We start from the raw sequence: 72,089 nt of genomic DNA on the forward strand, positions 1-72,089 counted from the left end.
AACACGTGTTTGGACTGAAATAAAAGCTGGCAATGAGGGCTGATGTTATTGTAGGTACCGTTCTTCGGTCACCCACTACGGCACAACCTGATATTGCCTTTAACCATCTCTTCACGGAGAGTAAAATGAAACCCTGCTTTCACTATGCACTTTCTCAGACGAACTAAACTGTCAGACTCTGAAACACAGGCGCGGATTTATTTATTACTAAGAACACCTTATCCAGGGCGCTTTATTTTCCTATGACCTCCGTTCGATGGGGACGCCGAACCCACAAAAGCTGCGGTGAGGTTTGTGCTGCAGGCCCCGTCGCCATGGCAGCACCACGAGAGCGGGGTGTGGCGGCGCGGCGCCATGGCGTCACACGCGCGCGCCCCCCCCCCAGCGGCGGAGCCGGTTGTGGCTCCTCCCGATCCGCGGCGTCACGGTGGCGCGGCCTCCCCCGCTCTGCTCCGCGCGTGACGTCGGCGCGTCCCGCGGAGGCGGCGGCAGGTGGCGGCGGAGCGGCGCGAGCCGGCTCGGCCCGGCGGGTGAGTCCCCGGAGCGGGTGGGGGGACCAGCGGCCGCGCTGACAGCGGGATCGGGGCCGGGGCGGGAGCCGAGATCTGGCCGGGAAGTAGGCGCCGGCCCCACACAAAAGGCCGGCGGGCGGAGCGGGCCTGCCGCGGCCCTGCGGCGGAGGAGGACCGGCGGGTGCCGCCCTCGGGTCCGGGCAGGGGCCCACGTCCAGCGGCGCCGCTGTTCGCCGCCGAGGGAGGAGGTCGGCCGTGCGCGGTCGCGCAGTGCCGCGGCCTGGGCCCGGCGGAGGGGCGGGCGGGCAGCGGGCCGGCTCTCGGCTCTCGGCTCTCGGCTGCCGTCCGTCCGCAGTCAGCGCCGGAGCCTCGCAGCCGGAGGGGGAGCGAGGAATGTCGGTGAGCGCGACAGGAAGCGCGTGAGGAGCTGCGAGCGGTGCCGCCAGGTGCTTTTGTTTCTCTGTGGCTGACGGTCCGGGCTCGAGGTTTTTAATTGCATCCTTCGGGAGTGATAAAGTGGGACGAAAAAATAGGTCCTGCGCTTGGTGCTATACGTATCGTCACCGCTTAGAAATTATTGCGAAATACTCGGTAAATACGAGATTTCTCACGTTGTGGATGTCTCCTTTCCGCATATGAAGAAACCCCAATCAAAGCATCTTATTTCCGTCTTCGCATAACTTTCCTGCGGTGTGAAGGAGAAATAGTGTAGAGCTTGTTGCTGGGAGCGCAGCGTGCAGTGTGCAGGGTAATGACAAGGAAGAAAAGGGAGCGGAGCTTTAAAGTGTTCTGTCACATCGGTCGTGCTGAAGGTACAGCGCTGCGGCGTTGTTAGCTGCTGCCTCTGGGCAGTGGGTTGCTTAAAATTAGGCCTTAAAGTGCCTCTGAAAACGCACCGCCAAAAGTGATCACTTTTGATTGTACCAAAGGCATGTTAAAATCTGAATATTGATTTGGTCACTTGGAGTAAATCTTAAATATTTGATGTTTGTGCAGGCTTGCTTTATAGCCCTATGCAGTTAACGTGACTTCTTTCCAAGCAAACCGAAGTACCAGTTGTTTAAATGGCTGAGTGAAAGTTTTGTTCTTTTTGTTTCCTTTCAAATCCACGGCATTGGTGTAGACATAATGGAATTGTCATTTGCCCAGAGAGATGGAGCTGCAGGACTTTTGGAGTTGAATAAGGTTTGGAAGGCTCTTGGAGTTGCTGGGGAAAAATCTTTCTTGGAATTGATGAGTTTTTTTCTCCTTCTGTGCATGTTCAGTGTTCCTGTGCTTTATTTCTCTCTCAGAAACGTTGATAGCTTCAGCTGCCCATTTTTGCTTTGTTTTCCCACAGGAATTTTGTCACTGTTCTCTTATTTGAGTACGAAACAGGTTTTCCTCGCTTAAGTAAAATGAAATAGGACACGAGGTCCCAGTTATAGCACAGCAGAAGAAACTCATTTTGAATAATTGTGTAGCAGTTTAGTACCAAAATGGTTGACTGTTCTGCACTCGACTGTTTTTCTGTAACTCTGATCCATTCCGATATATATAGGCTTTTTAAAATTAATGTGTAGTAATGCTGTATAAGGAACGACAGGGAATTTGAAGCATTATCACATCAGTGGTTTCTGAAAGTATTCTAAGTTTAAGAGAGGGAGGAGGCAGTGAGGTTATTTACCTGCTGTGCGGTCCAATGCTTGCTGGCAGTTACAGAAATACCAGATAGATTCCATACCTTTAGCTGATACTGTATCGATGATAATAGGCCTACAGATGGGAGAGCAATTTTTTATTATTATTATTTTTTTCTCTCTTATGAAACAGGACACCACCTGCATAAAGCAACCACTACCATCCTTCCTTCCTTTCCCAGTATTTGACTCATGCTGTCCTGTATGAAGAGTTCTGGGATCCTTTTTCTCCTGCTTCTACCTTCCCCCACCCCACCTCCTCAGTAACTGAGATATATGTAGGGAGCCTGATGGTAACAGTCAAGTATTGAATCACAGAAGAACGTTTACTTGTTATCATTTCCTTTGTAGTGCTGCACCTGTTCAATTTTCAGCCTCTGGCAGACAAAGGATGAGTTTGTGGTAACTGTTGTAAAGTGGTCTGTCTGGTGTTGCAGAACTTGTGAGATCACCTTTCATTTGAGGCAAGGTTTTAAGTGATAGCCTTCAGCAAGTGAGAAGCTGGCTTTAGTTGAATTTACCAGTGGTGTTTTTGTTTTTTTTTTCTAAATAGCTAAACTTTATTTACAAAGAATTCCTAGGGTTGTCAGTAACAAACATTGCACTTACATTTAGGATTGGCTTCTTATGTAAGCTTCTGGAAATCTGTTTGTTGTTGCTATTTTTCCTCCACTCATGTCACTCATGTCTCCGAAATAGTAGAAAAGTGAAAAAATTGTCCTGGCTATGATGGGCTACTGGGAATTTGATAGGCAGCAGCTGACTGATCTGACAAGAGATGGTTTCACTCCATCTTGGCTTAGAAAAAGCTTGATGCTTTTATCAAAGAAGACCTCGTACCATTTTTGGATGTCAGGTCTGCTAGGGGGAACATCACTTCAGCATCCTAACATGGTGTGGGAAGAAACTGGCACAAGGTCCCCCAGCAGGCGTCCTGACAGCCTTCCAAGGAAACAAGGGGCGGTTAATGCTGGCTGAGCCGCAGTGTGGGACCAGTTGTTGCCCAGCTGGTGATGCCAAGTTTGAATTCCTATTCCTAGTGAGTGGGATTGTCCTTCATCTGCAGTGGGCTGTGTTTCAGAGTTGGCGTGCAATAGGCTTCGTGGGATTGGTGACTGCACAGGAGGAAGGGACGCACGCAGGTTGCCGCAGGTAGCGTAACTCCTTGTATGAGATGCTCTTCCAGCGTAGGAAGTTAATTGCTATGTATAGAACACAGCTCTCAGCCACTTCACTTCAAAGGAGCAGAGTCCAGGAAGGGGTGTGTGTGTAACCACAAACATCTTTTATCCCGTTTAGTAAAATTTCCAGGACTGGCTTATTAAATAAATAACAATGTAATGAAGCATGGAGGTTACCTGAAGTCAGTATGTGAACTAGTTCTTTCTAATAGCTGTGCAGCAATTATGAAGTTGCTGTGCCATAATCCTATAATTATGCCCTAATTGGATTCTTCTAGGTATAATTACATACGTTAAGTACGTGCACACATTTTTTTCCCTGAGAAATCTGTCAGAAATGACCCAACCTCCTTCTCCCATCTCCACATAACATTTGGTCTCACAATGCGCTACCTCTAATAGCGGATTGCAAGAGGTAATAGATAAAAGACTTCGAGTGAAGCCCACAGATGTACCATAGAAAGCCAGCCCTAAGATGAAGGACTGAACGCCACATTCACAGCACTGAGCTTGTTGCAGCTGTCTCTTTGATCATAGCAAACACCATATCTTTTCTGAGCGGATTAGTAGGGCCAGAATTTTAATGTGATTGCAGCTCTCCAGATTGATGTGTAAAGAAATGGTGAGGGGAGATCTGTCGTTTGAAAAGCTGCTAGGACAAATGGTTAGGCACGTTAATTTTTGCATTTTTTTTTTCCTTAGGAATGGTCTCTAAAAATAGCTGCACTGAATGCCACGTGAAGCTCAGCTGTAAAGAAAATAATGTTTGAGTAATGCGTCTTAGAAGCCATCTGAACATTTCATTCCAGTGTTATTAATGATAAGTGTTCAATAGTTGGATAGACTGTGGCACAGAAGACTATAATGCAAAGCGTTCCATGTTCCGTCAGGGAGTTATTGCTCCTCCATTTCTCTCTAGTCTGTACGTTAGTCTGATAAGCACTGCTTTTATGCTGAAATGATTCTTTCCTTGAGCAAATGTTATAAGGAAGGCCCTAGTCAACAGACTGCTTGAATTGTGGAGAGTGCCTAGGGAAAGTCCCATGTTCACATGCACTGTTTTCTCCTCGGACACCTGCCTGTTTCGAGACAAGATACAAGACTAGATAGATAGTCCTTTGGGATAATGTGGTATGAAATGTTCTTTCTGCATATGTATTTGGGTAGCTGTTGTTACATTCTAAACTTCCAGAATGGCAGAAGTCATATACTAGAAATTAAATTTGCATTAACATAGCATACTCCTATCTTTGATCTCATTTCTCCTTTTGTGTACATAGTTACAAGGCATTGACTTAATATAGCTAAAGATAATTGCCTTTTGTAATACTTTAGGAAATGATAACTTGCGTAAATTAAGACGTCAAAATAATTGACGTCAAACTGTGGGGCAAAAAAATAAGACAAAGTCTGATAGTGATATTTCTGTACATTGAAAATAGCCTTTGTCAGGCTATAAGAATAGTAATTCCATTCGTGTAACAGGACCATGGTGGTGTGTTTTGCTTGCTTGTACCTCTGTTCAACACTGTTGTAATGGCAATACTGTTTGCTTTCCAGCAGTGTGCAGAGAAGCTGAAACAGTAGTGTACCATTGGGCAAAACAAGTCAGGAATGAGCCAGCCTTTGGAAGGAGGACCTGCCATCGCAGCTGGAGACATCTGAAGAGAGGACATCTTAGTCCTGTGGCATGCTCCAGTAGAAATTTCTTAGAAGAAGTAAGCTGCTGTTTTATGAATGGACTTATATTTGCCAGCTCCTTGACAGAATGCCTCCTTGCAGTTAGAATTTGACATGGAATCTGAAAAATTACTCTGTTTTTGGGTGGTTTTATGGGAGTTTACTTTTTCTTCTGACGGAGTCCCAGTAAGCCAGGGAATTCTCATACAGCTCCTATACATTACCTGGTCCACAGCAGCATACTTGGTGTGCTGCTGAAGGCACCCTAAGCTTACTCAGTGAAATGTAGGTTTAAATATTAATTTAAAAGAAAAAGATAATAGAGGCAAGAGGAGAGGATGTGAGATCTGGCAAGAATGTAAGCCAGCTTCTTCTCAGTTGGCTTTGGGCTGTATTTGTGTTAAAACACAGTGCACAAATGCTTGTTGCTCTCTTTTTTTTTTTTTATACCTGAACTGATTATCAAAATACTTATTTTTAGAAAGCGTAGATGAGTTTGATTTAATTTATTCAATAATGTAATTTTCCCTACTTCCCCAAATGATTAAAAGGACTCAACTTTCAAAAAAGCAGAACTTTAGCATTTGAAAGCCATTTAAATATGAAGACTTTTTTTGGTTAAGTCTTGTTCTAAAGTTAATTTCAGGGAAAGTAGTCTGTACTCAGTTGTATTTAGTTATTAATGTCACAGAGCTGGAAAAAAGTGCTTCCACAGTCACAGCTTAGCAGAATAGCAGCCCTAGATGTTTTTCCTCCTTTCTAAGGGGGTACTTGTTTGATAGAAATCTGCATATATGTCATCACACTTGCTTATAAACCAACTGTGAACTAGGTCTGATACTTAAATAGGTTATCAATAAAGGATTAATTAGGATCTTTCTTTAGAAACAAAAAGGGAGACAGCCTTAGTTTAGTTGATCTAAATCTTCAGATGCATAATTGTCCTGCATTCTGAGCACATGCAACTGCAGTTGTCTTATCTCTTATTAAGAGTTTACATTGCTGGGTAGTGCTTGCTTAGAGATAAAGAGTTATTCCTTAACTGTATTAATTGTACACACAGTGTTTTCTTCCAAGTCATTAAAAATCACTGAAGACTTTAAAGATAAGACATTTATCCTTTCTTTACATTCATGTGCTGTGTTGTGTTAAGGTTTTGATCTGTTAAAGAACCAGAGAACCCTCAGAATAATAGGTGACCAGTTGAACACAGCTCATGTGTTACAGCATTGCGTAGTGAACAGGTGAGAACTCACTGCTTTTAGTTTACTTGAGTTAACTTATGATACCAGATACAATTTGATTTGTCAAAATGAACTGATTTTTGATCTCAGCAGATTGCAAATTCTTAATTACAATACATAGTTTATACAGTGGTTACTAATCTTCTGGTTGTTTCTTTTTTAATTGAAGCTGACAAGCTTGTAAAATGTATTTAGGGGAAGGAAGCCTTTTGTAAAACTGCAGCGTGGAAACAAATCTCAGCTGCTGTGCCTTTTCTCACAGTAATATGTCATTATGGGAACATTTGAAAATTCAGATCTTTATTCCTCAGCCATGGTTGGCAGAAATCAGTCGATACATGGATTTCTCTTTCAGCTCTTTTGTTGTGAGATACTGATCGAATTGTATCCATGGGTACTCTGAAATTCAAATAGCTTTTCTTCCTTCCTTTTTCTAACAAGTTTCTCATCATAAAAACAAAACAAAAAAAGGAATTTTGTTGTAAAGTTTTGTTTGAAATGTGTGAGGCTGTCAGAAAGCAACTTGTTCTCAACACTGCTGGCATGGATCTTGCACATGTACTGTACAGTAAAGACAATTACCAGGTAGAGCCATGTCTGCAGCTGACATGGCAGACATGAAGAACTAGCACACAGATTAGGGTTTAATCTCAGAGAAGAATTTAGATACAAAACTGAAACATAGATGGACACAATTATGTGCTACTTCAGGGAAAAATATGAGCTGTAGAGCTTTTAAAAATAGTTTGATTAAAATAATTGGATTAGGGAAAGGCATTGGACTTTTTCGAAAGAAATTACAGTGATAGAAGGAAACAGTATGGAGAGAGACATTTTAAGTAAATAGCACTTATATATGCTTCTGTATCTATATTTATAATAATGTGGGTTTTTTTTTGTTTTTTTTTTTTTAATAGCCCAGTGATATTTGTGTAAAGCAGCAAGGCTTTTACAGTTAACAATGGAGATTTTCTCCTGAGTGTTTTGCTAGAAGTATGTCTAACATTGGAACAGGCTGCCTGGGCAGACTGTGATACAACTATCCTTGCAGGTTTCAAAAAACTGATCTAGACAAGGCCATGACTGGCCAGATCTAGAACTGTTGGTTGGATCATGTGGAGCGGGAGATGGGACTGGGACTGCATCACCTGTGACGGTCCCTCCCAGTCCCACCTTTCTGTGATTCCGTGATCATTTTGGTTTAGCCGTTCTCAATTGTTTGTACACCAAAGACTAGTTTTACCAGAAGGCTGTTTTGCTAAATATGAGCCCTATTCTACCAAATTCCTTGGAGATTTAATATGGAAAAGGTAACTTTTCAGGCCCCATTTTCTCCCTCATTTGATACTTGGTGTTTTGTTTTGATTGCTAATATGTAAGAATATAAAGGGAAAATTAACATGAAACAATGTATAAAAAGATGGGCATGACTAAAACATCTCTAAGCAGTTTTTTGCATGTTAAAGCTAGAGTATTTCACCTATTGAACTGCTACAAAATGACAGAGCAGCACAGTTATGCATTCTTTGGTCTTATCCTCACTTTTCATAGAGTTGGTTAGAAAAATCATCTTTAATGACAGAAGTAAGGCATGACTAGAGAAGGAAGTTCACAAACTAATCAGATTCTGGCTGTGTGTTTCATCTCCTGTGATATACTACCCCTTCTGTTGGGCTGGAACAATTCCTTTTGAGGTAAATCAGCGAGTTCACCTGCTCTTTGGGAATAAGAAATGCAAGATATGTTTTGAAAAAGTCACTTCAGTTTTCAAATCCAGTTCTTTCTGTAGCCCTGTGGCTGTTGCAAAGCAGTCTCAGGAATAGTACACTGGGGTGTATGGTGACTAACAGAGTGGGAATACGGTCTGGTGCTTCTGCCAAATTCATTTTGTACTATGGACTGTTCCAATAATCCACAAATCATACTGATGAACCCCAGTACTGTGAAATTAGATGGATCTGTGGTTAAGTTACCCCCTTGGGAAAAGAATCATAGCTTCTTTAAATTTTCTGAGGATGCTCCAAAATGGCTGGACATTTTGTAGTACCTTTAGGCTGCATGAAGTTCATCAATCAGTACTGCTTCAAGAAGAGGACAGAGGAAATTTCAAAGCTTGGCACGATATTTTATTAAAAATGAAGCAGAAAATTAAAGCTTAGTGATTACAAAAGAAATTCTCCCTAAATTCAGCTTAGTCTGTTGACTGAGGAAACAGGATGCTAACCTGTGTCAGTTTCTTCAGAAGTTGAGCTTCATAAACGATACCTCACCTTAAGATAAGGCAAACATCTCATTATGTGGACTGCGAGGTAACGGCACTAGTTTAGGTTGACACAATAAACTGACTTAAGCCTCTCTTTGATCTTCTGCAGGATGGCTGGCTGTGGTGAAATAGATCATTCAATCAACATGCTTCCCACAAACAGGAAGACAAATGAGTCGTGTGCTAATGCTGCACCTTCCCTGACAGTCCCTGAATGTGCTATCTGTCTGCAAACGTGTGTCCATCCAGTAAGTCTGCCTTGTAAACACGTGTTCTGCTATCTATGTGTCAAGGGAGCTTCTTGGCTTGGGAAACGTTGTGCGCTCTGCCGACAGGAGATCCCAGAGGATTTTCTTGACAAGCCAACTCTATTATCACCAGAAGAACTCAAAGCAGCAAGCAGAGGCAATGGAGAATACGCTTGGTACTATGAAGGAAGAAATGGTTGGTGGCAGTATGATGAACGTACCAGCAGGGAGCTGGAAGATGCCTTTTCCAAGGGTAAAAAGAGCACTGAAATGCTAATTGCTGGGTTTTTGTACATAGCAGATCTGGAAAACATGGTTCAGTATAGGAGAAATGAGCATGGACGGCGCAGAAAAATAAAACGGGACATAATAGATATACCAAAGAAGGGAGTGGCTGGGCTTAGGTTGGACTGTGACAGTAACAGTGTCAACCTGGCACGAGAGAGCTCTGCTGATGGTGCAGATAGCACACTGACTGGAGGGGCTGCAGCTGTACAGCCTCTGGTGCCTGTTTCTGCTAGGCCCCTGCCATCACTGGATGGTCAGCTTGTGAGTCCTTCGACACCCTCTCCTGATGCAAGCACTTCTCTGGAGAACTCTTTTGCCCACTTACAAATAAATGGAGACAGTATGGCTGAAAGGAGTCATAGAGGAGAGGGAGAGGAGGACCACGAATCATCATCTTCTGGTAGGGTACCAGCCCCTGACACCTCTGTGGAGGAGACTGAATCGGATGCTAGCAGCGATAGCGAGGATGTGTCTGATCCCCTCCAGCAACATCCATCCTCTGCCCAGCAGAGACACTTGAATGCAAACACAAACCAGCCTGGAGCGGATAGACCAGTGGCAGGGGGAGGGGTGGCAAATGCAAGTGTAAGATCTAGGAGGCCAGATGGACAGTGCACAGTCACTGAAGTGTAAATCTGGAGCCATGCAATTTAAAAACTCAGTCTCCTATCTGTAAATTTTCTGTCCACGTTGGCATTGCACTCAGACCTAGCAGTGTGTTTGGTGGGAGGGTGGGGCGAAGGGAAGCAGCAGATTTGGCCTAACTTAAGTCTTTTAACATGTCTTAGCTGGAAGACTAACTGTAAGAAACTGGGTTGTCCTGTTAATGGTTTGAAAGCTGCTTAGCAATACCCGGTTTTCTTGAAAATGTCTTGTGTTTATTTTGTAGCATTTTGCCCTTGAAGATACTCTATCCCTTTTTGGCCAATGTATATCTACTGTACAACTTGAATTGTCTTCATTATCTGATTGTTGCATTAAGTGTCTTACTACTTTCTGCATGGATTGATGTATGAAAAGAACACTAAAGCAACGTGGGAGCAGACACGATGTTGGGTGTGAGCAGGATGCTTAATTTAATGTGAGAAAAATAGATGTGAGTTTGGAGTTAAAATGTGTTTTTACTAGACAAAGAGCAAGCATTTACCTTCCTTCAATGGAAATGTAAAAATGCTGTTAACTTTTGTTGCAAATTCTTACCTATACACTTCATGGCATTTTCATCAGCTTTGCCATCTAGTCCTTGTAGTTCTGTTTTTGAGGTCTTTCTTGATCCGTCTCGTTTTTGTTACGGAATTTATAATTTAATAAAACTACATTTTATCAGTAACCATCTTAGATATGTCTCCAATTTAATTGAACATAAATGGAGGAACTTTAAAGAAAACAATCATGAAACAACTTCCTGTATTCGCCAAAAGCAAGGATTGGTTTAGAGTGGCATCTTTAAGTTCTCATGTTCCTGACTATTTCAACCAGAACACTGATCTAGGAGGAGTATGTGTTTCTAATGAAAAAAAAATAAAATCACAAGTAACAGGCTTACTGCTAACACAGGCTTCATACTTCTCAAGTGCTGACCAACTCACTTCACTGTTGTTGTGGGCAAAAGTATCACACAGTCTTATTAGCAGCATAAGTGTTGAAATGCAAGAGCAAAAATAATTATACTTGACCCTAAAGTACAGAAGATGTGTTAAGGACTAGATTGCTATTATCTGTTCTTCATAGCAAAGCTCATAACTACAGAGATCAGATATTTGGGACTTGTATTTGAAATGCACTCACAAATTGGCCCCAGTTATTATAGAATGATTATTAGAAAAGTCTACAAGCCAGATTTTAAGCACAACTTGTTTTTATTATAGCAGTTGTTTCTCATTTTTTTAAAAACATCTGTTCATTGCCTTTAAGATAAAGCTAATTAAACTGTAGTTCTTGGTGCACGTGGCCTTGAATAGAAAGGGCTGATAGCTGATTCTTAAGTATTCCCATCCATCAAACAAAAAGGTGCTGTAAGTACACAATCATTTGAAGAGAATTAAATGGGCTGGCTTTTAAGAATGGTAGATTTAAGTTTCTAAAACTTTCTTACAGTAACAAAGGCTGACATGCATTTTCCTGGGCAAAACTGTATCCATTTCTGACTTCTCTGCCCACAGGTGAAACAGTGGGTCAGTGAACAAAGGAAACTGCACAGGAGACTGAGACAGATAAAAAGAGTATTTCTTGCTTTCTCAGCTTTGGGATAGTCTTGGTCACAGATTTTCACATTCCAGTTCCATGAAGAACAAAGCCAGTAATGTGACCTTTGGCAGGAAAGAGTTTGGAGCACTTTTTACTTTCATTTGTTAGCTGTCACCTTTCTTTTTGTTTTGAGTACCATACACTAGTTCTAATCAAAGTCTAACTTTGTGCTGTAAAGTAGTAAGAATGCTTCCAGTGTTTGCATGCATTTCACTTAGGGTAAGGTCACGCCCTGTTAAAGCAAGAGGCAAAGTACAGGACCTGCTGTATACTTAATTTGAGGAGTTTCAGTACAAAAAAAATATATATATATATATATATACACCCATATACACAATGAATTTTATCAGTGATTATCCAGTAGGGTTTTTGACCAAAGCAGAAACAGACTTCTGTTCAGGCCAAACACCCATCAGTACTGCTTTTGGCTCCCCCCCTAGGGTTGACTGCAGCTACGAATTACTAAAATTAAAGTAAGGTTGATGGGAGCTTAACAGCTAATGAGAGTGGCAAACCCTCTCCCAGATCATGCAAGGAAGAAGTAGCAACCAGTAATTCCCACCTTATATTTAAACTGTTATCTTCAGTAGTAAACTTATTCTGCATCTATTTTAGCCGAGTTACAGCTACACTGCATATATTTTTCTTTAATGAAGCAGGGGGAGCACCAAGCTTACCTGGGTAAGTATATTCCTGCCAAAGGTTGGGTAGCAGCAAATATGGGGAAGTATCAATATTGCTAGAAGTGATCCCCAGCGTGACAGTATTCAAGCTTTCAGCTAAGAATCCATGCACTTTAAGCACTCAAGAGTGTCCCAATACACAGAGGGAAGAAATAAGACAGGCATTTCACAATGGAATAGAAAACCTCGTTTGCTGAGGAGAGAGATGGCAAATCAGCCCCTAGAAAATACAAAAGCTAGTACTCCTTTTAATTAGGAGACCAGGGAGAATCAATTCTGAATTGGGTTTCTAATTCATTTTGTGCATTTGGTGCTTGTTCAGTTTTAGATCATTTCTAAAGGAATAGCAGCATGTAGTCTTTAACAAATTTAAAGAAAATATAAATGCCTATTAGCTGCTGGTTACAGGTATTTGGCACTTCAGGATGACAAGTGCTCTGAAATTGACCACTTAGGTTTGAAATCTCTAAAATGGGATTCCATTTCATCTCAGTCTGGAGCCCTCATGATAGCACTCACAGTAATTTAGTTAGGCTGGTTTTCATAGTAAAGACTGTACTTATTTTTTAAAATGAAGAAGAATAATACAGTATTAGACTGTGCACCAAATCTTTGATCAAAGCAAACACCTATAATTACGAGAATCTCCTACAGTAGTGTTTGGTGTATTTGCGATTCCAACTGAGAGGGCAAAAATGAGTTTCCTGTAACCTTTTCTGACAGCGTCTTGGCTGTTCTAGCACCAGTTGATTACACGTCCAGTTCTTAGTAACAAGCACTGGGATTGCTGGAGAAAGGCATTTGCTGAAACAAGCAGCTCCGTGCCTATACATCAAACTGGAAAGAGGACTCTTGTGCATATAAGATGTACATACGTACCTAGTTTCACTTACTGACAGCACAGGTCTAGTTCAAACTGTATACATTAAACAGATGCAGCATTTCCACTGCGGTTTCCTACCCAATTTGTATCACTCAGTTCACAGAATATACTACTGGGGGCCTTATAGCACTTTGATTTTAAAAAAAGAGATACAAGTGGCCTTTATTAGGTTCAAATATTCACAGCTATTAAAAAAAAAAAAAAAATTAAAAAAAATCACAATATTAGCAACAGCAAACTTGGCAAATTGTTGGTGGCAGAGGCCTACTTACTTGCCATAGAAAAAAGCACATTTTTTTGACTGACAACGTGAGGTGCTATTGCTTCACAAAGTTGAATAGGGCATGAGGAGGAGGGAACGTGGACCGGAACATGCTTTGAAGGTACAGACAGATGGGCAATCTGGAATCCCTCAGGGATTGAGAGACTTCATGAAAAGCAAATCAGCTTCATTACAAATGAATCAAGTATTCCCTTACTATATTAAAGCATCCTTATTTCTTAAGTCATGGGGTTGAAACTCTCTAGAGTATAGGAAAACACCCACCAGCACAGGGCTATTAAACAATGAGCTGCTAGAGAAGAAAGGGGAAGAGGGAAAGCACATAATAGACAATACCCTCTCCCTGTATTCCTATTCCCATCTCTAATCTGGAAGTAAAAAACTCACAAACATTATTTTTAGGATAGGGAGGTGTGAAATCATCCTCTGAAAGTAGTATAACATGCAAAGGCGGAAAGGAGGGATCAACAGGCCAAAGTTGCTCATCTTCTGCAAGTTGCCAGCTCAAAACACACCCCTTTCTTCAGCATTTCTTTTGGTTGCTTTATGCTACACTCCCCACTGTGAAAGCCATATAATAAAATACCCAGCAGAAAGTAGCATATACTCAAAAGCTACAGAATCTTAGCTGGCCATTTAGCCTGATTCTCTGTCACTGATCTGTCCCCAAATCCTCAAACCTACATATAGTTACCTCACTGTCTCAAGCTTGGTAATCCTACCACACTGTGAAAATCATAACATGAATTTTCATGCAAGGAATCACTTCCTTTTCCTAAGGAACTCTGAACCATGCACCTAGTTAGTAATGCTTAGTGAGAGCAAGAATGCACATCCATGCCAAATAGTCCAGAGTTTCCTCCTTAACATGCTCCCCTGGGGTACGTGGGTCCCAGGTCCAGCCCTCATCATCACTGGATTGAGAGACAAGGTGATCAGCTGTATAGGAAATTCTCAGTTATGGATATGCCTGTACATTTCTGCTTTCACAGATGCTGCACTCTAAATGAAGAATCATCAGCCAAAGCAGGGACTCTGTGTCAGTTTCTAATTTCTAAAGGAAAAACTCTCCCTGCTGAGTTATCTAGTAATTCACACAGTCACACCAGTATGGTGTAAGAAAAGTGGCAGTTGATACAGTTGCCTTTAAGCAGTTTCGAATCACCCAGGAAAGGTAACAGTCACAATCCAGTAATAAAGAATGAATAGCTTACCCCTTTTCCAAAGATCAGGGCTCCCTAGAAACAACCAGGGGAGATGATCTTCAAGTAGAGTTGCTTCCCTTTTGATGCCAGCCCTTAAATGAGGTTAGTGAGGGGCAAACCCTGTGTTCACCCCTTCTGGTTGCACTGGTGAATTGCTTCCACCTGTGATCCCAGGGCTGGCTGTGTTCCTTCACCAGGTGCTCAATCACTGGTTCAGGCCATGACCAAACGGTTCCCATACACACGGTTACTGAGTTCCAATGATCTGGTCTCTCACAGCCCAAACAGTACTACCAGTAATAGGAAAACAAGTCCTTCCAGACACGTCTCCCATGAATGCTGAAGTACCGAGAGCATCTTGCTAAAAAAAAATAAAATAATTGTATTTGGGGAGCATTATACACCATAATCTTCTAAAATTTCAAGAAGATTCAAAGTGAAAAATGATGTCAGCAGCTTTGCTTGTGCCCAGCAACACAGACCAATGCTGTGAGAATGCACAGATGCATATGTTGGTAGCTGGTTTCCAAAGCTGTGAGTAGACACCTAAACGCACTTACAGATCTGGATCCACAACAGCAAATAAAGTCTACAAGCCCTTCAGTGAGTTAGAACAATTTCTCTAAAAAAAAAAAAAACAAACCCAAAAACCTAAAAAGTAACACATCCTTGTATACTTTCTGAACAATTATACCAAGAACTGACTGAAGATGAAAAAACGATACTCTTACCAGATATCAAAGCTTCAAAGTTGCTTTAAGGTTTTAGAACTTTTAGAGCTTTGGGCACACCTGTTCTGTAAATAAAGAAACCTCTCATCTCTCACACAATTCATTTCTATACCAGTTAGAAAAAAACAAAATTATTCCAAAGAAAATAATCTTCAGCTTCATTCCAAAATAATTAGATTCTATTCTAAGCACAGTATTTACCTTTACATAGGAATTTCACTAATCTTCATTCAGTAGGTGATTAAAACAGTAAGGGATCTTCTGGGGATTACTGTGTGGTTGCACACCAAATATGTCTGCCAGACATGAATGACAGGAATGTGAAGAACTTGTTCCTTTAAAGTGGCACTAAACAATTCAATCTATTATCTGCTTTGGTGAAAGCTTCGTGTGTAAAATATCAAGAATATTTATTATATATTGACAATCACTTATGCTTTTGTCTTCTAGCCAGTGCCTCCAAATTGGCAGGCCCACCCCACACAGTTCCAAAAACATCCTTCTCTGTCCTTAAGGCAGCTTCCAGCGGCAGTTCTCTTCCAGCTGTGACCACCATTTTCACAGCTCGAATCACACTAGCTGGACCCTCTGTGTACTGACTCAGCCAGGCTCGAGCTTCTTCTAGTGATTCAGTTTCATCTGAAGAAGACAAGGTCCCCTCTGACAGCCCGAGATGCAGCGCTCTCTCAGGGTCCACCCCACGAGCCCCGCTCAGCAGCTGGAGGGCAGCTCTACTGCCAACAATTTGCACCAGCCTGGCGGCTCCTCCCCAGCCTGGCACCAGGCCCATGTGCTTATGGACAAATCGAATCTCGCTGCCTGGCGTCATCAACCTGCCAATGAAAAACAGACATTCAGAGGTCAGTCTGAGCTGTGACTTCAGCTTTCAGCTCTCTGGCATTCACTCCTCCATTTCCTCCCTTCTGCTTCCAAATGATAATGCAGTATGACAGTTTGCTAATTACAGCCAGAGCTGTAAAATCTTAATTTTTACATCACTGGTGCTTCATTATGTTTTCTGTTGTTGTTGGTCTAATTTAGAGAGTCCACCCGAGTTTCATTTTTCAAGTACTCACTGCAGTGAGGGAGGTCAGGATGGATGTTCTATTTATGCCACACAATGTGTAGCAGAATTCTGCTTATGCCTTACAGTGTGCAATAGAATTGCTCCTCTCCAGGAGATAGTCTCACATTCCTGTTTTCAAATATTTCACATCTTTATTTCATTTCCACAGTCTGTCACCTTCCCTGTTTAAGAACTCACCTCAGGGTTGATTAAGCTCTCTCCCTGAAGGAGCTCTGCTGCAGTGGATGGTACTCTCTGCATGGCATTCATACTGACACACTGGGTTAGTGGAAAAAGCCTCTCAAAATAGAAACACGAAGGACAGATGTACAGAAGCAGGCCAGTACTTCTCATTCTTAAGATATGGTTCTGCAGTGTGGTTGCTTGCTGCTACTTCTAACGCAAGGGTTGTGAATTATACTTGTGAGGCAGATTAACTTCCATCCAAACACTAACTGGCTTTATGAAGATAAAGCATGTAACACTAATATCTACATGAGTGTTTCCTAACAATGCAGTTTTCTATAATGAAAATACCAAGCCGAACAGCTTTAAAAAGGGGAAGAAAAAGAAAATCTTCTTTGAAAGTAGAACTCCTTTTGGAAATTCACTGTTCCCAAATCTGCTTAGTTATTGTTAATTGTGAGTTTGTTTGGTTGCTTTTTTTCCCTTTTTTCTTAATGAGAGCATTATCAGCATTCATGATGTATTACAAAGCACCAGGGCTGAAGAGCTTACAACACTTTATCCCAGCCCCAATACAATGCACAAAGGCAACAGCTGACATGCCAGATTGCATGAAGGCCATTTTGTGGAGATAGTGGAGGAAGGTTAATGTGACAAAAAGAAGAGAATGGTGTTGCAGGGGAAGAAAGGCTTTTAGCTAACATGAGCAAGTGCTTCCCAAATGCAGCAAACCCCAAGAGGTTCAAGTCTCTCCTGTTCAAACTCTGCAAGTATTCCAAAATTCCTTTCTTGGTGCAGCTTACTTTGCAATTTGCTGACACCCTATGTCCTACTGGGAAAGCAATAATGAAAACATTATTAAGGGCTTAATTCTAGCTGTGCTGAGCAACACAAAGCATTAAAAAAAAGAAGTGGTCATACACAGCGAGTCAGACGATGCTAGATGATCTGTAGGCAGCCACATAACACAGCCACAATGGATGAGTAAGGTGGTGCCATGTTTGTTGAATCTGAGATTGTGTAAGCACATAGGGACAGACATGTCAGTGAACACACTGTGGGAAATTGCATGGATTCATCTGGTAAGTTCTGTCAATGCAGTTGGAAGTTCACATGTAAAGTTGAATTTTATGTTAGAAGCATGGTCAATCCCTCAGTACCATCAAGAAGAAAAAAGAATTTACTGTGTGGGAAAGAATATGTGAACCTGCTCAGTTGTCACCCTCTTCAGAGAAAACGAAACCAAATGAGCTGAAAGGAAAATAAATGTCTGGCTGCAAGGTCCAGACTCCCACAGGGAGTGAGAGACCTCTCACTCTCACTCACCTCTCCTTATACCGTACCTTTGAACAAGCTGCTCAGAGAAAACTAAGTGGTCAACAGAAGGTATAAATGTAGTCTCTGCCTGTCTTCAAACTTAAGAAAGGTTTCTGTGGTTTTTCAGGCTTTTCAACTATGAATCCTCTCCTAAGTTATGTCACTTCTTTTAGAAACCACCCATCACTCTCTCCATTTAGTTACTCTGCACAATTCCAATCCTTCTGCTCAGGGAAGTGAAGGAGACTTGAGCTCAGATTTTACACATTTCAAAAGGCAAAGGTTGCTGCTAAGCTGCCTGGAACCAGCCTTGAAACACCACCAGCTGCAGCCTTGCATAAATACTTCCCTCTTTGTTTTATGAAAGGAGTTGAGTCTGTCTTCTGAGACACGAAGATCTGATCTAACGTTAGATGAATTTATGTAACAAAAAGTACATCAAATGCTACTAAACACAAAGATGCAGACATAAAAAGACAGAAGCACCATTCTATTCTTGAGCTGTTTATAGCTTATTCATCTATTACTAGCCCTGTCTGAAACACAACAGGAGATGAATACAAAATGAGTCTCTGATGTGACTTAGTATGTCTGTATTTCTCTTCTAGGTCAAGAGAATTAAAATCTGGGTCTCCTACATCCCAAGGGAAGGTCATACAATGAGGCTCCTGGACACATGCCTCTTCTGTCCCCAAAAAAATGAAAATCTGTTGCATGACAATGCTGAAAAAACCATTTATCAAACACAATTTGTATACAATGCAACTGAAGGACTTCAGAAGCAGAGAAACATCCTTCAGAACAGTGAAATCCTTGTATCTTAAAACACAGAAGAAAAGGCAATAGAAGCACTAAAGAGCAGCACAAACCTTCTCTAAGAACATTATAATCCCATGTTACAAACACTACAACACCTCTAGGAAGAGAGCACAGCTACCAGGGGCCACATCCAATTTTGGGTTTGTCTGAAGCAAATGAGCTGCAGCAAATACTCCTGCTCTGCATCTTAAAGTATTCTCAGATCCACCAAATGTTACAAACCCTCCACACCTCTGATAGGATTCCTTTACGGACATCATGTTGTGGCCACAAACTGACTGCCACATCACATCACGTCACCAAAAATGCACGTGAGAAAAACACCATGTTTGCCATTACCAAGGCAGCCAAATGAGTCCCATCCTTGAGCAGGCACACTTGCTTCCTTAAAGACAGTGCTCCTTTTGAGCTAAGAGTGACGCTTCCTGCACTAATGCACCTTCCAGCTTCTTGAAGATAGAGCATACACAATGAAGGCTGGAAATGGAATGCAAACTGAAATGTATTCTCTGAGTTTTTCAAATTTGCTTTTTATAGCACTCCTTTTACTGAACTGTTCCAATAGGTATAATCAGCTTCTTGGGTAGAATACAAACTGTTTTACAGTCTGTGCTGGCCCTCACTTCCACATCTACTGAAATTCTGGGATTTGAATTCAATTCAGCATTCTGACAAAGCAAAGGCACTAATGACAAATATCACATTATGCATTTTAAAAGTTTCTGCCACTATGCTTCTGAATGCCATGATGGAAAAAAGGATGCCTAAAACATTAAACATGCTGTCAGCAATCTGGATTTCGTTCTCAACGCTGCTTGATTCTCAGTGTCATATAAGGACACAGATCCTTACTTCCAGCCTTCTCCTATGATCTGGCCTGACACTGACACATCAAGGAGAGAAGCAGCCAGCGTCACACAGGGCTGCAGCACCTGGTTCTCAGCTCAAGTTGTCCTGGAGAAGGCAGCCAGAACTGCAGGAGCTCACTTTCATCTCTCCCACACATACTTTGGCCTCCTACCACTTCCTCTCAAATCTCCAGTCAACACAAATAACAGGCCTTTGGGTCATATGGTTCTCTGACCAAATGTGCTAGCTAACTTTTTCCATACATTTTGGTAACTCTATGAAATAAATCTATACATTTTGGTAAATCTGTAAGGTGATTTTTTTTTATTTTATTATTATTATTATTATTTTACAAAATGATAACTCTAAAAACAGTCAAAGGTCTTAAGATGCTCAATACTCTGTGAAACCAGCAAGAATGCAGTACTGACATCAAAAGCTTTCAGACAACAATCCAAACCACACATACAAGTATTTTAAGCACAGAAACATATTAAACAAAAAAAAAAAAAAAAAAAAAAAAGCCAACAGGACAATGGTAACAGAAAGAAGGTAACCAAGGGCTGAACATTTATTTTAACCAACAAACAATAGAAGCACAAAGTTAATAAACAATTCAGTAAAATTTTGCCAATGTATATGTTTTTCTAACACATTTATCAATATGCCATCAGCTTAATTAACTCTTGTTAAATTAAACAACAACTGAGCAACGCTGACAGGTAGCCACAGCAGCTTTTTACAATAAATGCAGCTGGAAAGTTTAAGTTCTAGAATTTGTTAGAGGTCAAACATTACATTGCCTGTGGATGGCATTAATTACGCAAACAGAAACTGTTTCACCACGCGGGCATTAAAATTTGAGGACCTTGCTTGCAAGTGATAAAAGCTCACAAGTAACTAGCTCAGGATTTTGTATCTTTGCTTGGTAAGTACTAATAGGACCAACAGAAGTTGCATTAGCTCTTAAATCCACATTAAACTATAAGTAAGCTTGAAAGTCCTGGGTCCATTGGCCACTTCTTCCCTTACTGTACTGCAAATTCCCCAAAATACAATCCCCACCCCATCATCTCACCTGCACACTGTGCCTCAGTCTCACTCCACCTTCCTTACACTTTTCCATCATCCCAAGTGGCACAGAAGATCCCAGTATTGATAGTGGGTCCTTGCAGCCAGTGTCTGTGACTCAGGCAGCAGATAGAGTTACACAGGTAATATCCATACTCTGACTTCCCTTCTCCTCTTGACGCTTGCAAAACCCATAAAAAAAAAAAAAAAAAAAAGAAAAGAAAAGAGCACTGCTCTTAATGCACAAAATCTGCCAAAGATGTGCAAAAGATTGGGCATTTTTAGCCAATTAAGGTTTTTAGAGCAGTAAGTTGAAATAAAGTAAGGGAGAATTGCATCTATTGAACTTACAGCATCAGAATAATAAATAAACTACCAGTTCCTTTATCTGTGTAACAAAAGCCCTGATTTAGGACCAAAAGTCTTTTACTTCAGCTTGGTCTCTCACACTGCATAGATTAAGTATTATCTTCCAGACAGCATACTACATCTTTGGCTTTGCAAAGAAAATAGCTTTAAAATAGATGGCTGAAAAACAAAACTTTAGACGAGGTAAAATGCGGGCAGTTGGATGCAAGAGTATTTCCTTAAACGAAAGAAGCCATATGTTTCTTTCACAGGAGGAAAAAGAACTGCCACAGGTCTCTAAAGTGCAATACAAACTATCGAATCTGAGTAGATGGAATTCTCCCATACTGCCCATGTTGGAACATGAAAACCAGAGTCCATCTGTGCCTGAGGAGATGCAAATGTGTAAGAGGGCCTTCAGCCAACCACAGATTAAAGCTCTTCCTAAAGCCACAAAAGGGCCAAGCAAACCTACAATCAGGGCAGTCAGCCTGAAGCTTGGGCAAGGCCATCAAAAAAGCAGTCAAGCACTGCTGCCACTGCATGCTACTTTGAATGGTTCACATAGCAGCACATAACTGCAGTCTGGATATTAGCTGACTTCTCCCATTTTTCTTTAGCAGGGGAATGGCCCTGCTGATCTCATGCTCAATCAACTTCTGATATCTGCACATCAAATCTCAGTCAGAACAATACTTCAGATACCACACATCTCCCCAATCAATGTATCTGAACCCTGCCCACACGTTCAGATGTTACTGCATGCAAGAAACTGTGGAACATTCTTGGCATTAAGATACTACAAAGTCAAATTCTTAAGGCTTTGTATACGAACGTTCTGTGGCATCTTGCCATAAAACTCGTGCCTTCCTCCTCCAGAATCTTTTAACAACAAAAGCAATTTCTGAGTATAATTGTGAAAATAAGACTTGTCAAGGCAGTGGTTCATATTCATCTTCACAAAGGCACACAAAGCCTGATATAACTGATAAAGGGAAGGCTCAGTTCATACCAATGGAGACCTTACTTGGAAATTTAATACACTGCAATTAAATAATAATATCATGTTGTATTAGTGACAACTTGTCTTGAATAGCATTTAGTCTCTCAAAATATTCTCAGGACTATAAATCTTATTAGAAAGGCTAGGAATACTTTTATCAGTTTCATTTTAAATGGAAAACAAACTAACAAACAAACCAAGTTTTAGGTTTGTTCCATATTCTAACACACAAGCTTTTCATGGTTATTATAGCAATGCTGGACTTGAGGCCTTTTCCAACCTGAACTATTCCACAGTTCTATGAAAGTCCTACTAGAACAACAGTCAAATTAACTAGTTATTTTTGCAGTGCATGCTGAAGTAGGAAGGTATTGCAGGAAGAATATTCTGCAGAAGAAATATGCAGTATAACACCAAAGTAATTTAGGCAGTCAGCAAAGCTGATGAACAGTTTCCTGTCCTTGTTTCAGCTTTCATGACAGATGCTGTTAAAATAAGACTGTCTCCTCCAAAAAGCAAGCTCTATAGTGCAAGGTCTCTTTATCAATACACTACCAAATAATTATCCAGGTTACTCCATCAAGGGAGTATCTACATAAAACAGCTAAAGATTTTTCTGAAATTCAGCTGTGTTACTACACACACTGTCATCAAGAAAACATCTCAGTTTCCTGAAAAGACTAAGAAATTGATTCATCCTGAGAATAGTTAGTCATAATTTCACCTGTCCCTTCAATCTCACAGGCTTTAAAGAGACCAAAAAGCCCCGATTATAAACTTACTGAATGACTCCTTGCTAATTATGTTTAGCAGATTTTTCAAGCTAACAGTGCAGTATCGATCAGCCATAATTGCTTAGTGCTTTCCAGCACAACTTACTAGTATTAATACCCTCTACTCCTCTCTCATATCTTCTGTCTCATGAAGAGCCTCTCATGTTTCTGCCCAACACAAATAAAACAATTAAGTATCACAGCAATAGCTGCTTCAGAGCAGTGATAACATGAAGAGAGACTTCCAAAACGAAAATACTGTAAAACTGATAAAACAAAGGAATTGACCACGACAGTCCACGCAGACTGACATCATAAAAACAAACCCTCAAATCTTTGCTCTTCCTGAAAATCCTTTTGTCATAAATATACTCATGACAGATACCTAAATGGTAACCAGTAGAGAGTGTAAAGAGAAGACAGTTTAGGAGTTTGGAGAAACCGCGTTCTTATGCATGTATAATGGCTCAATATTGCTCTGCAATCCCCAATTTCACCAGGGCCAGAAGACATTGTGCATATTAATCATCTCTCCTGCTCATAAACATTAATCTGTACCATTCACTACAGGAACGCAATGGAAAGACGTAGATCCAGTCAGCTCTCTCAGATCCTTGCAGGGATTAGAAAAAAAAGAAATCACAAACACATCTTCTTTACTTGAGATTTAAATACATTAAAATTATATTCAAGAACCAAAATAAAAAAGATTCTCCCAAGCACAGAGAGTTCTACGTACTTTCTAAAACTCAGTGTCAAAGGAGTAGGCTTAAGGACAGCATAACAAATCTCACCAGCAAGGGAGCTCACTTTTCTTACAGCTCTTTTCAAACTGCCTTACAGATTATACAGAATGTTATTTATAGTTACGGAATTATTTTGTAACACGCTTAGTGCATCCGCTTCCCCCTGCTCAATATTCACATAAAGTAGCCTAAGAGAAAATATCTCACATTTTGCCAGCATGCATTGCCTTTAACTTTGTTGCTGCCCTCCAGTCAGATTTTTCCAATGCATTTTTCAGAATTCTAAGAATTAAGCTCAAAACCTGGACCCAGAAATAGACTCCTCGTTACAGATGTGTTATCTTGTGGAAGAGCTAAGACTTCTGAGTTGGCTAGGGAACCTGAGTCCACTTCCCAGAGCTGATAGACCTTAACAATGAGAAGCACATTTATGGGGAAACTTAACTGTTTTTAACCACAACCCTATCATGCTTTCTCACATCAACTCAGAGTCAACTACAATGGTATGGGTAATTCTATCATCTATGGCCCAAACTTTGAGGCACTCAATGGAAGAAGGTGAGCCTCCAAAAAGTACAGGGCCAACTCAAAGAGATTACTAGTTTCAGAAGGAAGAAGCACAAAAGCAATACTGTTACTAGGTCTACTGAATAACAGGATTTAAAGCAGACCAAAAACATGACTGCATAAGAATGACTGGAGCATGGAAAAAGTTTTATTTCTCAAACAGTTCCCTGATCAGAGGTAAGAGGGTAAAACAGAGCCAAAAAGACTGTTAATTAGAAAGAGATTATGGAAAAAAAAAAATGCAAGGAGAGAAGTTGTTGCAAATACCCCCCAAGGAATCAGCCTCATCGAGGAAAGGTAGACAGGGCCACCCAAAAGTCTTCTACAGGTGATGTTTATTGTAATACTTGCTGCAATCCATGGTGATGGCTCTTCTAATCACCTTCTGAAACAGAATCTCCCAAAAGTCAATTAAAGATGAAGGTTCAGCCAGTAGCTGAGAATTAAGGGTTTTAGATCTATTTTTGTTTTCTATTTTTTACCTCAGGCTGGCATTTTCTTGCCTGTGGTTTCATACAGAAGAGCTTGCTATTAAAATTATATTTGTTCTAAAAGGTATAAATGAAGTTCAATATTGGAAATTACAGAGTCTTTTTTTTTCTATAACAGGAATGAAAAATTGAATTAGATGACAGTTCACAGGGCAAGAAATAGGCACCCAAAAAGCATGACTGATTAAAACTCCAAATGCAGTATTAAAGGAAGCAAAAAAGAGGGATTTTTTTTCTTTTTTTCTCCTGTCATTTTTCAGAAAGCTGACAGGAAGGAAAATTATTTGGCCTAACTTCAAAGGAATCGATCCATTTCTCAGGTTCAGATGTGGTTCACACACCCCAGAAGTGCTGGGGTAACAGCAGAGGGCTGGCCAGGCTGCTCAGCTCTGGCACAGCAGGTCATGCTGCCTACCACGACATGCTACATGCAGATATCATGTGGCCCTGTTACAGGGTGCAATGTGAAGGAAAAGTTATACAAGATGTGGAACTGGTCCCTCATCCTCACTCTCATGCCTGAGCACTCAAGGTAACCTGGAAGACAAGAAAGCAGCAGGAGACTTTGAAAAGTATGAAAGTGTGCACACAGCATGTTATAAAAGTGTATGGAAGAGAGAAAACAAAACAGATAGCTATTCCTGGGACTGTAACGTCACTGAAGTGTGAGGTATGAACTCTGATAACCTACCACAAATCACCAGAACAACAATGTGGGACTTAAGGCCCGTTATTTGTAATGTGGTGCCTGGATCCCTTTTCCCTCCCTACAGCTGTGATCAAGCTGTATAGTACATACCATGGGTTCCACCACATTGTCCCTCCCCTAAGTACTGATGCCCCTCCTACTCTCTTCCTCTCCTAATTCCCAGCTATGATTTATTTCTGTTACCCTGGTGTCAGTTCAATGGGTCCCAGCCACAGTTACACTGCAACCTCCATTATCACACAATTATTTTGAGTAGTTTCCATCTTCACATAGGACTTTGGTCTTGCCCATGAAGCAGGTTTCAGCTACTCTTTATAGGCTGCCAAAACCTAAAAACACAAGCAAGTGAAAGCCAAATAAGGCTCACATAAAAATTACTCATGCTAGAAACCTAAAATATTACCTGTCTTTTCTTCCTAAAAAGGAACCAGAGTTGTTTGGATTTCATTCAAATAAAGGCTTTCAACAGCAGATATGCTTTTCAGACTGAAGAAAAAATTTCCATTAGAAAAGATCCAGAGTAATATTCTACAAGATTTTTCTTTTAATGAAAAACAGGCATTCATAAGTAACTTTTTTTTTTTTTTGCAGCATATTAATAACCTATATTAATAACCTCAGTTTCCCGAATTGTTATTTCTGTCATATATGTTTATCAAGACCAAAGAAAGCCAAACAAAATACTCCTGGACGAAACTTAAAAGCTTTTGCTCTTGATATGTAAAAGGAGAGGGGGAGTTTTTCAAAAATCAGAGATTGGCATCTGAAATGTCAAACAGGCAAAATTCACTTTGGTCTACTAAACTCAGTTGATTGGAAAGTAACAAAGTTTCTCAATATTGACCCTAGGAGTTGCAAGGTCTGAACCGCTCTGATACCTGAGGATATGCCTGATACACCACACTTCTGCAACACTCAGCATTGAGGGATCTAAAAACTGTCATGACATCACACTAATAAACCTTTGCAAGATTGAAGAGCAAGGCACACTGAAATTCAGCTCTGAGTGATGCTGAATTTGCACATCCTACCCAGCAATTTCTGACTACAGCAACAAGATCATTTTATGTCACTGGTGATTAAATCGTAACATGTTGCCGCTTTGTCGAGATACTACACTAATGAACAGAAGCTTCTTTTTTTTTTTTTTTTTTTTTTTTTTTTTAAGTGATCACAGTGGCTGTTTCAAGTTTTCCAGATATAATATGAATTCAGAGCTCGTCTCCTTTTTTTTTTCTTTTTTTTTTCTTTTTTTTTTTTTTTTTTTTTTTTTTTTTAGAATTGGGGGAGTGGTGTCACAAGGACATGTCAAAAAGGCTTAAGTAGAAAGACAAAGTTAACATTAACATTCAACAGTAACCTGGCTTCTCCAACTGTTAACTTTTTAATATGACAGATCAGTTACATTGATGAGGAAGTGAAGACAGATTCAGATCACTAACTGGTGGTACGTTCAACCATAGGTTCTTAAACACACAACAATTTAAGGAAAATAGGAATTTAATGTAGGAATTTAAAATTTTATTTATTCCTTACTGTAACTGATGAGTTACAGCAGAAGCAACTCATTTTTTACAAACCATAGAATCCAGAAAGGAAGAAGCTGAATCTATCCATGTTTACAGGTTCAAAGAGGCTGCATTCTTTATTACACAATTACACGATTTTAGATAAGTCAGGAAGTACTAGGGCAAAACTGAGGCAAAAACCTAAGAGTTCCCTAAAGCCAAAAGATTGCCATCCTCTCCTGATTGTCATCCTCTCCTAGATGCCCAGTTCCACCTTTACACTGGTTGTAGTCATTTCTAGCTTTCTGCAAATCACTCACTCCAGAAACAAAAAGTATATAGCCTTTCCATTACTTTAGGTTTGATAATCGACTCATACAGGCATTTTCAGTGGTACCTGGCACATGAGTAAGCAGTGAGCAGAGGAGAGCAGCAGGGACACTCTACTCCTCTTACATCAAGGTGAATTGTTCTGTCAGTTTGCCCTTTTTTTGAAATCACAGTTCAGTATAACTCCACCTCATAGTCAGTAGACTTGAATACCTAAGTGTCTCCCAGACTTTACATGAATCAACTTGTGGAGGTATCTGATATAAAGAAAAAATAAGGAAAGGAAGATTATTTTGGTAGTGAAAATCAGCAGTGGAGTGTCAAATACCTGGAGGCTGTTTTATCTACACTGGGGATGAATCACTTCACAGATGCAGTTGTAATAGATGATTTCCTTGCATTTCTACCTTTCCTAAACTAATTCTTCTTGAACCTAGAATGCTTCTCCACAGCGAAATGACAGCCTGGTGTCTCAGCAGGAGTTAGCATGTATCCAACTCTGCATTCCCTAAAATCTATTTTATCTTGTTTTCCACTGTCTGTCTGGGCTATCTCTACTATTCCTGCATGGCATTAGCTGTACACAAAAAGGACATGAGGTTGCCTAGTGTTAAAGGTAGTGTAAAGGTAAATAGATGCTGAAAACAAAAATCTCATTCAATCACAATAAGATGGTTTGGCCCCCTAAAGAAAAAAAAAATTGAAGGAAGTAAATCTCTACAAAAAGATGACTTCAGAAAGAAAACTTCAACTCAAATTCACATTATGTTGTTGTTACTTACATTTCTAGTTAAATCAGTGGTCAATTTGAACTGCAGACATAAAAAAAAATACTTAAATCCTCTGTGTGGAAGACTGTAAACGCGTGAGATTCAAAATCCAATTAAAAATGGTAATAAAGAAAATACAAATCTATAGACGTACAGGTTTTCGTGTCCTTTTTTAGTAGTACTGTGGCTACTTAATGAGATGCCAAACATTCAAGGTCAAAAATAAGAACCGCATTCTTAAATGTTTCACACAGTCTGCTTCTATAATCCATTGCTTTGAAAATTCATCAGAAAATTGTAATAAGAAACCTCCCAAGGTTCTAAAAACGTGAAGTGGTGCATGACTGCAATCAAATTTTAAAATTGCCAACTGATTCGAAGGGCATTTTATGCGTGGATATACACACACACTCACACATATGAATGTGAGAGGGAACTTAAATATAGCTAAACAAGTGATCGGTGGCATCCAGTAAGCACCTAAAGCTGTGAGAACACATTCTTAGGTTTAGCTACTGATTCTGTCCCTGACAATGTGCAGCTATGTTATTTCTGGAGTCATGTGTGGTAAAGTGTGGTAAATTCTGCAAGAATTCATGAATGTGTGAATTGCCTCCTGTAACACTGTACCATTCATATCATGCTCTCTTCAGTACTGAGGCACTCTTCTTTTGTTTTGATGGGGTTTTTTTGTTGTTGTCTTAAAGGAGCAACAAATGAGCTGTAAATTAATAAAAGGATGAGTGCCTACAACTGAGAAGTCAGTCATAGTGGGCCTACATTTATAATGCGTCTGTATTCTTCTGCTCCTATCATTTTGAGTAAATCATAGTTAATTCATGCTTGTAAAAATACATGAACATGTTCATTACAAGAACACAAGGAAAGCTATGCAATAATAGTGCATTTCAATGCATTTCTTATGTGTCTAATGGATCACACCTATCATCTTAAAATACTAAGGAGCACGCTTACATGTTTCACAAATATACAGAAAACACCTGATTAAAATGCAGCAAGGCCAATATGGTATCAATGCATTACTACCAGTATTAGCTCCTTCCCTTGTAAAAGCTTGATTCTGCCATTGCTAAAGACAGCAAGAGACTGCTCAGAAAGCAAATGCCTCTTTAAATCACTGGTGCTTTTTATGAGGTAAAAATATGGCTAGGCACAAACAAGAACAATGAAATTGGGCCCTTGTGATTCAACTGTGCCAAATCAGTTCCACCTCAAGAAATTACAGTTGATTAACTTATTTTCTAAAAAGGGCAATTATACTTCGGCTTCTATCGATGAACCATTTTGACATTAGTGATACAAGACGTGGGCGGCTTTTCATCTGTTTACTCTTGCTCTCTGCCTGCAGATACTCCCTTTTACACTGGACTCACATGGAACTGCAATGTCTCTATCCTGGTTAAAGGGTGGTGCCAGGGAAGTGTATTTTTCAAACACGCTGAGGTACAGTGAAGTCCATTTGCCAAGAGGGGTACAGACGGATTTTTACAGAGCTGCACATGTAACAAGAAGACCTACACAGATTGTCGCAGTGAGATTACAGCAGTGAGATTTCTCAAAGGCAACAGTGTGAAATAGGACAGTTCAGAACACAAAATTAGCTTTCCTGGCTATTGGCTGCTAGCCTACTGATATTAATATGCTCAGAGATTACCATGTTCTGCTAATTGTACAGACAGATTCATTATCAAACTTTCTGCCCCATACCTAATCATTAATTAATTGCCCAGAAACCCACTGTAAGCAAGTCTTCCCCAAATTCCTTAGCCAACCTGCAAACTCCAAGCTCCTTAACTTCATGCACTGTGCAAATATATGACATATTTCAGGTTTCCACACATAGAATTCATTTAACTTTTTTGTAAAATTCCATCACTGAATCAGGTGAAAGCTTCAGCATTACAAGCATTTGTGTACTTCACTGAAATGGCTGCAGTGTTGAGCAGAACTGCAACATACACCAATGGTAGGCAGCAGAATCCCCCAGGTGCCTTCACAGATTCAGAAGAGAAAATGTTCAGCAGCTGGAAGAAAGTCTAGATTTCTTGAAACTACTAAAAAGCTTTGCTACCCAAACAAGTTTGACACATGCATGGTTTTACATTGCTCAGATTTACAGGAATAGACAAGTGAGATAATTACAGTGACAGAAGCTTCATCTTCCTAATTTTCATATCAGAAAAAAAAAGCCTGAAAGGATTTTACTGACCTCATGCTTGGCTAGAGAACAATTTAAAAAACAAATTGTGTGTTTATGATCTTAAAAGGATCTTGCTTCTTATGAAGAGCCACACTGCAACAGTCCATAAGAAAGCTAAGACTGAAGATGCCTTGAGAAAACATCCTCTTCCAGATAGAAGGTGGAATAACCTAAGATACTTTCTCCTCCCATCACTGCCCCTATGTCAGCAATAAATTGCCAAAGTTCATGCAAGACCTACCTAATCCAATTTTAAATGAGCTGGTGGAAAATAGAATAAAGAGACAACCACAAGAACTGCCACTGGAAGAACAGTCTATTAACACCAATAATATCTTAAACTACATCAGTTATTTTAAAATTGAATTTGTCCACATTTCTACTTCAGTACAGATTGTAACACATTACCAGAACACATTTCTAAGAAGGAATATAAGCCACTTTCATTCAAGTGAATCACTTCAACAACATCAACATAAATAATGCAGAACAGACTGGTATAGATACACAAAGTTTTTCAGGCCAGGACCAAACATTTTGGTAGCTTAACAGTGAAAAATAATCTCAGTCGAAAACTGAGAATCAAAAGCAGCCACAACTCACTCCTCTCTAACCAGTTTATTCAAGATAAAAACCAAACCTCCCTGATTCATTCTCAGGTTCCTCTTTTGGCATCTCCTGATTCAAGACAGAATTTCTGTTCCAGTAATATCTGCTCATAGTCCTTAAAAGAACTGCGATTCTGTTGCCAAGTACTGAAATCATCGAATTCAGGAGCAATAACAGCACACAGTATTTTTCTCTAGCTTGTTTCTGCTATTAATTAAGCCCCATTTGCTGCTTCTGAATTGCTATTATTTAGTTGCACTGGATGAGTGTGTTAGAAAGCAGTGGAAAATTGATCAACAACTGTAGTTATTGCAAAAATTATGGCAGCGCATTAAAGGAACTGCAGCTGCTCTCTTATGCAAATAAGAGCTACTTGACAATGATTATAATGATAGAGTATGTCAAACAACATAGCTGGAGTAAGAGTATATATTTCAGAAAGCCAAAAGATTCCATTTCATTATGCTTATATTCCTTAAACTCCTCTTTAGGGATAGCACGATCCTCTTTCTGTCAGTGGACTTGCAAAGGACTCTGAGGTGCATTCCAGCCAATACTACAGCTGTCAAACAAGACACCTTTTACCAAGTATTTATAATGCTGCAATACAGAGGCTGTAACAAGAGTGATAGTTCAGTAATATTTCAGTGATAGTTCAGTGATAGTTCTTAAAGTTCCTCACTGCTCTTGTTTTACACACTGATTCTAGCTATATAACTGAGCAGTAAAACATCTTTCCTTCATACTATCACAGGAAAAGATGGAGCTTCCTGAAGTTTACTGACCAAGCAAACAGGCCTAATTCCTAATACCTGCAGTGGGTTTTATTCTGTATCCGAATCTGGGTTTCTAGAAGATGCTCGAACTAGCTTGCGTGGCTTAGGAGCCAGGGACGGTTTATGCTTGGAGTGTAGCATAGATTGTATCTAAGCAACGGTGCTTGGTAAATGGGTTTCTGGAATGCTCGCTTTTGTTCCTTCAACATGCTTGTCTGAACACTGTACCCTAGGTATGTGATTTATAGAGTTGAACCATGGTTTCAGGTTCTGTATCTATATAAGGTCTGCTGTGTTTACAATAAACGAAGCTGTTCACTCATATTGAGTTGGTGTGCTTCCCCAGGTTTATCAGCAGGTTTCCTTGGCCAAGTGGGTTATTCCCGACAAATACCTTGGAATCCACAGACATGACTCCAACAAAAAGCAGTGCCTAATGCTTCCTACATTTCATAGGTACAGTCATTAAGTTGTCAAAGCAACGTGGTGACTACTCAAACTGTTAATCTTACCTGAAATCACATGCTGTGGTAAGTTCTGCTCCTCCTCCAAGAGCTTTTCCTTGGACTAGTGCAATGCTGATCAATGGCAACCTAAGCAAGAGAGTTTTGTGAGCAAAATTCACATGTGAAGTTCTAGAAATGATAAGGATTCAGACAAACTATCTCTATAGTAGGAGCTCAGAAAAACATACTGCTCCATCTTATTCAAATAACTACATCGCTTGCAGATAATCGGCACAATACCAACTCCACTTACGCAGAAACAATTATTCCACAACTAATTCAGGCTCTCGTGTTGAAGTAGCAAGACAGAAGTAGCTAACAGAATCACAGCAAAGCAGATCATGTATTAAGTTATGGAAAAATATATGCCACAGATTATACCTGAAAAGATTATCTGCAAGAAGGACGGTGATACAAGACTAAACGCTAAGTTGATATAGTACATAGAGCAATAGATAAGGACTGCACAGCTGGGTTATCTAAAAATAATGAGATTCAGTGTAACAACCTCAGCAGCTTCTTCAAACAGCAGTGCTACCATCTCAACCAACAAAACTTCTTAGAGGACAAAAACATCCTTTGAGGATAGCAACAATCTGCTACCTTTGATGATGCTGTATTTAATCACATTCAAGGTAATTTAAAGGACAGAAGGAAGGAACAGTACATAGGGATAAATCCTTCCTATTCTCTAATTGTGAAATTAATACTAATAAACAGTGACTGACTTAGGATAAGCTAAGTAACCTAGAAAATAAAGATAACTAGTCCTAGACTTTTCACGCTGGTAAAGCTGTTTCATTTTTACTATGAAGAAACATTTAATTCATTGTTCAGTGTTAAAAATATATTCAGAAGTCAGCCTCCCAACCACCATCATGTATTTGGTTTTATTTCTACCTTAATAGAACCACCAACAATTTCTTACAGCCCAAGTCCACTTATTGCAATACACTTTACACAATAAATCACACAGGGGAGCCCACAAGGAGAAAGAAATCTCATTATTCCTATAGTCTACAGGGAACCAGACTATATGGTCCAAGTATCCTACATCCATAGTCATCTGTTTGAGGCACTTCCTTCAGGACCACACAGTTTGCCTCAGCTCTCTCTGATGGAAATTGATCCCGTGTAAAATAGATTTGGCCGGACAGCAATTTAGTGCTCCACCTGAACCACACATGGAATACAGTGTAAAATACCCTAAGTTAAAACCCTTGAGGTGAGGTCTTAATCTTCATACATTTTCTTCGCTTTGCCACATCAATCTTTATTATACTTAGGCCAGCTTATACAAATGGATGCTAATTCTGATCCTGAGGATTCCTTACAATACAGCATTAGTATTAATAAGTCACCAGTCTCCAGGGCAGTTTTACAAAATAAAGTTAGCTTATAACATTTTCTCATATATATTACTTGAAAAGAAAAAATAATTCTCTTTCCAGGGCCCTGAACAGACAAAAAAAAACAAACAAAAAAACAAAAATCTACCAAACATGCATGCAATAAAAATGTGATTTCTTAAAAGAAGCCTAATCTAAAGGAAAGAAAAAGAAACAAAAAACAACAGAAGAACCAGATGGTAGAACTGAATATGTTATCCTTATGAAGTGGGAAGATTAAATAAATACATTAGATAAATGTTACCTGCGTAGGCTGTATAAGCTAGCCCTGCTTGTTTGTTAAGAACAACTGATTTCTAGCGAGTAAGATACTTCAAGATCTTGAGTTCCTTAACTAATTACCTCCCAGTCCCTCCATACACAAACTTACAGGTTATTTCTTAATTTTTTCTGTTCCAATCGCTGGAAAGGCTAAGAATGCAAATTGTCAAAGTTTAATTTAAATCCACAAATACTTACCTGAATAAGTATACACAAATACAAGCTCTGGGATTCTAAATCACACGCTTAAACATCTCATTAAAGAGTTAGCCAAAACAAATTTCAATCATTATAATTACTTTAAAAGAAGGGTAAAGAAAATATATTACCTCATGAGTCTGGTTAAGATATTCTGCATAAACATGCACATATTCATCCCATCCTACAAAGAATAGAAAATTTAAAAACGATAAGTAATTTTAACGTGTCACAATTAAAAAGAGTAGATATGAGTATTCATTATATTCACTCTAAAAGGTTTGAATTTGGTTAATCTTGCTCAAATTCCAGCCCAAACTCAATAAGCACCAATAGAAAACTTTTTTAAAAACCTATAGAAAAATTATATATGGATTGAGTTAAAAACAAACAAAACTCTCAATCACTTTCTAGAATTTCATTTAGAATTAAGACACTATTAAAACAATTGCAAGTTTCTGCGATGTGAAGTTTTACAGCCTTTCCTCTTCTCACTTCTCCCAGGCAAACATCTATAGAGATTTAAAGGTCTATATAGGACCATGGATGGCTCTGAACTTGATACTGCTTCAATTCAGTATTTTGGTTTAAAAACAGTGGCTTTTGTTACTCACTGCAGCCACCTTCTGTGTCCATTAAGATCAGTAGCAATATTTCCACACCAAATTAATGATAATAAAATCTTCCATGATAGCTGCCTTAACATTTCTCATCAGGACTTCAAAACTCACACAATTATCCATGGTATCAGTTCTCAAATGTACTTGAACAGTTCCCATACTATAACCACAAGGGTGCGGCTGGAAAAGAAGCTCTGCAGAAAAAGGCACTTTCAATTCACCACAGTTGAGTTCTTGCATTCAAGATGGCCACTTCACTTAATACCAAAATTCGAGATGTATATAAAGATTAATGCCAGAACAGGCCAGCTTGATGAATGTAGTTATGACTGAGCTGAGAAAAATAAAGGTCTTCCTCAACTAGTAGACCGATTACTGTGTATCATATGGAAAAATATCTAAATAGAAAACACCCTGAGAAAAAAACAAAATCGGCTAGCTTGAGTCTCAGACAACATAATTTGAAAGTCTTCCTGAATAAAATAAAATAAGGTTACTGTGAAAAACGTCCCCCTGATATCTAATCTAAGTCTCTCTTCCTTTAGTTTAAAACTATTCCCCCTTGCCCTATTGCTAAATACCTATATTAAAGTTCATTTCCCTCCTGTTTATAATCTCCTTTTAAATATTGGAAGGCCACAATGAGGTCTCCCCACGGCCTCCTCTTCTCCAGACTGAACAAGCCCAGCTCCTTCTGTCTGCCTTGGAGGTACTCCAACACTCTGGTCATCCTCACAGCCTCTCTATGCATCCTCTCCAAAAGCTCCACATCTTTCTTGTGCTGGGGGCCTCAGGCCTGGACGCAGTACTCCAGATGGGGCTTCACAAGGGCAGAGAAGAGAGGAACAATCCTCTTCCTCGCCCTGCTGGCTGCCCCACTTTTGCTGCTCAGAATACTGCTGGTCTTCTGGGCTGCAAGCACACATTAAGTTTTTCATCTACCAGGATCCCTAAGCCCTTCTTGGCAGGGCTGCTCTCAAAATTCCCTTCTCAGTCTGTATACACGTCTGGGATTGCCCTCACTCAAGAGCATCACCTGTCATTGCTAAAAGTTACGGGCTAAAGCAGCCTCACAAAACAGAAAACAAAACAAAACACCTTAGAGACACTTGCAGATAGAAAATTTAATCTTCTTTTAACCTGAAAGAAAACAAAACTCTCTGATTTGCAGCAAGTTAGAAAGCAGAGTTCAGCAAGACTAAAGAGCAGCAAATGCTATTCCCTATTCTATTAAAGTTTTACTTAATAAAGACTTAAATCCCAATAGATGGTTTAGGAGTGTGCTATTGTGAAGGAACTTTCACTTCAGAATAAATAATTTGAACTCTCCAAAAGAAACATAAAGCAATCAGGTTTAACTGTTCTCAGATTATTTCTGATGACTTGCACTTTTATTTAAGTCCTAGTGTGAGATCTACATTCTCAGAGAAAGTTTTCAACACAGTTATAACTAATACCAACATACTTCCTCATGCCCAGTATCTCTGCTAGGTCTCATATAAAGATTAGGAGCCTTATCTCCCATTGCAGTGGCTCAAACTAACTTACATAAACATACAGACAGAATATTAAACATCAAAGAGAGGATGGAAGCAGAATCATGGAGAATTACTAAACGTAGAAGTCTGAAAGAAAGCGTAGACTGCAGATGTGGATAAAAGAAAGCCCATGCTTGGTTTTCACTCCCTTTCTGTTTCTACAATGCTACAAAAAAATGAAAAACTCAGAATAAAAAAGATCAATAATAATAATAAAAAATCACCGATACATTTCTATTTTAAAAATGAGCAGTGCTAATAAACACAGAAAATGAAAATTCCTCAAAAAATGTATTTATAAGGTAGAGTGCCCCCCATATAAGGAAAAGTACACCTCTCAGGGTGTTCCACAGATGAAACAAAGCCTACTGTACCTTTTGAAAGCTGGACCATGCTATTTGTGTTACCAGGCCAGAAATACTTCAGACAGGGTTTTTTTAAGATGCCTAATTTCATCAACAGAAGCAATTACTAAAGAAAAATACTAGGTAAACTATTTTTATTTTTTATTTTTTATTTTTTTTACTAAACCATTCAATAAGGACTAATTTGTGTGGTCAAATCCTGTAACTGGGCATAGAAAAGCACCAGCCTGTCCATTACCACAATTTCAAATCAGGATGTGAGAGTATTACAAAAAGGCCCACTTCCCTTGCTGCCAATGAAGTCAAGCCTTGCCAACAGCCATATATTAACCCATAAAAAAAAAAAAACAAAACAACAGCACATGTGAAAGTTGTCAACATAAGGAGGCATAAGTGAAAACCTGCCATCCAACCCTTACCCTTTCAACACCCAACTTACAACTGCTCTAACTGGTCATAATCAACGCTATTGCTCAACTGGACAAGAACTGCATCTCTCTTTTTATCCAGGTCCAGACACTCTGCTGACAAAATTGAAATGTTCTTGCAATAGCAGCCATGCTACTCAAATTTATTTTTGGCCTGAGAATATATGAGAAATTATTACTTCTCCTTGCTTTCAAAGATGAAGCTACTGAAGGACACTTTTTTATGAGTCAGTTTACACTCTAATCCATCTAATGTTCTGAGAAACTGAAAAGACTTTTTTTTTTTTTAAAGAAAAGGCTAAAAAGATGTTAATACAGAAATTCAGGGCTATGAATCTATTACCATAATACTTAAATTGTGGATTAAAAGGGCTGCCAGCATTTTTTCAACCATGAAAAGCTCCATCCTGTGACTTGCATGTACAATCGCAGCATAACCACAGTGTAACACCTCCGTTTGAAAGAGACCTCAGAAAACTAGAAAGCTCATTTTTCTCCAAAGTCTTTCTACCACTACTTGCCTGGGAATTGGATATTGCTTTGACAGCATTCAAATCAGATCCTGAACAAAAAGTGTTCCCTGCACCACAGATGATAAGGCCTTTGCCATCCTTCCAGTTTTCCAGTTCAGTTACTCTCTCCTGGAGTTCTAGCATCATAGTGCCTGTTACAAGAGGGGAAAAGCAACACTTTTAAAACAAAATAATTATGACCAGCACATTTCACATTACATTTTTCAATATCTACATCAAGTTAATACAAGAAAGGCTTAAAAACACAAAGGAAAGCATCATCTGAAATTCCTGTCTCCCCTCATGCAAACACTGACTATTTTTACTCAGCGATGCACTTGGAATTCTAAAGAGTATTCTGCAATTTGTATTTCACTCAAAGCTAAACAATGAAGTGCAAAGAAGTAAACACAAATTGTACTCGATTTATTTTTGTTTGTAATTGCATGAATTCAGGACATCTGAACTTATTTGTGTCTATTCAGATCAGCTCTTCATTTCAGCACCACTGCATATTTCACTCTACATATTCAGCTGAAAAGATTTTAAAAAATATATTTAAAAAAAAGGCTCAAGAGCAAAATATGTTGAAGGTCAATGACAAGCATCCATTCAAAAAATAATAAAAATAAGATTTGAAACCAGAAGCAAATTACATTTGTCTTTTAAAAGAATAGTTTTAAAAGATATTTCTGAAACTTCTTTTGTTCCTTCTATGGTAACTGCCTAGAAAAGCTCTTTGGAAATTACACCCTAAGCTTCAAATGTAGGGATTGAATAATACCAGCTCTTTACTTCTAGCTTAAGCATAATACTCTCATTCGTTAGCTTGGGAACTTTCTCATACTACAGACTGTTGTAACTATGCTAATCTCCTGTGTTATGAAACCGATTTCTTTGGATTAATTAATTTCTGCTCTAAATAAACTGAGAAAAAGGCTGAAAGGTGGAAGATTATCAGTGCTATGAGACAGCTTGTTAAAGATCACATTTAAAGTGTAGAATTGAGAAGCTTGAAGAACAATTCAGAGGTGTCATCACAAGCTGCTGAGGTTAGAGTATAGTTTGTTCAGTGAAAACACTTAGTTTTTATGCACTATCCACAGCAATCCCCTGAACTTGCATTGGCAGGCTCTACTTCCAAAGACTTTCGACCACACCTATAGTCTTCATCAACTGTATACATAATTTGATCAATTACTGCAACATTCCGTGTCTGTGATTCTTTTCACCTTCTTCCACATAACATTGAAGTGTGAATTAATATTTGACATCCAAAATAATTCATTCTTCAGCAAAAAAAGCTTTCCCTTACAGTTACAGATCTCTATTTTTAATCTACTTCACATAAACATATGATTAAAACCTGTTCAACTGTTGCTGACTGACCAACTAGTGAGGACAACTTTCCCAATCTTCCTGACACAGATTTCTATACTCACGTTTCTAGAGCTAGTCCCAGACAGCAGCATCTTAGAATCACAGAAGCATAGAATCATTCAGGTTGGAAGGGACCTTAAAGCCCCTTCCAAAGCTTGCTAAAGCAGGGCTGCCACCCATCAGACCAGGCTGCCCAGGACCCCATCCAGCCTGGCCTTGAGCACCTCCAAGGATGGGTCACTACAGCTTCTCTGGGCAACCTGTTCCAGAGCCTAACCACTCTAATATTAGAAAACTTCTTCCTAATGTTAAATCTAAATCACCTTTTTTTAGTTTAAAACCATAACCTCATTTCCTATCCTCCGCAGCAATGGAATTTACAGAATGTTAGCTACAAGATCTTTCTCTTTGAATGCGTATGACTCTCATGCACTCTTAAGGCAAAAATATTTACAGAAATTAATTTCAAAAAACAGACTACATACATACAGGCTGATGATACTCTGAGCACCACTCTTCTTAGACAAAGATGTAAGTGGACAGGACTATTTTTTTCAGATATAAGCATGCCTAAGATTAATATCTCAAGTAATCTTTCTTCTACTACTATTGGGTTTTTTGACCCAACGTCTGCACGTACTGATCTTTTCTTGTCTTAAAATGGCCTGATAGCATCCATCCTGATGTGGAAGATTCTTTCTTCCTGCTTGTTTTCCTTACAACTCCTTACAAAGGAAGCATGTTAGCACCAGGTCAAGAATACCCTGTAAAGGACATCCACCTTAGTCTTCCTATTCTTGAAAACGTTCCTAAGTCAAGAATTAAGTGGACATTAAATATTCTTTAAATAAATGTGTATCATTCCCCTGGATTTATTTTTTCGCATGTAACTCAAGCTTTCTTATAATAAAGTTATTTTGACTGACATCAAATCTTTGCCAAAGTCAAGATACAGCACAATCATTTGTGGTGCTCTAAATAATCAGAGCAGCAAGCTACTGAGTCTTTCCACAGAGTATTGTGAGTTAAACATCTAGTTTTTAATCAGTTAACACTGAAAAACTGAATATACAAAAAAGAACTGTATCAGGCTATTGCGTGCAATAGCAGGGGAGACTAGAGAAGAAGGTCAGCAACTGCTTCCCTTCCAGGGAGATCACCTCTTCCATTGCTGTGTACACTGACAACTACCATTAATTCTATTACTTCATCAACAGACACTACCAAGTTTATTTGATTCAATGCATGAGAATACAATACCAAAGAAAATACTCATCCTGCCAGTCTTACTCCTTCATTATGTGATACCAGTAAGTTCATTCTCCACACGGCACTAAATCTACTTGGAATAAATTACTTGTTTGCATTTTAATTATAATCCAACAATAAATACTTTGAATTTATTTTCTATAATTGACTTCATCACCATTATTATCTAGTTCACGCAGACTACCTTCTTTCTACCTTAAATGAAGTTCAACTTCAGTTCAGAAAGAAGTTGGGCTGCTGAAATTGGTTCCACTAGGCTTGAACTGACATTATTAACACTTGTTTCCAAAGAAACCATTTCAAACAGGTAGCTATCAGATTCCAATTAAGAAGAGAAAAAATGCATAACAACCTCCACATTGCCCATTAGCAATTTGCCAATAATTTTGTTCTAATTTCAGTTCAGTGTGTTGCTTGAGCTTAGAATAAACATAGTTCTCCTTTGAGATAAAAAGCTGCTGTGTAAAATAAATGCCTGGGCAAACAGGATTTCTCTCAACAGTTTAATTATGTTTTGCATCTTTCTAAAGGAAGCATACATGTATCGCGAATTCACATCTGCCATTTTCAAGAAGCTCTGAGATACAGCATCAACAGTATTTCATTCAGGCACTGCGTTTTACAGGCTCTGGCAAATGAAGACAGCTAGGTCTTGTTGTAGCAATTTAAGGTTTGCTCATCCTATTCCTTTTCATACTTCTCCTGAAGGGTATTACTCAATATACAGCAAACTGAAAATGATAAGTTGCTTACTAGTTCCTCATTATCTACAGCTTACAGACAGTAATGTTAAAATGAAATGAAGAGCAGTGTACATTAGTAGGCCATATCATCATTTGCAGTGTCCAAGGGGCCAGCATGACTCTGCTTCTGCACTCTCAGCTGTCACAGCAAAAATCTCTGGCAAAGATGCACAGTCAAAAGAAGCAGTAATCTCCTAAACTGACAGAGTAACATCTCCCAGAGCAAATTTCTGTTGCTATCACGTAGCAAGATGCAATACTGCTCTCTACAAGGTTCTACATACTATGATAAAAACAGTACTGCCTGGTCCCAGGCTCATTTTCTAATCTGGGTTCACTACAAAAACACAGCTATTTATTTCCTCCTGGGTTTTTATAGCTTCTTGTTAGCCACTAGAACATAAGCTATTGGTGTATACTAATAATTTATTTTCATAGCAATCACATGAAGAGAGATTACACTACAGAACACTAACTGAGACACAAAATATGAGCTAATTTTGACTGTGATTTGAGGTATGTGATGTGATTTCAGAACATTAACATTATATAGCACTCAGTATAGTCAAAACATAGCTACCAGTGGCCTAAATAGCAATTGTGACTGCTTAACACTTCTACATATCACTTCTGAGACTCTCATGTCAAGCAAGCAGAAAACAAAGAACACAGTTTTAAGTTTAGTCTAAGCAACATGGCTTATATCACACCTGATCTCCACAGCAGACTGCGATTTTTCTGTCTTTTCTCTTTCTATTGCAGCTTATTTCTCATTCCCCTTTCAACTACCACAACAAGTAAGCTATGAACACACAGCCCACAGCTGTACTTTGCACAGATCTATTTTAAGTCAAAAATAAGAAAAAAAACCTGTAGAAAAAGAGCGTAATTGTGATTGCATAATAACATGCATGCTGACAGGGAGTTATTCACAGGGACAATCTCCATGCTAGTTCTTTTAGCTGCATTTTCTCAAGTTAGACAATGATTTTATAGAAGAGCTTTTAAGAAGAAACAAAAGAGTAACTGTAGAGATATCTAGGAGACTTACCACAGACTGCAGAAGCCTAAGTGAAAGATAAAATTTTAGGTAAAAAACAATAACACAATCTTGTCTTTTCTACATCATCTACAAATACATCTACATCATATCTTCTCTTCTCTGTAAAAATACCTTATGTTTCTGAAGCAGTAGAGGCAAAATGAAATGAGAAATAAGAGAGAGCACAGCAGCAGAATCACCTCCATTGAAAAAAAGGTTCTATCAGATATTTCCTGTGTCATTGAGAACTTCTTATATTTATGATGTACAGGGCAAAGCTACCACACAGAACCATGGATATTTACTATACCTCTGGTTAAAAAAAAAAATTAATCATTTCTTCTTTTACCTAAGAAATGATAAGATACAGCTTTTCACCTTGTTTATGCAAAGGGAAGGGGAAAAGAAAGCAACCTCCAGCATCCTCATCAACTGATTAATACCTGTGAAGGCATTCATTAGCCGGGAGTTGTTCAAGGTAAGTATTCCAATGCCACTGTGCTCTTTGGAAAGGTTGACGGATCCACCAGCAAACTGCTGAAGTTTCTTCTTTATCAATTCTTCGTCATAGCCATGAGCACCATTATACAGAGATGCCCTTTTCTGCTGTAGCATCCTCCCCTTTGTAGTATGAAATATGTTTTTCCACAGGAAAACTGCCATTTCTGGAAAGAAACAGTAAAATAATAATAATAATAATAATCTTCCTTTGAGATCTAATTCAGTCCTCTACAGAAGGAGAAGAAGCACAGCAAAACCTAGTATCAAAGTGATCCCATCACAGAGGTCTACAAAAATTTATTGAAAGACAGTACTCACAAAATTCTTATCTGGAATCTTCTCCCACAAAGTTAACAGTTGAATGTTATGCAGTGATTTCAGCAGTTAAGACAGAAAGTAGCATCTTTTAAAATCTTTTCTTGTAAGAACTATCCAAAATATGTTTCAACGCAGAACATGGAAGAGGCTCAAGAAATGCAGTAAAATACTTGTGCATTCCATTAGACCAGCTTACTCTACGGCAATGTTTCAGCTCCTTCCCTTGACAAAGCAAACCAACTAACTAAAACAAAACCAAAAAAAAACATCTGCATTGGAGGAGAAATCCTACCAAATCCTCTAGTTTTCAGGAGGTGCATCTCCAGTTTGGCTACAAGCAACTATTACAGAAATATTTTCTCAGGTTAATTACTTGTGGAACACAAAAATTAAAAACTGAAAACTTTTCCTTGAATTCAGTTCCATGTAGCCTAATTCCATTAATACATTTGTCACGTTCCACCAACTTGTGATACTGCCGAGGCCCTGGGTAGCTTTGAGTTTTTCCACAGTCATTCCAGTAGCTTGTTCCTTTTTGAACTGATCTCATTTCAACACTGAGCACCAGAATCAAAGGAGTACCCCAGAGGAGCAACTATACAAAAGCATTATGAACTGAGCATAGCCATTGCTTCCTACACAGCTACGTAACATTGGTAGTCTGTTTGTATGTACCAGCACACCCATGGCATATTCCTCCATTATCTCCACTCCAGTAAAAAACCACATAGAATCACAGAATAGCTCGGGTTGGAAAAGACCTTATAGATCATCAAGCCAAACAGCAAGCTAACCAGCAACTACCTTAACTCTACTAGCCTAAAATCATGTCCCTACACCACATCCAAATGGTTTTTAAACACACTCAGGCATGGTGACTCAAGCACCTCCCTGGGAAGCCTATTCCAGTGCTTAACAACCCTTTCTGTAAAGCTATTTCTGACATCCAACCTAAACCACCTCTGGTCCCCTTGTCCTGTCACCAGTGAGAAGAGACCAACTCTGCTCTCATTGTAAGCACCTTTCAGGTACTGGAAGAGAGCAGTAAGGTCTCCCTCAGAGTCCTTTTCCCCAGACTAAACAGCCCCAGTTCCTTCAGTCGCTCCTCGCAAGGCACATTCGCCAAGCCCTTCACAAGCCTTGTTGCCCTTCTCTGGACCTGCTCCAGCACGTCAATGTCCTTTCTGTACTGAGATGCTCAAAACTGAACACACTACTCAAGGTGAGGCTCACCAATGCTGAGTATAGGGGCAGGATTGCTTCCTGCAATCCACCCTATTCCTGCACACCGCACCATTCCTGATACAAGCCAGGATGCCATTGGCCTTTTTGGCCACCTGAGCACACTGCTGGCTCATATTCAGCCAACTGCCCATCAGTACACCAAGGTCCCTTTCCATCAGGCAGCTTTCCAGCCACTCCTCGCCAAGCCTGGGGTTGTTGTGACCAAAATGCAGAACCCGACACTTGGCCCTATTGAAACTCAGTTTACACTGGCCCATCAATCCAGTCTATCCAGGTCTCTCTGTAGTGCCTTTCTGTTCTCTGGCAGACCAACACTCCCTCCCAGGTCGGTACTATCCACAAACTTACTGAGGGTGCACTCAATCCCTTCATTAACATCATTAATAATGATGTTAAATAGAAGTGGTCCCAGTACCGAGCCCTGGGGGACACCACTTGTGACCAGATGTCAACTGGATTTAGCTCCACTGACCACAACTCTTTGGGCCCAGCCATCCAGCCAGTGTTTCACCCAGAGGAGCGTGCACCCATCCAAACCATAGGCAGCCAGCTTCTCAACTAGAACGTTGTGGGGGACAGTGTCAAAAGCCTTACTGAAGTCCAGTAAGTAGACCACATTGACAGCCTTACCTTCATCTACCTTGACATAGAATTAAATCAGGTCTATCAGACAGGATCTACCATTCCTGGAAATGTACACCAGGAAATAAAAAGGAAGTCATAAAGCACTATTCTTGATGTTTGACTTCACTTTATTCACTTGGAAAGCATTCTAATGGAAAAAGTGATTTACAAGCGATTTGAAAAAAGCTGGGTAAATTCCAAATTGAAGAGTTGGTCTGAAAAAGAAAGCGTGGTCTTAGAAGCCACTCAGAGTGGGAAGTAAAAGAACAGGACACATAAAAAGGCTTGCTGTATTGCTAGACTAGCCCTGTCTTTATCTCTGGTTCCTTTTTAATTCATAAACCTGTGCACAAAACATGGTGAACGTTCAGTTTTTGGAGAACTGGGAAAAGACCTCCTCTGACAGTCATATTTGGCAGAAACAAGATTCTTCCAGAACTGGTAAGTAGCCCCTGTGAATTTTAAGGTGAACCAAAGCAAAAATAGAGATGAAATTTGGTGAAAAATATATTCTATACTGTGCCCAGGTCACCTCACAGCTAATAATAGACTAAAATTGTTGAGAACGTTATTATATATATGTAAGAGCAAATACATGTTAAATACCCACATTTAATCTAGTATTTTACAATGAAAGAAGTAAACAATCCAGTTAGGTGCACAACTAGCTTGTATCATTGGATACTAAAGTGGGAAAATGCTTCTGTTGGGGCAAATACAATCCCCACTTCAACAGAGCAGGAGTCTGCACAGCAGCCAGAATGCAAACAGAATGCAAAACAGCATATGCCATATGGGGAACTCAAAGAGAGCCACCTATGCCAACAGATTCATACTGGTTCTGCCACATTGTTATCTCACAAACATGCTGGTAAGACCTATACAAAGCCATATATTGTAACATCATATACATGGGAGTAGGTAAAGGAATCATTGCTTAACATCTGATAAGACATTCTGAAGTCCCATCTAAGTTCCTTATGAAATTCAAGGTTTTAATTTGTCATAATCATCTTTTGCATACTCATGTATAAGCTAATAAAAATGTATGTAAAGCTAATTAAAATGTATTAAAATCTGATTGAATACAAGATGAATAATTCCACAAATAACATCAACCTCCTGTTCTGTATCTACGCATATTCTAATATCTCCAACACCTCAGCCATCACTTTCACAGCTTGTAAAATCGCTTCTTCATAATTTTTATTTAAAAGTGAAAACAGGTTACCAAAGCCAATTTCTTAGCCACATTCTTCTTTTTATGTTCAGGCTCTCAGGAGAGAAACAGCCTTCCATGTTCTCATTCATTTTAACTAGCAAGGTGCTAGAACAGTAAATAAATAAATAAATCTACTACATAAGGGAATAATGTGACAAGCTCCATTAATTTACTCAGCTTTGATTTATGGCAATCCACATAAAGCACTGAAAATGAAGTGTTTCTCTAAAACTTCATTTTTCAACATATGCATTCATACAATAAAACTCCCACCCAGCTACTAGTTTTTGCCAGAAAGAACAAACACTAAAAACAGGGATGGGCGCAGGCTCCTGCTGCAAACTCTAGTTTGTACTATGCTTGACTCAACACAAAGCAATTAGTTTCCAATTTTAATGAATACAAATCTTCCCCAACCCTCCAAAGAGGAAGGACTAGAAATAATTATTTGGGAAACCACAATGACTGGCCTAAAACAACAACAAAAATAGAAAAAAAAATTAAGAAGGTGAAAAAAGTCTCTCTACTTCACCTAAGTCCCTGGCAATTCACAATTGTTTGATCACCTTTATACTACCTAGACTTTACATGTCAAAGAAGGTACAAAGCAAAGCAGACTTAAGATATGGAAATTTTATTCCACAAAAAAAAAAAAAAAAAAAAAAAAAAAAAAAAAAAAAAAAAAACAACCAACAACCAAGTCTGTCATTTTTAACTGTGTGGTTATATGCATTAACAGCTCTTTAATATTATCACTATGGTAATAAAGAGCATCAGCAAGTGCCGAATTAAAAAACAAATTAAACATCACTGCATGCTGATCATGACTCATGATTAATGACTCATGGAAGGTATTATCACTGAATTATTCTTTTTAAATCCATCTTTTACAGCACTGGGCAGTACCCACTATTTTTCTAATAAATACAGGATTATTTTAACTGCTCAGTCTGAGAAAGCTGATCACTCAGGAAAACCGTGATATTTATGCTTCAGTGCTCTCAAACTAAAGGAATTTCTGCTGATCTCTGATAAACAACATTCAAGTAGGAAATGCTCGCAATCCAAAATGTGACTCAAATGGATTTTTTGTAGTGCAAATGAAGGAGCACGAGGGCAAACTGCATTAACCAGCACAATGCCACTGGACATGACAAGATATATTTACTAGACTGAAGTTTTCAGTTTAATATACTTGTCTACTTAGATAATTTACAGAAATGAAGTTTTTGTCTAATTTCAGAAAGTCAGGCATGCTATATCCATTAACATCTGCAACACGCACAACTTATGCATGATTTTACAACGATCAACTTTCTGACAACACAGTACACTACGGACAATTGCTTGTAAAATTCTGCTTGTAAAAACTGCTAGAGTTTTAACATATCAACAGTAACAATGGACAGACAAGCCACCAGGGTAGATATCAAGAGTTATATGTTCCACAACCTGCAGCTACATCAGTAACCAGTTGTTGTATCTGTCACATAATGCAACAGTTTAGATCCCAGATAGTACTTAAATGATTTTTAATGCACTTATCCATGGACTGGAAGATCATGGATTAATACAAACATATGCTGAAAGTCAACAACTCAGCACTGTAGAAATGATACACAATGTACAGGAGCAATACACACATACACAGACATGCATTTTCTATTTTTTGTGCATGTACTTATTTTATATATATATATATATATATGTAAATGTATATTTTATATAAATATATTATGTGTATATATATATATATATATATATATCTCAGAGTCCTTTTGAAAACCTCTGTAACTGCTTAGTTAAAATTTACCTCTCATGATGTTAATAAAAAATAAAATATTACCATAAGTAAACCATAAACACTCCCTAATTGATCAGATTCACTGAGTAAATAATAAACCTCAAGACTCAAGCAAGTATTTTTGTCCTAGAAAATGCCATTGTTCTCTTCCAATCTCTAAAAACACACTACCTCAAATAGCAGCAACCTCAGTCAGCACCCAGCTGCAATTTCCAGAGAGCATGAATTTGGCTGGCCAGAGCAGTAGGTACAGGATATACCTAGCAAAATCTTCGATGAGCATAACAACTTCATCAGTGAATTGGATTAAGAGATAGAATGTACCCTCATCAATTTTGCTAAGGATACAAAGCTGAAAGGAGTAGATGATACACCACAAGACTGTGCTGCCATACAGAGAGACCTGGACAACTAGAAAGATGGGAGGAAAAAAATCTGATGAGATTCAACAGGGGTAGTGCAGAGTCCTACACCTGGGGAAGAATAACTACATGCACCAGTACAGGTTAGGGGTTGGCCTGCTGGAAAGCAGCTCTGCAGAGAAGGACATGGGTGTCCTAGTGGACAACATGTTGGCCATGAACCAGCAGGGTGCCTTTGTGGCCATGAAGCCAATGGTTTCCTGAAGTGCATTAGAAAGAGTGTGGCCAGACAGCTGAGGGAGGTGATCCTCCCCCTCTACTCTGCCCTAGTGAGGCCACATCTGGAGCACTGTGTGCAGTTCTGGGCTCCCCAGTTCAAGACAGAGAACATCAGAGAGTCCAGCATAAGGCCACAAAGATGATGAGGGACCTGGAGCACTTCACTTATGAGTAGAGGCTGAGAGACCTGGGACTGTTCAGCCTGGAGAGAAGACTAACGGGGAATCGTATCAATGCTTTTAAATATCTGAAGGGTGGGAGTCACGTGGATGGGGCCAGGCTCTTTTCGGTGGTACCCAGCAACAGAACAAGGGGCAATGGGCACAAACTGGCACACAGGAAGAATATGAGGAATAACTTTCCTGGGAATGTGACAGAACACTGGTACAGGCCCCCCCTGTGATGGTGACAGAGAGACTGTGAAGTATCATTCGTTGCTGATATTCAAAATCACCTGGATGGTTTCCTATGTAACCTGCTGTAGGGAACCTGCTTTAAAAGAATTGGATCAGATGATTTCTGGAGGTCCCTTCCAACCCCTACGATCCTGTGAACTAAGACAATCCAGAGAACTGGATGTTGGGAGCCCAAATAAGAACTTGAGCTGCATGCATCATAGAGCAGCTACACAAAAATAATAGGCAAATTAAAATATGCAAGCAGGGGAAACTCTTAAACACTCAAAAATAATGCCTGAATTACTGACACAAATAAGGAAAAAAGAAAGTATGCAGAGATGTGTTTTCACCATGCAGTGTTTACCGGGTACCCGTGTGAGACCAGAGAAATAAAGAAGCCCATTCATGGGGGCAGGAGATGACAGGTATGAAATGCAGACACAGACCCATGTGTCATTTGTAAAGGACATCAGCTGAATTTTTTGCCTTGGATACAGGTATCCTAAGATAAAGTATAGCAGAAAAGAAAGGGATATAGCATACAAAATCCACAAAAGAAATCTAAAGAGAAAGAAAATATTTAAACATCATAACAAAAGAGCATTATAAAGACACTTATGTGACACTGCCAAACACTTAAAAGGCAGCTGACAGTTCAAGAAGCACAGACCTTGACAAAGACCTCCAACAGCTGTAATTTCAGTGACAAGCACAGAATTGTAAAGAAGGGGCACAGAGAAAGGGATAGAAGAGGTAAACTGAAGATGATTGTGAGATGACTCATGGTTCAACATGCACGTGCGTCACCAGACAGCATGGAAGGTATCCATCTGTACCAGGGCGCAGTGAGTGTGACTGCTAGATGCTTCACCAGCTCCCCACAGTGACCAGCTAACAAATGAAAACAAGTGGTGACCCAATGCTGAGGACCAGCATGATGGTCTCTACAGCATGAAAGCAGGCAAAAAAGCAAGACCAAAGGAAAAATATATCCGAAGTATAGTAGTTCTCTTGTACAAAAAGAGTGATAATCGTAAATATCAGCCGTCTGAAATCAGGGATAGTAGCTGGTGAGTGTTAGGGGGAAAAAAAAGGGGAGGAAACATCCAGTGTTGGAATTCAGAAACTGCAAGATTCAAGAGGGCTAGCATAGATGAAAAATCAAACAAGGGCATGGACCTGATAGTGAAGAGAAGTCAGAGAACCCTGGCTTAAGATGCAAGAGAAGTGAAGGTGGGATGTATCAGCCCAGCACTGGCTGAACAGGCCACTGTTCCAACTGTCGTCACAACCGCTCACCTGAAGATTACTGAGTCCATGCCTACTTCATCTGCACATACACCATGCTTCTTTCCTTCAGCAATGTGTGGTCAAGTTTACTTGAACACCTTACCTGACAGGTTTTTTCCATTCCATTAACTATCAGCTAAGGCAAGCTGAGGGCAATAACCTCTTCAACTGGCTTAATTCTGCTGGAAGAAAGCAGCAAGCAGATCTTGAACAGGCTATGGGAGCAGCAGCACAAAACTTAGCAACAAAACATAACCTACAAACAGAAAAAAATCTTGGGATATTCTACAGCCCTAAGTGAGAAGCATCTCATTATGGCATTTCTAGACAAAGTGGGAACTCCTGCTAAAGCCAAGAGCAGCTACCTAAGCCTCATACCCTTCTCAAGGCATTCTAGCTCTTAACTTGCTGAACCCTGTTCAGACTTCTAGTATATTGTCTTTGGTACCTACATGCTAGACAAGGCAGGTTCAAAAATCCCTTCACTTCAGTGTGAAGATCCTTAAAGAGCTTTGTAATTCCTATAAGAATGGAGTTTAGAAATAGCCTATAAAATATGGGCTTTTTTAGCCATTATAGTACCACTGAGAAAAGAACAATGGATTTAGGTCTCCCAATTTCCCCACGTCAGCCAAAAAAAAAAAAGTTTATATTTCCGAAAGCTGAGAGAACAAGTGAGATGGTGAAACTAATTGAAGTTGCTTCAAATCATGTACACAAAATACATTTTGAAAAAAAGCCTTTCAACTTCACAAGTTAATTTGTCTATGGTTTCAGTTTTAGTCTGGCTTACCCTTTACACCTGTTTTCTTTTACATGATCTCTTATTATTTTTTTTTTTCTGCCTCTTTTTCCCCTTGTTTTTCCCTTGTTACTGAACAGCTCAATTTTGGGGATGGCAAGTTATGTGATTTTCAAGTTATCTGTTTTCTGCTGCTGAGCATTATACTTTTAATGGTCTCTGCAGGCTAAAGTTTAGACTTGAATTGTCTCTCCATTCCTAAGCAATTATGCTCTCTTTTAATCAGGTTTCAATTACTTTTAAGATTTAATAAACCAATCACACTTATCTGAGGTTCAGTGAAAAATAATGGCCTTCAAGGATAGGAAACAGCTGGTAAAAGAAGCTCTTCAATAAAGTACATGCTACTACATGATAGCACTTGAGCGTGTTCACAGGGTAAGTACATGGACTGAATTTCATAGTAGAGAGTGAGAGCAAGAACCCCTCACCTTCTGCAGATGCTATATTTCTAAAGTCTTGATGTGAAGATGTTCTATTTGCCTCTGTTAGCAAAGGACTCCATGTAGCACTGTCAGAACCCAGGTTTCAAGTCCACACACAGCTCAAAGTCCACTGGTGAGCTTTGGACATTGCTAGATGAACAGATGCAGTGCTCCGCAGGCATAGAAATTACCACTAGCAGGTTTTCAGTCACCAAACCCTAAGCCATAAAAAGCATGAAGGTGAATTAATTCCAGCTGCAAACTACTGCAGCACTTCAGCTGATCAAAGCAAGCATTTTTGGTGCAGATGCGTTTTTCTTCTACAAAACCAACAGCAAAGGGAGGGAAAGAAGCCCTGCACCCCAGTTCCGGGCCGAGCAGAGCCGGAGGGGAGGCAGCTCCTTGCAGAATAACACTAGAGATCTCCAGTGAAGCTGAGCAGGCGGCGGGATCCCCAGCCCTGACCAAAACAGATCACGCAGATGCCGCCTGCCGTGCGGACCGGCCCACTAATGAGGAGCGCACCCAGGCTCCTTCCGCCCGGCCCGCCGCCCGGCTGCGTCTCGGCTGGGAGCTGCTCCTCCCGCACAGCCGGCCCCAGCAGCGGCCCCGAGCCCGGCACCCCGCGGAGCACCTGCTCGCCCCACAACTCGGGCTGCCCGAGAAGAGGCGGGCACTGACCTGCCGGCGGCACGGCACAACACGGCACCACCGCTCCCCTCGCTCTGCCGGACTGGCGGGCGGTGCTGCGGTGAATGCGGCCCCACCGGGAACCGGCGCCGCGCCCTAAGAGCCCGCAACGCACAACCGGGGGCTGCTGGGCTGCGGCGGATATCGGGGCAGCCCCCTGCGGGAGGTGATGGCGGTGGACGGGCACTGGGCAGGGCAGGTTGTGTGCCAGTCTCTGGGTGACACCGCTGAAGGACGGCCCCGGCTCGGAGGAGTTAGCCCACGGAGCTCCCGCCGCGCTGTAACGAGAGAAGAGCCTTGAGCTCCCCTCCTGGGGGAAGCAAACCCAGGAACATAAATGGGGGTTCCAGCGCAGATCTGGTGCATACAAAGCGATATGCAGATGCCAGCCGGCCTTTATTGTTAATATACGTGTGTCAGATGACTCACTTGTTTGTAGCATGGATGAAAAAAATATCCTTGGAAGTGCTTCTCCACATTTATTAAAGCTGTATATCAACCGAGCTGTCAATACAAATGTCCTGTAGTTGGTCTAGTTGATTAAATATTATGATTAAACATGCAAAGTACTTCAGTTAGTCATACATTTAGAAGAAGCAAAATCTTTGCACTCTGAACAGATAGATACTTTTAATTTTCCATTGTTAAGAGAATCCTGTAGGGATATGAAATACTCCAGTCCTAAGTGGCAATATCTTCATAGAACAGGGGGATTCATTTCCTTGTTACAGCATTCCCAGTACACAAATAATGCCTCAGGCAATTTGTTCCGTCATTCAGTGTAAAGATTTTTTCCTCTCCTATTTGTGGAGACTTTTCCAGCAGGATTTGGTACTGCATTTCTTTCTGATAATCCTCAGTCCCAAATTAGACCGTGGGAAGGAAGCAGCCCTCAGCATGCCATCCTCCAAAGCCGTCTCCGCTTGGATGAAGCAGCGCCCAGGCTGTCCTGAGGACGGCAGAGCAGTGCCTGGAAGGAAGCTGGTGGTTTTCTAGGGAACATATTGCCACCTAGCAGTGCTTGAAGAAAGGAGCGCAAGCCTGACCTTAATTTTCGTTGTTTGTCTCATTCTTGTATATTGTCGTGATTGGAAAAGGATATATTACTACTGTGGAATGAAGATTGTAGAAACACAGACTAATAAGATTCTCTTTGATCCCTTACATGTTGAAAATTGCACCAGCAGGACAGTGACACTTGTTCCTGCATGCTTTGTTGTGCAATAAGAAAAAAAAAAAAAAAAAAAAAGAAAGAAAAAAAAAGAGAGAGAGAGGAAAGAAAGACAAACAATCCTGCAAACAGTTTCTCATTCTTACTCAAAAATCCCATTAATTTTGGAGACACTTTCTCCTTGTATTGCTAAACCATAGGAAAGTCAGGTCATCTCCTGAATTATTGAGCATGTTCTTGTTTCCCATCACTGACCCCGACTCGACTCCATTATAGCTGATGGCTGTGTACTGGCTAAGAGAACAAAGCCTCGCTCTTAGGTTCAAGGCTGTCAGACTGAAATATCGAATTCCAATATATGCACAGCTCCATGGAACTATTTTTACAAGCTCCTTTCAGAGTCATTGAACAAACCAATGACATCTCAGGAATTATTAGATACTAACCAACACATGACCCCATGGTCAATTCTTAAATAGTCCCTTGACTGTAATGTTCGGGATGAAAACATCATCAACTTTGTTTGGAAGAATAAAAGGCCACACACTTCAAAGAGTAGATCCACAAAAATAGCTTGGGTCCCTGCATTGTGTTTTGCAAAGATTTCTCAAATTTGAATTTCTAAATCTGAGATCATGATACTCTGTTTCTCCTTGCTGATCAGCTGCCCAACCCTGGAGGCTCCCAAATCCCATTGGTGCCTGACAGCCTCAGTTCACAGGGGGAGTTTATATCAGGCTGGCTAACAGGATTGCCACCCCAGCTGTCTCTCCTGTCCCCACCGCAGATCTCTGAAATACCCCTGAGCTGTCATAGCTTTCTAAATGCAGCTCTGCATGCCAAGTTAAATTTGGTTTGATTTCGTTGGATCAGGGCTGGCTGGGGACAGCACAGTCACTGTGCATACCTTAGGACTGTAACCTTATCAGTCACTTGTGTGTCAGCCTGTCCCTGCCATGAACCAAAGCCATGAACACTCATGGCTGGGATTGTTTCCCAACTAACTTGCTGCCACTGAACATGTATACAAAGGGATCAACTCTTCCTTGGGTAACTCCCTATGATCCCACTATGTGTTGATTCTGTGTCAAAGGCCCTCTTCTACCCAGGAAGACAAACTCATTTCTCTGATCACTGGGCCACAATGTACTCTGGGTTAGTCAAGCATCCGTGCAAAAGCTATTTGTCTTGCTGCAGCATAATTAAATATTCATCAGGCCAGAGAGTAGGGGAGAGGTTCAGCATGGCCACAGCTCAGTGTTTGCTCAGTCTCTTGGTGACCCAGCAAATATTGATGTATTTAAACCTTAATGCCTCCTTTAAGTTCTTGCATGCAATATAAAGCAGTTTAAAGAGGCAGGATGAAGCAAGTGATTGCTCCTCAGAGTCCTCTGATTACAGCTCAGTGCTGCAGGAGTGGGCTTGGTATGGCTGCTGCCATAGGTCCAGAAGGCTTCTGCCACCTGGTCACACCTTTCCCTGCTACCAGCCCCATCATTTGATTGGACATTTGTGTTCTGGCACAAAGTGTATACAATACAAAAATACGCTCATGTATGTCCTACCTTCCTGCACAAGCAGGAATCTTATTTCACAACATAGCTCAACTTACAGTACAGCTTAAATGAGTACCTTTTCCCTGCATAGCAGTGCATGGTGGTTCCATGCTTCTTTCTCCTTCCTTGGAGTGAGGGTGGCTGCACAGCAAGCTGAGCTCACCCACAAGCAGTGAACTTCTCTAGTTTTTGTTTTGTTCCCATGGCTAATGAATTGAACCAGTCTGGGTTGCTGGAAAACAAGCCTCAGGAATGCCAACAAGTGGAACAAAGACAGAGGATATTCCAGGCAGAACTCTGTCCTGCCTTAGCAGCACCAGGCTATAAAATGGGCTCAGTTGTGTTGCTTTACTCTGTGGTGGACATGACACAGAGAATTTGAGGAGTTGGAGTAGATTAGAAATATGTGCTCTGGGGCCAAGCTGAGAGATGTGTGAGCATCTCTGAGGGGCAACCAGTCCAGTTGGACCAGGTAAATTGTATTGGGAAAGGACAACCTAAGCCCCTCTGACAATGCAACTCTATTTCCTCTTTTTCTCAGTTGTCTCTTACCACGGTGTTCTATGAAATTTCATTAAAACAGGCATTGTACCTTTTCCCCTTTTCCTGCAAGAGCATTTGAATCACACAGAAGTAGGCCAGGTAATAATTGCACAGCATATTGTAATGCTGCTTAAATGTCAGCTGTTAATTAAAAGCCTCTCTGAAAATGGGCCATTAATTAGGGCAAATGCAGCAATTCTTGATGGATTCTGACTAACCAGTGAGAACAAAAAAAAAAAAAAGAAATATTTCAACATTGATATTGGAATAGTTATCTTTTACTTGTCTAATGTTTATCTACTAATAAAAACATTTTATAACTTGCAGAACATATTGTTCTTTCTTTTAAAGAGATTAAGAATAAGTATTCTGGCACAAGAACACTCACAGGTACAGGGGCGGTAGCTGAGAATATGCCACTGTTAGGTCCATATGTCTCTAGCAGTTGTAAAACCTCAGCAGGAACACTGTAGATATTAAAATGTAGCCCTGATCTACAAACAGCCCACTGTGGCACTTCACTCGTGTCTTTCTTTTCCTATATAAATAGCACGATCCACACAAATAATATCACACAGGCACCAAAATGAGTGCTAAATTTGGGCCAGAAAGCAAGGCATATGCTCCCTAAACCACCCTGAATTGTTAGGGAGAATCATCCTATCAAAAAAGGATCCAGATGTCTCAGTCTGAATAGTCTTGCGGCTTATCGTCTCACTTTTTTCCTCTTTGGCTCAGATTCAGCAAGGCAATTAAGACCCTAAGCAGTCCCCTTGATGTCAGCGACATACAAGAACTCTGAAGCTGAATCAGGTCCATCCTGCCTGCCAGGCCTCATGCTTTCCTTCTTTGCGTTGCATTACAGATTCCCAAAGAGCAGTTACAGTAGCTATCTTGGCTGCAGCATGAGATCACAGGAGGTGCTGGCAGTTTCATGCCTAGATGCCCATGCTGGTGGTCCATCCATCAGAAACTGTGTTGTGAACTGCTTAAAGATTTCAGTCTTCTGCAGCAGTGCCATGGTATTGCATGAAGCACATTTAGGCACTTTGCTGGAGACATAAAAATAACAATCTCATTTCTGACAACAGCTTTATCCATGAGCCAAATCTCATAGCTTTATCTCATATAGAAACTAGAGCAAAGGCAAGCTCTTGGCTCTGGACTGATCTGAAACCTGCCCACTCCAGAAGAGACCTTGCAGGACCAACATTCTTTTTGCTTTTAATGTTACTATGGTTCACAGTTCATAGGTAAAGAGCATATTGTAAGAGTGAGGGTTAAGCAGCAGGAGGAGCTACAGAGCACTTCTCTTTAAAAGTAGAGTTGTTTTATTTGTCTGAAGTGAGTGTTACGTAAGTGTGTTGCTTCTGCAGCTGAAATATTTCAAAAGATGGGTAATGAGGTTCTCAGCTGGATTGACGCACAGCACCCTGCCTGCTCCCACGGCTGCAGCATCATTGGGTCATTCTTTAAGGAATAAACAGCACCTGCATTTCTTCTCCTTTGAAAGCATAATCCTGTACATGTGTATTATTCTAGATCATCACACTTTATGGTGTTAAAATTTACTGTTTTTGTGATTAATTTGAAGCTAGTACCGACAGACAGATCTGGATGCAGAGTAGACGTGTTATGTCACTGGCACTTCCTGTGCTGACCCACTTCTCTCCATTGACAAATAACAACTGTAAAAATGACATACAAAACCTCAAAAAACTGTATTTTTAGAAGTGGATAATTTAAACCGAAAATAACAGCTAACTTGAATAACACAGGGATGTGAGTATCTTTGAGTTTCCTCATAATTTTTGCTACGTTTTCATTAGCAGTGCTGTCCATCCATATTTTGTTTGTTTTGGATAGATGCATGATAGACAACTGGCCTGAAGTACCAGGACTGCAAAATCACTGGATTACCTGTGGTAACAGACACTTCCTAAGAAGACTAAGGAGCATGCTACTTACAGAGTCCATATACCTCTCCTACAGCATTTCTGTCTCTGCCTCTATTGTCCAGTAGTACAGAACAGCATTTTGCCAAAGGGCTACAACTAACATACCCTTACAAAGTAGAAGCCAAAGTACTGCTCTAAATGCATCTGATGGAGGGCTTTGAGATGAAAGTAGAAAAAGGGGGCTGAGGCACAGAATCACAGAATCACCAAGGTTGGAAAAGACCTTCAAGATCATCCAGTCCAACCACCCACCTATCACCAATAGCTCTCACTAAACCATGTCCCACAACACAAAATTCTTCCCCGTCTTTGAAGGTAAGAGTTTTCAGTGGGAAAGCTTTACTTAGAACTGGTGTCCCCACTGACAGCCCCTGCAGCCTGACAGAGGAACACTCACTCACTGTGGTTGATGCTGTAGGAGGAGGTTGGTAGCAAGGATGAACTTGGCAGCCCTTAATAAAGAGAGAAAGCTGGGTCATCTGAAATAATTAGTTACTTTATGCCTTTTTCTCTCACCTCTATCCCTTTTCTTCTTAATTTGATTATGGCACCAGTTTTTCTCTGGCTCCTGCAATAAGGGAAGTTCACCTATTTTTGCTTTGATTTGGAAACATAATGATGCTTTTGTAAGATCCCACCTGGCCAGATGGCTGCTGCTGATCTTAATGCTTCAGCAAGTGAATACAAATTGACAGATTATATCACCCTCTGAGCATACATAAATTTGCATACATTACTTATTTATGGCATAATAACTTCAGAGATAATTACCGATACAACAAGACAAGCAAGGCCCTGGAGCAGGGACCATTAGCATCTCTCAGTACATGTTGATTGGATCTACAAATGTGTGCTGGGACAGTGTTACCATTAGTCATGGTAACTAGAGATGTAATTTTCTTGCTTTTGAGAGCAGTGCTGCTAAGTTTTACACAACACACTACATTCCTCTAGGGGCTCTTCCCCAACTTAATGCCTCTTCCATTGTACTGGTGCAAGGGTTTGTGTTCCCAGATCAGGCACCAAGTCAATGTTTTGGTTTGGAAGAAAAGAAACGTGGTCAGGTAAAAACAAGTTGGCTTTCAGACAGATAATCTCTCTGGTCTAGTCCATTGCATGACTGAACAACCAGTTGTGCCAGACCCAACAGAGGAGGGAAGTGCAGTGTAGGAGAGAGACGTGAAAAGAAAGAAGGGGGCACTTTAGCAATCATTGCAGCAGAATAAAGGTCCATGGAGTCATAACTTTGGTTGCTTCAGCAGAGATTAGCATTTCTGATGATTCATGCACCAACTGTTATAACCTGCTTTTGGTTATAACCTGCTTTGCATATAGAAATGAGACTTTCTTGGCTGATATTCAGTCTCATCAATAAGGCTGTGCCTTTTACACAGCATAGCCTAGACATATATCTGAGTTATCATAACAGCTTTTTCAGCAGAATAAATATAAATCTTCCTGCTTTCTCAGTTTCCCAATATATTAATATCTTTCTGGCATTTCATCCGCATTGCCCTGTGCTCTGAGATTCTTTTCTGGACTCAATCCATCCAATACGTGGAGCTGTGTGTATCTCACAGCAGTCCAACCCAGAGAAACCTCTGTTTTTAATTTCACAGGCAATCAGACACACCAGTTTTTGGCATAACTTCTGGTGCATATAGCATTTCTCTGGCACCACACTTAGACACACATGCACTAAATCATAAGGCTGTATCTGTCTGTACCCGTCACCTACAAGCAGAATGAGCCCAGAGAAGGATGTTATTGTTGTAACACAGTCATCTGCCTTATGTACTGGGAGATTCTTGACACAATTTCCCAGGTTTTGCAGCTTGTGCAGTGTGGGTAGCCTGAGGACTCTGGCTGCCTTGTCTGACTCTCCAAGAAGAACGAGGACAACGTGGGGAGTGCAGCTCCTCTGCATGGATTGCAGCCCAGGAGCCATGGAGCTTTCTTCCCCTTGTTGCAATAACATTTATTTCTTTTCAGGGGGGCAGCTTCTCTGTTCTTTCCATATAAAGTAAAGCCAGGAAGGAACAAGGAGCAAGACATTAATAACAATGGCAAGTTTATACAGTGAAGACAGAAGGTAAGTGTCAGAAGAGCAACAAGAAAACAGGAGGGAAGAAAGCTGGTCAAGCGTTGAGTGCAGATAACTTGGTCTCACCAAGACAGAAGGCAGTCAGATCTGTTTGCAAAGATGGTATTGGCAAGTCAGTATTTTTGACATTGATCAGGAATTCTTTTGTGGCTGTGCCTTTTGATGTTTTGTGCTGATAGGTGAGCACTGTCCATATGGCATATAAGTGCCCAGGTGCCTTCCTGTTGGGTGGGTGCATGACAATGGTCAGAACTCATTTACTGAGGCATATGTGAGAAAAGATGAAGTACTCTAGTGTTTCTTCATAGTGACCTGTCTGGAAAAGAAACCAGGAAGCACTCTCTGTTTATACAGATGGGTAAGTGTGTGTGTCATATAATTATATTGGTCTGGTTTCACTTCACCATGCTGTTTGATAGTCCTGAGCAATTTGTTCTACACAGCCTTGTGTTGGCGTAAAACAAAAATGTCAGTTTTAGAAGCATGACCACACTGGTCTCTGACCTCTCTTCTGAGGTAAAAATGGATGCAGAGAGCAGACACGAATTATTGTCCAAGTCCATCCTTCAGCAGGGGCTGCACTGAGTTTCCAGAAGGGCTAAGTTTAGTACCAGGGACTAGAAGACTACAGAAAAACCATGATTCTCAGCAACATGCACAGTACTGCCTGGTTTCAGACTCTTTCCATCCCAGCCCAAGCCCTGGATTCCTGCAGCCATTGCCAAGTGGATAGAACTTCCAGAGCAACTGTACTGCTGCCTTTGGTCTGCGATAACAACTGAGAGCTGTGTCTTAAAACAAACAGTGTAGGAGCTGCTGGGTGTCTCAGCATTTCTTGCAGATTAAAAAATAATTGTTAATCAGTAAGAGGAGTGGTATAAATTCCTGAAGTAAGTGAGGAGTATCTTAACAAACTGTAGTGGAAATATATTTTTTCTACTATAATAAGTGAATTCAAATTCCCTTCAGGCTGAGACAAGTGAGAAAAATCCACATCTACAGCAGGAAAGAGGAACAAATAACATAATAGCTAACACTGGGTGTTGTTAATGATTTAACTCCAGGGAAGGCAGCGCTGCAACCAACATACATTTTGGTTTGGCTGGTGTTCATGAGACAATCTTGACTTCAAGAAGATACCAAAGCTTTGCATCTTGGGCTTACCTCAGACTTCAGGAGTTACAGTTTCTTCGTAGGAGAACACTACAACTCCTCATGTACTGCTGTCTTCAACATATTGTGAGGGATTTCGTGACCAGGTTCCCTCAGAAGGAAAAACCACTAGCTTCCATGGGATGCTTCATGTCCCCATGGTGCCCATCACAGTGGGAACCAATGACTGAGAGTCAATGTCAAGCGAGTAATCTTTCATGCCCTCAGGTGAGAAAATAGACACACTTATTTTATGCACATGGGTAAAGTGAGGAATCCTGGAGTCATAATAACATTAAGGTTGGAAAAGACCTCTAAGATTATCTACTCTAGCTGTCCTCCCATCACAACCATGCTCACTAAATAATGACCCCAATTCTACCCTTTTCTTGAAAACCTCCAGAGCCATCACTTTCCTGAGCAGCCTGTTCCAATGCTTTAAAATTCTTTCTGAGAATTTTTCCTAATATCCAATTTGAACTTTCCCTGGTGCAACTTAAAGCCATTACTTCCCATCCTATCACTAGTTACCTGGGAGAAGAGGCCTACATCCACAGCAACAAATGCCAAGAGAGAGAGTAAAGCTCTCTGTGCTTTTGACTCAAAAACATTTGAGTCGCATTCCCCAGTAACATAGGAACAAATGGGTGGAACACAATGGTCCATTTTGTTCAAATGGTCAGGCTGTCCTAACCTCAGATCTCATAAATCAGTGTCAAATATCATCAAGTGCCATGCTGAGTGCAGAGTGTTACAGCAGACTGAATGCGTCCTGGAGATAAAAACAAGTATTTTAAATAATGTGAGTGCAGGCAAGGCATGTATTATGATATAGCCTAAAAGTCATTGGTAGAGATTTTTCAAGCTGCCATATCAGGGCTGGGCTCAGCTTATGGCCTGAGGCTCCTGCTAATGCATGTAGCTATAAAGCAAGTTTCAGGTTCATGGAAGCAACGTGTTGGTGGTGTTACAAAACTGCTACAGCAGACCAATGGGTCTGACCAGAGTGGTAATCAACTGTTAGGGAACCTGTGTGGGAACAAATGGGAGAGTGTAAAAACAGTTGACTGTAGGCAGGATTTTGTGGGAGAAGTGATGAAAAAATATCCTGCAGTAGGAAAGATTGATGATATTTTGAAATTGCTCATTATGAGGTTCAGTTACTGCTCTGCATATCTATACCAGGGAATACTCTATTCCCTTCTATCCAGTTGCCAGGGAAATTAAATAAGAGGTTGCTACTATTTCAGGGCTCAGAATGAAAAATAAAAGAGCTGGTTTGCTGTGGTGAGTAGATTTGCAGGGAGTCTTTGGGCCTGGCTGTTGAACCAGACTAAAATGTGCATGCAGGTCTTTATTTTTATTTTCAAAAGCAGACCAAGACTCTGATTGTCCAAGCAGGAAAAACTGCAGTGTGGCATGCACCTCTTACCTTGCCTGCAGAGCTGTGGCAGAAGTTAGATGTGCAGATGCAGTTCACTGAAGCACAGCTCCACCTCAGTTAAAGGTGTTGCAAAGACCTCAATGGGAATAGCACTTTTTTTTTTAAGCTATTTCTGTGCTTCGTATATAACCATGGCCATTGATCTGACAGCTGCACACGAATACAAGGAGGTCACCAAGAGTGGCTGAGTGCTGCCTACAGGGCTCAAAGAGGTGCTGGGGCTGAAATAGCTATCAGAGCTCCACACAGGAATTTTTGTGGCACAGCACAATGGCATTTCTCACTCTCTTCACCAGGCTGACTGCTTTGTTTTTCACTATGAACATAAGACAGCATAAGTGTGTATTGGTGCAAAGATCTGGCATTAACAGTGAAGATGAATGTGCAGAAGCAGAGTCATTTTCTATACAATTATTTATTTTCTATATATATTTTCTATAAGATTATTTATTTATGCAACTATCTGAGGAGGGGAAACTGAGGTAGCTGCTCTTGGTCACCAATGGCAGGATAGGAACAACACTAATCTTCACTAGGGAGGGTCAGATGGGCATTGGGAAACATTTATTTACTATAAGGATGGTCAGATCCTGAAACTGGTTTCCTAGAGAGGTCATTGATGCCCCATGCTTGTCAGTCATGCTCAAGAAGCATTTGTACAATGCCCTCAATAATGAGATTTACCTTTTGGTTGGCACTGAAATGGGCAGGAATTGAGACTGGATGGTCTTTGAAGGTCTTTTCTAACTATTCCATTCCATTCTATTGTCACTACATGAAGACCAATAGCAAGAAAAGCCCCCCCCAGGCTATAATTTGATAACTTCCTAAAGTTAATGACATGGTATTACAATCTGAAAGTCCCTCAGTTCCTCCAAGCTTCACTCACCTTCTTCTGTGCTCTGTAATGCACATGAATAATGCATCCTTTGCCATCACCTCTCAAAGTCAGAGAGATAAACAATCTCCTGTAAGAAACCATGTCTTCAATTCATTGACAGTGTTTCAAAAGTCTTAAGTCCCCAAGTGAACTCCAGAGCATCTCTTTAAACAAATAATAGGGGACTGGGGCAAAGAAGAACAGAGTGTTAAACAGATAGTGCTGAGCAGTGCCTATTTGCTACTGCAGCAAGCTACAGTGGCTGACTCATGATTGCTGAGGCAGTGTCAGGTGAAATGGAAGACCTCAAGACCCAGAAAACGGCAGTGTCACATCCCAAGCGCAACACTACTGTGCCCTGAATTCATGCCAAAAGTGACAGGAGTCATTTTCAATCACTGCTTCAGACCTCTGCTTTCCTCGTTCTCTCTGCCAGCAGCTGCAGACAGCTCAGTTTGCCCCTCAGCAATATGCAAACAACTGGCCGTGTGTCTGTCGGATTTGCAAAATATTTACTGAAAATATCACAGCTTATTATTTTGATAGAAATTGCACAAGGCGGAAGAATCATATTATTTACAGGGTGGCATTCCTATAAACATTTAGTTTGTGCAAGCAAGACTAAGATCACTTTCTTGTTTGAGGCAGGCAGGGAATGAGGAGGAAGAGTAGAGTCAAACAAATCTCTAAGACCCAAGGTAATCTCAGTTAAACTCTTCAAACAAGTCTGGTTCTGTATCCACTTTGAGCAAATTGACAGATTTTGCATTATATTGAGGCAGAATAGATAGATAGATAGATAGATAGATAGATAGATAGATAGGTAGGTAGGCAGACTGGCAAAAACCTGGGCCATGCAAAATTGACCTCTTTCTAAAGTAGGCATAGCTATGACAGACAAATTGCTTTTGCTTACATTTGTTATTAATCAGTTCAAAGAAACATTATAAGGGCTCAATTTAACAGAATGTCCAGCTCAACAAGTAATTCCTCCGATTGTAATAATATATCAGAGAAAGCAGTCCTAATAAGGTTGAGAGAGGCACTACGTGGCAGCATAGTTAGTCAAATTGCCTGCAGGCTCACTGGATGCAATTTTCATCTTATAAAGTTTTTTCCCCCCCATAATTCTGCCAATGTCTAAGCACCTTGGTGGAAAAATGAAAATCCTAGTCACATTTTGGGTTTGTATCAAAGTAGTATTGCTTGCTTAGCAAGAAGAGCTGCTGCATGTTGTGCTAACACTGAACACATCCATATGATGATAAAGCTTCACAGAAAAGAAGCAGAGGCCAAAACAACCTGCTGCTTCAGATTAGCACACCAGCTTTACAGCCTATGAGATGTATTTAACTGCGACAAGTATTTATATACACACATAAGTGTCATTATGTTCATAATAAAGACTCTCTTTCGTAACGTCATCATCTGGATTCTCTTAGCAATGAGACAGCATAATGAAATACGAAGTGTGAATTGCTTTAAAATATTATGGGTTGTTCCCAGACTTTTTCACAAGTGATTTCACTATAAAAACTGAAAGAAGAAAGGCACAGAATTAGCATTCCTAGGAAATGAATAAATTGTTGCAACCTGATCAGGAAGACAGATGTAAGGTTTCTCTCCTCAGGAAGTAAGGAAAGTTAAGCTAGTACTGCAAAATACAATGAGGAGTGTTTGTCATAAGTTAGAAAACAATGAACTCCAGCTGTTCTCTTTGTCCTGGAAGGTTTATATTCAAAGATAAAATATTTATTTCTGCAGGAATGTTCTAGAAGAGATTTCATCCCCAGTGACAGCTCTTGAAGTCAGATTGTGTGTGACATAGGTTTACAAGCTATCAGAGAGGCTCTCTGATGCTCTATTGAAAGTAAAAAATGATATATCAAAATGAGGATTTAACCTAAACTTCTACAACTGGAAGGCCAGTAGAATACAACTTGCCTATTCTTTTGACTAGAAGTTCAGCCCTTGTTCCAAACGTCATCTGCTGCCTTGCCAAGGAGCACTTTCCATTACCAATCCATCATGCCAAAGTGTCCTAGAGACAACTTAACTTCATAGAATCACCAAGGTTGGAAAAGATCTACAAAATCATCCAGTCCAACTGTCCACCAATAGCTCTCACTAAACCATGTTCCTCAACACAAAATCCAAACGTTCCTTGAACACCTCCAGGGTCTGTGACTCCACCACCTCCCTGGGCAGCCCATTCCAGTGCCTGACCACTCTTTTGGAAGAGTAGTATTTCCTAACTTCCATCAGAAACCAAGCTAGCCTTAGAGTGTCTCTAGTAAATCGTTGCATTATCTGCCCAAAGAGGTATCTCACAAACCAGAACGTATGAATCACATGGCACTTGGTCTTTTCTTCCTTCCAGCCCAGATTTGCTTCTTCTTATCATTTGAGAAATCTGTCTGTATGCCTTGTCTCCACTTTAAGCAGGAGGAGTTACCTTGGTGATAGAAGGCATGCTAAGAGTCTGGATCTCTAGTTTCTGCTTTAGTCATAGATTATTCCTTATTTCTATGGAAATAAACCTGTGTGATGATGGGGAAAGGAAATTGAATGTAAACTGTGCATCCAGGCAATAAATCTGACAGAACCCTCTTTCCTGTTGGAAACACATCCCACATAAAGCCTGTTTGGATGGAAAATAAATTATTTCAGTTTCTGGAGTTCCTCACTACTGCATTCCCCAGGAAAATAAATAAGTAAGTAAGTAAATAAATAAATAAATAAATGTAGTGATATGTCTAAGCTTGCATTCGTCTGAATCAGAGCTATTCAAAGTGCCATCAGAATCAATCATGTGAAGTCTGACAGTAAGTAGAGCAAGAAGCAGCATCAGAGTGACTCGCTCTTGTGTTCCCTTCATGAGCCAGCACGAGTGAATTTAAGCAAAAAACACACTGGAAAAAATCCACCTGTTCTGCAGGCAAATAAAGGTCAGAATCATTTCTCACAAGCAACTATCCATAAAACTGAAAAAATAACTCAGATGTTTAAATAATTTTCCCATGTTAACAGGAAAGATAAAACAAGGGACAAGTAGCAGTTAAATTTTTGTTTCATCTTCTTATCTTAAGCCATGTGAAAACAATTAGTTTTCAGGGAAGGCAGTAATATGTGTAACTGCTGAAATGTTCTTCTACCCAGACTTCATTCAGGGGATCCTAAACAAAAATGATTAGTGTAAGATAATCTGATTTCACCCATTGAGGAGCTCAGCTGCTAAAAAATAGCATGCACATATGTAACCTTTCATGATTTTGGAAATTCTAATAACAGATATGACCTTAAACTTAAGCTTCATCCAACGGTGTAATGCAACCAGTTTTGAAACACAACATTCTGGTTTTAAAATCTCTGGCACTCCTGTAGAAAAGTCTATATGACCAGATATTTCAAAATTGTTTTTTAGTGAGGAATCATCACTGAACAGTGATTTATCTTGAGTGCTTCTGGTCAAGTCCAGCAGTAGCCACCATTATTGTAATGGACCAAGAAATAAGTATAAAATCACTGGTGCTAAAACTTGTGGCTAAGACAAAACAAAATAGATGGAGATCAAACTAAAACTGACAACCAGAACGATTTCACTCAGTTGGTGAGCTGGACTTACTCAGTGAAAATGGCTTTCACACAAAACAGCGGATTTTCACATGAAGGAAGAAGAGATATAAGCCAGACCAGCAGACTGAAAAACACTATCCTAGGAAACAAGCTAACAAAGTGACCACAAGAATTAGATAATAAAAAAAGGTCACATGGCTACAACACATTTCATGAAGAAATAAGTGGGATTTAAGATGACTGTAGACATGATGTTACAAAATCAGTGGCTGGAAAATGAAGCCAAACTAACATGTGCTAGAAGTTAGAGACATACTGTCACGGAGTTGACCAGATCAATCTATGTCCATGACAGGGGGCAACAGGCCCCTGCCCTCCCCCCCCATCCCAGTCCCACAAAAAAGGGAAGGAAGGAAGGGAGGAAAAGAGCAGCGGCAACAATCTATGGAGGAAAATTTATTTTACTATAATATTGGAATACAAGATAACACAATATATACAATTTAATTGAAATTGGGATTAATAAATCAGACAAGAAGAGAGAGAGTTCCCGGAACCGAGTCAAACCTGAAAGGCATCTCAATGACTGAATGGTGAAAGTCCAGGGTTGAAGTTGGAGTGCAGAGGCAAAGAAGCCAGCAGATGGAGCAAATTCAGAGCATGATTTTGTGTGCCTTCATTTTTCTGACTGCTGAAATTCTAGTGAAGAAACAGATCTGGCCACTAAAGTGAGAAAACAGCAATTCGGAGTGTGAGAAAACACAGATATGTAGTAAAACTGTCAAAGTTTTCTTGATCTGTTCCACCTTAATAGGTCCTGACTATTTTTACACTTTACTCCCCAAAGAAGATGAGTTTACAGTTATTTTCCACCTTCACACGTACAGGGATCTGTTTTCTTTGAGATCATTTTCCTCAGACTGCTTCAGGTTAGCTGCCAGTTGCAAATGTTACGGTGTGTTTGGAGCTGTCAGGGAGCAGGGGGACATAGCACAGGCAGCTCACCTCTGCCCTGTCAGATCAGTCCTTAAGAAGGATGTGCTACAAAAGCCAAACCTACTGCCAAAACGCACTCTCCAGAAGCGGTGCAAGTGAGCACGTTTTAAAGCCAGACAATTTAGTACTGGAAGTTTACAGCTTAACAGTAATAGGACAAGAAGAATGGTATGAAAACAAAGAAGGGTGATTTAGGTTGGACTAGTCCAATTCCTCTGCTGAAGCAAGAACACCTAGATTAGGTCACACAGGAATGCATCCAGGTGTATTTTGAATGTCTCCAGAGAAGGAGACATTCAACAACCTCTCTGGGCAGCCTGTTCTAGTGTTCTGTTACTAGAACAGGCTGTTACCCTTATTGTAAAGAAGTTTTTTCTCATATTTATTTAGGATGTCCTATGTTCCAGTTTGTACCTGTTTCCCCTTGTCATATCATTGGATGTCACTGAGAAGAGATTGGATCCACATTAGGAGAAAATTCTCTACTCTGAGGGTATACCTGGCTTTCTCCACCCTGCAGTGCAGACGGTAGCAGGAGAAGGTCCTGCTACCCACACACTAGCGCATTACTTTCTAAGCTACACAGCAGGTAGTTCTTACATAAAGGGGAGATTCTGAGCTTGCAGACTCAGCAAAGTACTACAGGACATGTTGCTGAGAACAGCAAGATTCAGGGCAGATGATGGCACTTAGCTGCAGATAGATTGAACAGAAGTTTTGTAAATGCAGGAAAGATTTATCTTTGCAAATGTTTGCCCCCAACTACTTAGATGCCTCATTCCCAAGGAAATAAAATATCTAAATGTCCCGTTATATAGAAGAAGCAGAATAAAATCACCTGATCTCTCATCACCTAAAGATGCAACTCTACAAAAGCCTCAGTAACAGGAAAGGATTAAAGGGGTAAATGCAAATCCCATTTCAAGGCCATAACCACCCTCTACCAAGCATCCCACCCAAGAACTGTTCTAGAATAGTTTAAAGGGTTTGGGGCTTCAGACTACTACGCTCACCTTTTAGTTTTTGGCTGCAACTGATTCACAAAAAATTAAAAAACTCTGATCTTTGGCTCACCATTGCTGCTACATAATAGCTCAAGAAAATGAAAGGGAGCAGAATTTAATAATTCTCCCCACACAAATTGTTATTGCTCTGTCTCCTTCACCAGATCCATATTGTTGAAGAGATGGAATCTTCCGCCAGCAGGATGCAATAAAGCAGCATAGGAAGAGCACATCTATCCGGCCCTCTCCCAGTTTCCTGAGCTAAAGGCTGCACGAGTCTAACTGTGTGAATTCAGGGCCTTGCCTCCCTCAGGACTACTATTTCTATTTTTACTTTATTATTGTGCTCAATGGCTTGTTTTGCTCTTGGCCCATCCTGTTCTCAGTCTTATCTTCTGCTGGAAGGTACTGAAAGCACCTGGGAGCACCAGGGATCCTTGCTATGAGTTGTGCTTACATAGGAGAAGAAAAAAGTAGAAACTCAGCTATGCTCACCCTAGCAATGATTCCTTCACTTGCTGTTGGGATTCAGCACAGCTGCTCATTCATTAGGGGCACAGGTTTCCTGCAGGATCTCAGGCAAACCCACCACCCACACACCCCATCCTCACACTCTGCCCGCAAAGTGAGAGAAACCATCTCATACTCTGCTTCTTTTTTGCAATGATTAGGAAGTGCTTTGGATAAAGGCTTCACTGAAATATCAGGCTTTATTCTTTCCCCATACCATACCACTTCGGTTAATTATTTTCAAATCATTTCATTTGGAGTTTATTATTGTTTGTATTTTACTTATTTCTTGAAGCTTAACTTTTTTCCCCCATCTCTCTTTCATGATTCTGCTCTCCAGTCATTTGCTGTGCACCTGAGCAATGCCTGCCCCATCAGGACTGGTGAGATCAATCAACCCCATTCTTCCCAATTTAACCCAAGTCCACAGCAGCAGCCTGTGGCAGCTCAAAACTGTCCATGAGCATCAGGAGAATAGATGATATCTGGTGTAGGATGAAGTTAAAATGGTGACAGGAGGTTAATAAAAGCAGAGGCCACTGGTATTTGTTGAATACATGGGAAATGGTAGAGTTTATCAATATCAGATTGGCTTCAGGTGAGAGACGGGCATCTCAACAGATCAAACTCTCAACTACATTGTCCCTTTGGAGACCTTGCTGTTTGGAAGTCTGTTACTTTGTGCATTAATAAAGCATTTTTTCTTCTATGATGGCAGTACAGCTTTGGGACTGTTAATCAAATGTTGTGAAGGAGGGCTCACACAGAGTGCTGCTTTCTGAGTCCCAAAAATGTAGTTGTAGTTAAAACAAAAAACAAGAATGCAAATCCACATAACTCAGGTGTAGTGTAAAAAATAGATTCTTAGAATTTAAAAAATAATAATAATGAAAGAAAATATAGAATTTAGAAGAAAGAGCTACTACCAAGAGAACAGTTTTCATTTTCATATAGATTACCTCTACGGACAATTTTCTAGCTTTACATATGAAATGAAATTAATCCATTCAAGATGCATACTCAGCCCTTTTTCAAGAATAAAGTAAGAAGGCACCAGATCACAATTTGACATCAGGAAACAATATGTATGCTGCAAGCTGGCTGAGACTGAGTTAAATTTTAAATGATTGCCATCTGTTTCAGATATACGTTTATCATGGTTAAAATACTTAAAAGCACAGTTTTGTGATAACCCAAGATAATAAGCTGCCACTATACTTGGCTCTAAGTGCTCTCTCTCTCTCCACTTCCCTTGCCCACAAAACTTACAGTTTTTATGCAAAGAAGCCAAAAGCCAATGAAAATGTGCGTTGATTTGGTAGAGGAGCTGAAGTGTATTGAGGTGTATTACTTTTTCTACATCTATCTGACACTGTGTCTGATAGCTTGCAGCTATCTGCATGCAGTCTGCAGCATGCAGGCCTGAAACAAAGGTCTTCCTAAATCTTCTGCAGGGATCTTGTTAAAAGCTGCAGCAAGGAGACTTTTGGCAGTGTTCAGCTGCAGAGGGAGCAGTGACACAGACAGCACTGCCCTGGAGCAGGATCCTTGGTACAAAGATCTGGAGACAGCAAATACCGCAAGAATAAAGGGGAAACGAATTTTCCAAGACTACAGTGAGTAAAACAAGAAGGAAGGGTTTCAAATTAAGTGTTCAGTACTGGAAGTCCTGTTTGTCTTCTGGAGAAAGATCCCCGATGTCTGGGATAGCAAGGCATGGAAAGGGAGCTCTCCCAGGGGCTTCAAGTCTGGCTGATCTTGCCTTGATATTTGAGACTCCTCCTGAAGTTGCTTTCATCCCTATTTCTCATCATTTTTTGGAGTTAATCCAGAAAGCAACTACCTTTTCCTGGAATTAAACTAGCCTGATCAGTGGAGTTTTCCTCTTTTTCAGGCCTTTCATGACAAAAATATAGCTTTGCTCTTATTAAGCATCTGGGAGCTTTCCACTTTATTCCAGGTGCTGATGGCTTGAGTGCAATTTGCTTACATTCAGAAATGTCTGTAATTTCCTGGGAATTCCTACCTTAGTGGTTAATCCTGCATCAGCCAATGAAAGAAAGTCAGTAATGTCATTGAAAGAAATAACATCTATATATGGCCATTTAGTCAACATAAAGCAAAAGAAAATCGAACAAACAAATCACGGAACACAAAAGCAAACAAGCAGAAAGGGGGAATGAGAAACGGCAGCGATAACCTTACAGCTCATTCTGGCAAAGCCATTAGGCTGTAAGCGCACAGGCTCCCTTGCTGAAGAGAAGCTAAGATTGCCTGCTGCTCTCCTTGCTTTCAGTGCATCAGACATTTCCATGAAGAGGAGCAGGTCTTTTTTTCTCACTTTCCTTGCTTGCTTTTTCTTCAGAAGCCCCTTAAGAAGCAGTCCATTCACATTTTGTGCCACAAGTATAGTTCTAGGATACAGCTAGCTCAGAATAAATTTATAAGCAAGTTGGAAATGCAAGGATGCAGAAGGGGAAGACTGGTGGGATAGTGGAAACTTGGTAATTTTTATGGGAATTCACTACCCAATTAAAAATAAGCAATCCATATGCTGACAGTGACAAGTAGCAATTTGTTGTAATGGAGCACAGAACAGATGTGCTGGGAGCAGGTTCCCTATGGCCATATCACTCCAACATGGTGCTCTTGAAATGGGGCCTGCAATACTGAAAACTCCATTTGACCTGATTTTCAAAATGTTTTTGCACCAAAAAGTGTTTCTGACATGAGCAGGAACTGCAAGTGTCAGCATTTCTGCAAAATAAGGTTCCAACAAGTACATGTGAGATGTGACAAGAAACAGCCTGCTGGTGCTCAAATTTATTTACAATCTATTTCAGTCAATAGAATTCTGTTTCTAATGAGATTCCATGCCATAGCCAGACCATTTCCTAAGAACACTCAAGGAATAACCTATAAAATGAGATGATGATCTCAAAAGGTTTTTTATTAAGACATTATGACCTTGACAGTTTTGAAGTAAACAAAGCTGCTTGTATGCAGAGATTCTGAAGTCAGATACACTGGTTACCTGGAAGACAAGAATTTCTGTTCTTAATTCCAGGTATTCATACTATTATTTTTTTGTGTTCTATGGAGTTAAACTAATATGTATTCTGTTTTTTATGCTGTTAAGTGATCTCGTTATACCATCCTGAAACAAAAGCCTTTTCTTCCAGTTAGATTTTCAGAAGAGTTTGCTGCTCAGGCAAGTCTGACTTATACAGAGTTCTGTTTTAGCTTTATCTTTAATTGTGCTGCTGCTATTGGCAATGCCTCCCCACTTATTGTGGCAGGCAGGCTTCTCAGTACACCTCCAGTACATTTGCAGCGCTAATGAGCAACAATTATCTCTGTGCATGCTGACTTACACACCTCTTTGAATGAGGCATTAAAAAGTGGCTCTCTAACGTAACACATGGTAAACAAGATATTTAAAATGTTGTTGAGTACTTAACTGCTCAATATGCTATTGCTTATTTAAAGCTTTCAACAAAATTCAATGCAGATAAATTCCTGATCAGGATAGTTGCAGTATATGGTACTCACAGCTGCTTTGTTAGCAGAGGACATCCTGAAAACCATCAGGAGAGAAGCACTGGCACATGTAGGAAGAATGACACTGAATAGAGTCAGTGGAACCAAGTAGGGAGGGCTTTTGCCATGGTCATCAGA

General features: G+C 40.2%; 2 protein-coding genes across 11 annotated transcripts; one reads left to right on the forward strand and one right to left on the reverse strand.

Annotated features, from left to right (window-relative positions):
- The first annotated feature begins 409 nt into the window (after positions 1-409).
- On the forward strand, positions 410-10,433 carry RNF146 (ring finger protein 146). Of its 8 annotated transcripts, XM_052677806.1 has the most exons (4): positions 1,712-3,343; positions 4,075-4,294; positions 4,933-5,090; positions 8,669-10,433. In XM_052677806.1, exon 4 carries the CDS (start codon positions 8,670-8,672, stop codon positions 9,726-9,728), a length of 1,059 nt encoding a protein of 352 aa, XP_052533766.1. In that variant the 5' UTR covers positions 1,712-3,343; positions 4,075-4,294; positions 4,933-5,090; position 8,669; the 3' UTR covers positions 9,729-10,433. The 8 variants fall into 8 exon arrangements, 7 of the variants coding, with proteins under 7 accessions (XP_052533759.1, XP_052533796.1, XP_052533777.1 ...); XM_052677799.1 differs by lacking the exons at positions 1,712-3,343; positions 4,075-4,294 and adding an exon at positions 410-530; XM_052677817.1 differs by lacking the exons at positions 1,712-3,343; positions 4,075-4,294 and adding an exon at positions 439-530 and having other exon boundaries at positions 4,936-5,090.
- A 1,030-nt stretch (positions 10,434-11,463) lies between these two features.
- On the reverse strand, positions 11,464-51,783 carry ECHDC1 (ethylmalonyl-CoA decarboxylase 1). Of its 3 annotated transcripts, XM_052677895.1 has the most exons (7): positions 51,509-51,601; positions 50,834-51,045; positions 42,001-42,222; positions 37,133-37,275; positions 33,792-33,844; positions 31,799-31,879; positions 11,464-15,960 (listed from the first exon to the last, which is right to left on the reverse strand). In XM_052677895.1, the coding sequence occupies exons 3-7, from the start codon at positions 42,218-42,220 to the stop codon at positions 15,555-15,557; spliced, it is 903 nt and encodes a 300-aa protein (XP_052533855.1). In that variant the 5' UTR covers positions 42,221-42,222; positions 50,834-51,045; positions 51,509-51,601; the 3' UTR covers positions 11,464-15,554. The 3 variants fall into 3 exon arrangements, with proteins under 3 accessions (XP_052533855.1, XP_052533861.1, XP_052533847.1); XM_052677901.1 differs by lacking the exon at positions 50,834-51,045 and having other exon boundaries at positions 51,509-51,783; XM_052677887.1 differs by lacking the exons at positions 50,834-51,045; positions 51,509-51,601 and adding an exon at positions 42,844-42,907.
- Positions 51,784-72,089: the final 20,306 nt, after the last annotated feature.

The sequence above is a fragment of the Tympanuchus pallidicinctus genome, unplaced genomic scaffold (genome assembly GCF_026119805.1).
Source record: "Tympanuchus pallidicinctus isolate F22 unplaced genomic scaffold, pur_lepc_1.0 scaffold1, whole genome shotgun sequence".
Classification (NCBI taxonomy): Eukaryota; Metazoa; Chordata; class Aves; order Galliformes; family Phasianidae; genus Tympanuchus; species Tympanuchus pallidicinctus.

What these genes read in the sequence shown, in the direction of transcription:
- RNF146 (XM_052677799.1), top strand. Translation starts at nt 8,670, where the DNA reads ATGGCTGGCTGTGGTGAAATAGATCATTCAATCAACATGCTTCCCACA.
- ECHDC1 (XM_052677887.1), bottom strand. Translation starts at nt 42,892, where the DNA reads ATGACTGTGGAAAAACTCAAAGCTACCCAGGGCCTCGGCAGTATCACA. An exon ending in ATCTTAACCAGACTCATGAG is followed by an intron (nt 31,880 to 33,791) that starts GTAATATATTTT and finishes TCTCTTGCTTAG; the next exon opens with GTTGCCATTGATCAGCATTG. An exon ending in ACCACAGCATGTGATTTCAG is followed by an intron (nt 15,961 to 31,798) that starts GTAAGATTAACA and finishes TTTCATTGGCAG; the next exon opens with GTTGATGACGCCAGGCAGCG.